General features: G+C 28.5%; 1 protein-coding gene and 1 long non-coding RNA gene across 2 annotated transcripts; one reads left to right on the top strand and one right to left on the bottom strand.

Moving 5' to 3' along the window:
• Positions 1 to 10115: 10115 nt before the first annotated feature.
• On the bottom strand, positions 10116 to 10547 carry LOC136090822 (uncharacterized). Its single transcript, XM_065817797.1, has one exon. It carries the CDS (start codon positions 10545 to 10547, stop codon positions 10116 to 10118), a length of 432 nt encoding a protein of 143 aa, XP_065673869.1.
• A 16928-nt stretch (positions 10548 to 27475) lies between these two features.
• LOC101241345 (uncharacterized) lies at positions 27476 to 49178 on the top strand. The gene is made up of 3 exons (XR_010643441.1): positions 27476 to 27597; positions 30305 to 30443; positions 48829 to 49178. It is a non-coding gene; the product is annotated as an uncharacterized LOC101241345 (long non-coding RNA).
• Positions 49179 to 72079: the final 22901 nt, after the last annotated feature.

Below are 72079 nucleotides of genomic sequence, written 5' to 3'. Positions count from 1 at the left end.
AAAAAATATGACCATATAAAATTTGTAACCCCATCAAATTGAGGCAGGTTTAAAATTTACATAATTATACTTTTTGAACGCTGAGAGATACTATGAAACTTAAAATATATCGATGTATATAAGTCTAGTTGAGAATCGTACAAAAAATATTTTATCAACTTGTTGCCCTGACATTTAGGGTGAGAGGGCAGGGCATGAAATTATGGAACTATTTGTTTCCAGCCTCCAATCATCGCAACTTTTTTCAAAGTATCATTATTTGACATAAACATAAACATATAAATGTTTGGAGTTCCAGATGTCTGGAAGTTAGCTTCTCTCAAACACCAAAAAATGCTGGATCCGTCACTGAAAAGAATAATTATTATTTGTAGTAATGCCAAAAGTTTTTTTATTTTTGTAAAAAGAATAGTTTAATTTAGTAAAGAGAAATTAGTTTGTTTACAAGGAAAAAAGATTTTTTATTTCTCATTGTGTTAAAAGCGAGAAAACTACATTATTTAGTACATTTAGTTTTCATGCCGTCTAAATAACTTTTTTAAAATGCCGTTTTCATCTAGAAAATTGTACTTTAATTGTGTCAAATATGTTTTGTTTATTCACATAACGCTTATAAAATGAAAAAACAGTAAATTAATTGTGAAAATTAGTTATTTCATACACCTAGGCCCGTTCCGAACGGCCTTGGGTGTATGAAATCCAGGGCTGTTCTCCCTTCTCCTTACACGGTCGTTTAAGAACGGCAAGTTGCGATGCGAAAGCGCATTAAATTTTCAAAAGTTTAGATTTTAATGATGGTTACGGTTCTTAGTTAAGAAAATATTTATTTAATAACGCGGGTTTCGAAGTTGGGGGGGGGGGCACAATCGTTAATTCTTAATTTGTTTCTTTATTCTGCTCGTTGGATTCAATTTTTTTTTAATGTCAAAGTATAACTCTACCAACACTTGTTTTTAAAACCCTAGTTTTTATTTTTATGCTAAACGCGTATGTATAATTACTGTGTACACATATATTTTTGAATATATACAATAATATAGTTAAGCATATATTATGTCATTTTATACTGATACATTTATATATATATATGTCATTTTATACTGAAGAGTTTGTACAAATTTATGATGTAAATTTATACATTTAAACAACAATATATTTCGATATTCTTCTTTGCATATTTTATTTTATCCTCTAATTTTAATGTTTTCGAGCTTAAAAAATCATAATTAATGTTGTGTGTTTATGTATCAAGCAAAAATTATGTATAATTAATTAGTACGTCTAGTGTAGATGCGAGCCCCCCCCCCCCCAAAAAAAAAGCTCGCATCTAGTGTAGATGCGAGCCCCCAAAAATTTAACCCCATTCAAAAAAAAGGGCAAAGGGTAAAATAACCAATTAGTTTCGCCCCTTTATATTCGGCGCCCTGGGCCATCGCCCAACCAGGCCCTACCCTAACGCCGCCATTGCATATATATATATTTACTATATTATTATATCTAAAATATATTTAAAAATAGTTATACGCTGCCTTTTTTTATTAAAATCAATTTATATATTTATAAACATATCGTATAACTAGAAACGACTTTTAAAGCTTTTTTTTTCAAATTTAGACCAAATATATATATATATATATATATATATATATATATATATATATATATATATATATATATATATATATATATATATATATATATATATATATATATATATATATATATGTTAACAAGAATTTTTTTTCTTTAATTACGTTAAATTAAAATATTCCGTTCCGTTGGCTTCATAAAAACACATGTTTACATAGTTTTCCATGTTATTAAAACTAAAATGAAAAAAATCAATAACATGACGTCCTTTTCGGGTGACCCCCTTCCCTCGTCCTTTTTTGTTCTTTTTATGTCCTATTTGCATGACGTCCTTTATGGATGGCTTCATAGTTAAAGAATGTAAAAATCTAATAATATCCATGGTATCTAAAAGTATTTTATCTAAGAGTACGTTTTGTTTAAAAAGGTTATATTTATGTTCTTCAAACATTGATATTCCACCTGCTCAAATGAACAAAACCCTACATTCAAAACTATAAACAGCTTTACGATAAAATTTTAATAAATATTTTCAACTTATTTGATTTCATAACCACATTTTGTTATTAGACATGAAATGATTAGATAGTGACCATAGATATGATACTCATATTTGAAGTTCAAAATTGTTGCAACAAATTTTGGAATCATTAATATTTTCTGCCCTTGTTTTAAAAATAAAAGAAGATATAATCTCAACAGCTAAAAACATTTATTTGTGAGCAGCAAAGTGACCCAAGCAAAAAGAAGGAATTATTAAATAAGGTTTTAGAAAAGAAGTAAAATTTTTTTATTTCACTAAATTTTTGCACTTAATTAGAGTGCAGTAGGTTCAGATTATTAGAATAATGGAAAAGGACTTTTAACTATAATATAATTTCAATTTTAACTTTTTTGTTTATCATGTAAAGTATTATTCTTAAATTATTAGGTTAATAAATAGCTATTTAGAAAAATAAAGAAAATTTTATTGACTTACTGCTAAATAACGACGTTCCCTAGGTTAGGTTCCCATTAATTTAGAAATAATTTTAACTTGTAATGGCCTCTAATATCGAGTTATAAATAGTCTACTTCTAATTTTATTAGTCACTTTGCTAGCAAATGGGTATTCGCTACCACAGTGACTAATAAAATTAGAAAGTAATAAACAAGAACTTGAGAGGTTATAATATATACAACATATTTATAAAATGGAAGATACATCTAAGATGGAAATCCCCTCTGATATATGAAAAATTTAAAAAGAGTTGTTTTTTATGAAAAGTTTATCATTGATTCATAATTTTAAAACTGAACTTCAAAATTTACTATAGATCTTTTTCAAATATACTTTATTGAAACATAAACACTTTGATTTTTATAGAGAATTTCTGGGAAATAGCAAAATACTTTATTTAAAGCAAATCGAGGTTACTCTTATGAAAAAGTTAACAAAAAACATAAAAAGTTTATATTTGGAAAACAATAGAAACATGAGGTAAAACAGCTAAGGTCAGCTCAAACAATTAACAAAAAGACTCTCAAAACTATATTCACATTATATTAAAGTATGTTTTATTGTTTATTTTTTTTTTTTTTATATTGAGATTCTTTTTCTCTTTGCAACAATAGATATAATAAATATACATAAAATAAATTACTTTCATACAGATTTGGGAAGAAGGCAATGTTAAAGAAAAAACAAATAAGTTGTTGCTAGTGTAAATTTTTTTATTTATTCAATTATAAAATGACTAGGTTTTATACATCTATTATTATTATTATTATTGCTATTATTATTATTGTTATTATTGTTATTATTATTATTATTATTATTATTATTATTATTATTATTAATATTAGTGTTTTTAAATCAAGTAATGATTGTTAAGTTATTGCAAATTTAGCACGAAATGTTTTATTTTTTTTTGTTAGAATAAAAAATTGAATCCGCATACCTAAACCAACTACCAAAAAGTTTAAAACCTTAAATAATTGAAACACAAAAAAAATTTTAATTTTAACGCTCAAATAATGAGCAAAATTATTTTAAAAATTGTAAACAAATCAAAAAAAAAGTAACTTTTTAATATTATTTTCATAATTTTGTTATTATGTTTGAAATTATAATTTACGTAATTAATCTATGTACAAACTTACTTAACTCTATAAATAATTAGAAACGTAGACAATACTTGACTGGTTTCCTAAAATTAAGGTCAGTAAGTTTATAAAATCTTACTGCGCTTGCGTATAATAACTTTCCGCTTTTTTCTAATATCTAAACGTCCGTGCCTAAAGCTGTTATATATGCATTTGAGTTGGCACATTTGTACATTTAGAATTTGAGTTGGCAAATTTCAAATATCGAGCACCTTTTTTTTGTATGTGTCTCTAGTTGACCCACCCACCGCAAGAGAGACCTCTTCGGAACGGCCCTGCATACACCCATTAATGTTTTAGACTAAAACAATAGAGAGCACATGAAAGTCTCCAGACTTCAAATTATGATCTTATGATGAAAATGCTTTGCTGCTACGTTACTAAGGTCTCCTTAATAAGATGGAGTCAGGGAGTAGTTGAATAGTTAAAGGCTCCAATCAACCTGAGGAGGCTAAGGTCCTCCTTATGTACTAATGCATGATGTATGTCATCACCTAGAATTTTAAGATGAAATTCAACTTTATTAACGTATTTTTTTTATATATAATTATATATTAAAAAAATACGTTAATAAAGTTCAATTTTATTGAACGTTATTTGCTTAAATTCACAATATCAAAAAAATTGAGTTCATAAAATAAATAAAAATCACAAAAATGTCTTGAAAACCCATGACAACACCTATTTGTGCAATCATAACCACTCCTGGAAACCAAACTTGGCCAGATTTGGTTTTAACAATAACAAATATACTTTAGGAGTACCTATAGATCTATCTAAAGCATTCAATACAGTTGACCATTGCGTTCTCTCGGAAAAAATTTAAGCATTACGGTATAAATAATACAACATATTCCTGGATTAAAAGTTATCTTACAGATAAAAAGCAATATGTTCATACTGAATAAACCGGAACATTAAATATTGTATGCGGAGATCCGCAGGGATCAATCCTTGGTCCGCTCCTCTTCTTTATTTATGTTAATGACCTTTGTAATGCATCATTAAAACTAAATTCAATAATGTTTGCAGATGATTCAAATCTATTTCTTACGAATAATAATATTAAACATCTCTATTCAGATATGAATATGGAATTAAATAAAGTTAATATTTGATTTAGGGCAAACAAACTGTCACTTATTGTTGAGAAAACAAATTATACTCTATTTCATAAAAAAAACAAGAATTAAACATTCCATTTAAGTTGACTGAACTTTATCTAAATGATAAATCAATTAAAACGCTAACAAGTATATAATTCCTAGGAATTCTTGTCGATGAAAGTTTATCCTGGCTTTCCCAGATAAACTATATTCAATCAAAAATCACCAGAACTATTGGTTTTGATTTATCTCAAATTGATATATTTTGATTTATCTCAAATTGATATATTTTGGGCTAGTTCACTGTTTCATTAACTATGCTAATATATCATGGGCGAATACGCATAAAACAAAACTTGAAAAAATTTATAAGCTACAAAAACACGCTTGCCGAATCATATACTCTAAACATAAACGTGAACATGCAAAACCTCTTATGAAAGATATGAAAATGATGGATAAATTTGAAATAAATATCTATCAGCATCTAATTTTTATGTATAGATACTACAACAATCTTTACCATTAAATTTAATGATAAGTTCGAAATAAAGCTAAATGATGAGTATAATCTAAGATCAAATAGAAACATTAACTATAAATTGCCTCAGGAATGTAACAAACTCTCAGAATATTGTATATCTAATCAAGGACCTAAATTATGAAATGAATGTCAAAAGGATTTTAAGTTTACGGTAAAGTCCTTAAGTTCATTTAAGTTTCAAGCAAAAATAGAAATTTTTAAAATGTAATGATCTCAAGAATAAATTTTTTTTTTATTTTAACAATATTGCTACTTATTTGCTTCTTAAGACGAGCTTTATATTATACGTGTTTATATACTTCTTAATACGAGCTTTATATTATACGTGTTTATATACTTCTTAACACGAGCTTTATATTATACGTGTTTATATACTTCTTAACACGAGCTTTATATTATACGTGTTTATATACTTCTTAACACGAGCTTTATATTATACGTGTTTATATACTTCTTAACACGAGCTTTATATTATACGTGTTTATATACTTCTTAACACGAGCTTTAAATTTAACGTGTTTATATACTTCTTAACACGAGCTTTATATTATACGTGTTTATATACTTCTTAACACGAGCTTTATATTATACGTGTTTATATACTTCTTAACACGAGCTTTATATTATACGTGTTTATATACTTCTTAACACGAGCTTTATATTATACGTGTTTATATACTTCTTAACACGAGCTTTATATTATACGTTATTATATACTTCTTAACACGAGCTTTATATTATACGTGTTTATATACTTCTTAAGACGAGCTTTATATTATACGTGTTTATATACTTCTTAATACGAGCTTTATATTATACGTGTTTATATACTTCTTAATACGAGCTTTATAATATACGTATTTATATACTTCTTAAAACGAGCTTTATATTATACGTGTTTATATACTTCTTAATACGAGCTTTATATTATACGTGTTTATATACTTCTTAACACGAGCTTTATATTATACGTGTTTATATACTTCTTAACACGAGCTTTATATTATACGTATTTATATACTTCTTAACACGAGCTTTAAATTTAACGTGTTTATATACTTCTTAACACGAGCTTTATGTTATACGTGTTTATATACTTCTTAACACGAGCTTTATGTTATACGTGTTTATATACTTCTTAACACGAGCTTTATATTATACGTGTTTATATACTTCTTAACACGAGCTTTATATTATACGTGTTTATATACTTCTTAACACGAGCTTTATATTATACGTGTTTATATACTTCTTAACACGAGCTTTATATTATACGTGTTTATATACTTCTTAACACGAGCTTTATATTATACGTGTTTATATACTTCTTAACACGAGCTTTATATTATACGTGTTTATATACTTCTTAATACGAGCTTTATATTATACGTGTTTATATACTTCTTAATACGAGCTTTATATTATACGTGTTATATACTTCTTAATACGAGCTTTATATTATACGTGTTTATATACTTCTTAATACGAGCTTTTTATTATACGTGTTTATATACTTTTTAATACGAGCTTTATATTATACGTGTTTATATACTTCTTAACACGAGCTTTATATTATACGTGTTTATATACTTCTTAACACGAGCTTTATATTATACGTGTTTATATACTTCTTAACACGAGCTTTATATTATACGTGTTTATATACTTCTTAACACGAGCTTTATATTATACGTGTTTATATACTTCTTAATACGAGCTTTATATTATACGTGTTTATATACTTCTTAAAACGAGCTTTATATTATACGTGTTTATATACTTCTTAAGACGAGCTTTATATTATACGTGTTTATATACTTCTTAACACGAGCTTTATATTATACGTGTTTATATACTTCTTAACACGAGCTTTATATTATACGTGTTTATATACTTCTTAACACGAGCTTTATATTATACGTGTTTATATACTTCTTAACACGAGCTTTATATTATACGTGTTTATATACTTCTTAACACGAGCTTTATATTTTACGTGTTTATATACTTCTTAACACGAGGTTTATATTATACGTGTTTATATACTTCTTAACACGAGCTTTATATTATACGTGTTTATATACTTCTTAACACGAGCTTTATATTATACGTGTTTATATACTTCTTAACACGAGCTTTATATTATACGTGTTTATATACTTCTTAACACGAGCTTTATATTATACGTGTTTATATACTTCTTAACACGAGCTTTATATTATACGTGTTTATATACTTCTTAACACGAGCTTTATATTTTACGTGTTTATATACTTCTTAACACGAGGTTTATATTATACGTGTTTATATACTTCTTAATACGAGCTTTATATTATACGTGTTTATATACTTCTTAACACGAGCTTTATATTATACGTTATTATATACTTCTTAACACGAGCTTTATATTATACGTGTTTATATACTTCTTAAGACGAGCTTTATATTATACGTGTTTATATACTTCTTAATACGAGCTTTATATTATACGTGTTTATATACTTCTTAATACGAGCTTTATATTATACGTGTTTATATACTTCTTAATACGAGCTTTATATTATACGTGTTTATATACTTCTTAACACGAGCTTTATATTATACGTGTTTATATACTTCTTAACACGAGCTTTATATTTTACGTGTTTATATACTTCTTAACACGAGCTTTATATTATACGTGTTTATATACTTCTTAACACGAGCTTTATATTATACGTTATTATATACTTCTTAACACGAGCTTTATATTATACGTGTTTATATACTACTTAAGACGAGCTTTATATTATACGTGTTTATATACTTCTTAATACGAGCTTTATATTATACGTGTTTATATACTTCTTAATACGAGCTTTATATTATACGTGTTTATATACTTCTTAATACGAGCTTTATATTATACGTGTTTATATACTTCTTAATACGAGCTTTATATTATACGTGTTTATATACTTCTTAATACGAGCTTTATATTATACGTGTTTATATACTTCTTAACACGAGCTTTATATTATATGTGTTTATATACTTCTTACTACGAGCTTTATATTATACGTGTTTATATACTTCTTAACACGAGCTTTATATTATACGTGTTATATACTTCTTAATACGAGCTTTATATTATACGTGTTATATACTTCTTAATACGAGCTTTATATTATACGTGTTTATATACTTCTTAATACGAGCTTTATATTATACGTGTTTATATACTTCTTAATACGAGCTTTTTATTATACGTGTTTATATACTTCTTAATACGAGCTTTATATTATACGTGTTTATATACTTCTTAATACGAGCTTTATATTATACGTGTTTATATACTTCTTAATACGAGCTTTATATTATACGTGTTTATATACTTCTTAATACGAGCTTTATATTATACGTGTTTATATACTTCTTAATACGAGCTTTATATTATACGTGTTTATATACTTCCTAATACGAGCTTTATATTATACGTGTGTATATACTTCTCAATAATAATGCTGTATATTTACGATTTATTAAAGCGATTTATTACTTTTCTTATATATTTTATAAATCTACGATTTTTTAATCTATGTTAAACAGAAAAAAAAACAAAGTTACTTATATTTAGATTACAACATATCCCATCTAATTTTAAACCATCTAGACACTCCATGACCACCTTTAATAACCTCTAAAATAACCACTTGTGTGGTCATGACCATTCTAAAATTAAAATGGAGCTTAAAAATGAAATCCTTGGCTCCAAAAACTACTATAAACATTAATCCTTTGTTTATATTTAATCCATAAATAGTTTTGGCATTTGTAGACAATTCTGGCCCCTGCGCATCGGTTAAACTAAAAAAATAATAAAAATAACTCTTTTATGTTTATTTATTACTAAAACATAAAAAAAAAACTTTTTGGAGACATGAAGAGCTAAAGTGAGTTTGCTTTTGCGTGGTTTTAAAAAAAGAAAAAGATATTTTTTAGTTATTATTTTAAATATTTATAGCTTTAAGTTCATAATTAAGAAAAAAATTATTCCAAAGTGTATTTTTGATGTTCCACTGATTGTTATTTTTTATTTCTATTTTTATTACAATTATTTTTTGATATTGCTTTGTGAATACATTTCTTTAAACTAAGAAAACAGAGAATTGTTCTATGTTTTCAGATTTTGAAAACAACGATAATGTAAATAGTGGTATTAAATTATGACTTTGGTTTAAGTCAGAAAAGACAAAGAATATTTATTAAAAATTAATTGAAACTCATGCAAAGTATGTGGCACTATGGCGTGCATCAAACCAAGTATATATATATATATATATATATATATATATATATATATATATATATATATATATATATATATATATATATATATATATATATATATATATATATATATGTATACACATATATATATATAAATTAGTAAAAATACTTATCTAATTTTTACTTGTCTTCTACAACTTGTTTCGCCATCAGCAGGCTCATCAGGAAGCTTCCTGCTATTATTGCTCTGTTCTTTAAGATCTTTGAGCACTCTGTTTGTAGAATACACTAACATAATTTATATTTATATATAAATATATAATAATAATAATAATAATTAGAGATTAAAGTGCCATTATTCACAGCAATCACAATAGTGATGAAGTAATTCAGAAGCACTAAAACAAGTTGGCTATGAGTTTGAAAAAGCGTTTATGAAAAGTTCATATTTTAGTCTTTTTTTAAGTATTTTTAAAGAGGTTGAGTTTCGCGTGTTCATAGATAAACCATTCCAAATTCGAGGTGCAGTCATACAAAAAAGAATTTGAGCCAAGAGAAGTTTTTTGTTGACGACGTGTATGTTGACAACTGTCTAATGATCTAGCTTTTTGTTTTGAAGTTCGGACTTCTAGGAGTTCAAATAAATATGCAGGAGATTTAGATAATAAAATTTTATATGTGATAACTGATATCTTATAGATTATTCTTTGATTTATTGGTAACCAATGAAGAGACTTTAGCAATATTTCTGAATTTAAATGAATAGGAGAATGGAAAACGATTCGAGATAAGCTATTTTGAATTCTTTGGAGTTTTTTAATATTTTTTTGATAAGTACCAGATAAAAGACTCTTACAATAGTCAAGCTGAGTGTTAACAATGCCACATGCCATTGTATTTGCAGCTTCTTTAGTCAGACATGGACGAATGTGGCGAAGTGCACGAATATGGTAATTGGTAAAAGGATTTAATACTGTTGTTTATGTGCTTGTCCATAGAGAGCGATGAATCTAGGGTGACGCCAAGGATTTTTACTGAATTTGTCGTAGTTAGTGTTGTTCCAGAAATAACAATTTTTGAATCATTTTTATGCTTGGTAATTTGTTTTCTAGATCCAAATAAAACAGCTTCTGTTTTATTTGGGTTGAGCAGAAGTCCATTTTCTAGAAACCACTTCGTTACTGCATCAGCACACACATTGATTTCATTAATGCTATCTATGCCTGGGTTGATGACAGTATAAAGTTGGGTATTATCAGCATATTGATGATGATTGGTACCGAGTTTAGCTATAATACGATATATAGGTGAAACAAACATGGAAAATAGAAATGGGCCTAATACACTACCCTGTGGTACTCCTGTTGAACTTGCTATAAGTCTAGATTTTGTTGATCCAATAGAAACAAAAGATTTTTGAGAGTGCAAGTATGATGTCAGCCATTTTAGTGTAATATCTGTGACACCAAATTTATCTTTAATACGGGAAATCAGCGGGCTGTGATCAATTGTATCAAATGCTGAAGATATGTCAAGAGATAGAAGAATAGTGTTCAAAGCATCATCAATGTTTAGCAGGATGTCATTGCATATCTTTAATAGTGCTGTTTCGGTTGAGTGATTCGATCTAAAATCAGATTGTAAAGAATTGAAGTTAATAGATGAAGTTACGTAAGGAAGAAGACGAGATAATGCAAGCTTTTCAAGAATTTTGGAAATTGTATTGAGATTTGATATTTAGTAGATTTGATAAGTCAAATTCTGCTAGTCCTGATTTTTTGGGAATCGGTGTTATTTGAGCAACTTTATATGAGGCTGGGAAAATTCCAGATTTGAATGAGAGGTTAGCAAGGTGAGATATAATTGGACTGAAAAGTTCTGAACAAGATTTAAGGATGTATGTTGGAATAATATCAAGTGGCGTTGTCTTAGGTTTGAGAGCTTTGATTATTTTTGACACATCTGTAGGTGTGACTGTACCAAATGTTGTTAAAATATTTACCGGGGGATGTAACTCTGAGATAAATTTGGATTTTGGGTTTTTGCAAGCCTTTCCTGGATAGTATTTTTTATACTTTCAAGTTTGTTTATAAAATATTGACTTATTATATTGCATTTTGCTTCTGGTATTGTGTTTTTAGTTTTAGAACTATTTGAATGTAGTAATTTCTTGGCAATATTCCATGCTTCTTTCTGATTACCATATGCTGAATTTAGTTTATAGTGATTACATCTGGATTTATGAATTGCTGCTGATGACTCGCGTAATGCAATTCGATATAGTTTTTTATCTGATAAGTTTCTAGTTTTTTTATAACAACGCTCCAGTTTACGACGTCTGATTTTTTTATAATTGGCATCTGAAGATAATCATTTATTATCATGTTTACCAGGTCGCATTGAATATTTCCGAATGGGTGCTAAATGATCGAGAACAGTTGTTATATTTGCTCTTATTTGTTCAGCATAATCATCCACATTGTTTTCAGGTGATAAGCAACATGGCATTACTTGCAATTCTTTTATAAAGCATGACAAGTTTAGTTTTCTAAAGTTTCGTTTTGAAAACCAAACAGTTTTACTATTTGAAGGTTGATGATAGAGTGCAACCCGAATCATATAGTGATCTGAAATACCCTCATCAGTTACTTGAATATTGTTGAATGAAATGTCATCATGTCGATTTATTACTAGATCAAGCAAGTGGGCTATACCGGTAGTAGATGATATGCGGGTTAGAGGTTGAACTCTTTGTATCATATTGTAGGTCTCTAGAATCTCAACAAGTCTTGGATTGCAGGTTGTTGGAGTAGTACTTGGGCAGTTAAAGTCACCGCACAGAAGTATTTCTCCAGATAATATTTGAAGTTCTTCTAGGAGATCAGATAATTCGAAAAAGAAAATATTTGTTGGAATGATTGGATTTAATCGGTAAATAGCAACAATATTGTAAATATTACTTGCCAGATTTAGTTTGGCAGATGTACGTTCATAAGACAGGCATGTAGACAATAACGAGAGTGGTTTGATATTTAAGTTGTCCCGGTATATTATTGCAACGCCTTCTCCACCATGATCTGATCGACAGTATTGAATTGTTTTAAAGCCTGTTGGGGTCATATCTTCTTGAATTGCAGGAGGGTCGTATAACTTTATCCAAGTTTCAGTGAGTATAAAAATATCTAGAGAATGATTATGCACTATATCATGAATGATAGCAGATTTTTTTATAGCAGATTGAACATTTTGTATACCCATGTTTAATGTAGAGGATCTTTTGATTTTTATATTTAAATTATGCTGATTTAATTTCAATCCATTTGAGTTCACCTGATCGTTTACCCCAATAATCTTTTTTTCCATTATGCACATTGTATCGTTGCCTCCCATTTGTTCCCTCAACTTCATGAGCAAGTGCTGCGTTTCTAGTATTTCTAACTTTTCTGAGTTCACATTTAACATGATGGTCATTTCACACTTAAAATTTTAGTTGCAATCAATTGAATGAATCCGATTTCAAATGTTTTTATCAGAAATATTTTTTACCAGTTTATAGCGCTAATAGAGAAAATTCAAATGATATGAAATTAGACAAAATAAATGAAATTAAAATGGCCGTGGTGCAATGGTTAGAGCGCTTGCTTTAGAAGCAAGAGATCCAGGGTTCGAAGTGAGCTCAGAGTATATTTCGTGCCATCCGTAAGGAAAGTAAACTTCAGTTTACGTTAATTAAAGTTAAAGTTAATTGCTTTTCCGCGGTGCTCTGTGACATGACCGTGAGGTCTTCTTGAAACACCTAAAACAAAAATAAATAAAAAATAACAAAGGTGATTAGTAAATTTTTTTAGCATAATTTTCTCATTTGACTTAAAAATGGACTACTAAAGTAGTCCATTTTCAAGTCTTAACTTTAAGTTTGCACATTGCCCATAAGTGTTATATCTGAAACTTTAAAAAAATCAATTGGCGTCTCTGGGGCGCCACTGTACCTATGTCCCCCCTCACTGCAAAAATAAGCTGGTTTGAAGACAATTTAAATATGTTATAAGTCTCTATTTTATATATTTAAGACTTAATGTACACCTAAACACAATAATTATATTTTAACAGAATGTTCTCACTGTGTATTTCGCAGTAAGATTTGATGACTTACTGATCAGGACAGTTTAAGTTCAGTTTCTATTTTTTTATTTACCTACCCATTACTTTTTTTGGAAAAATGAATTGTTACCAGATATGGTTAAATAAATTTAGTTGTTTATGTTTTTTAGTTTGAGAAAGAAGTTGTGTGCAGAACTCTTATTTGTTTCCCTGAGTCACTAATGATTTTACTCGTTTACTCGTTTGTTAATTTATTGTTATTGTATTACCATCTGTTGTCATTTACAACAGTTCTTTTTTCAAGCATTTTGTCACGTTTCAAAGTTTGATTAGTCATTAAACGAGAGATTTTAAAGCCACAACTGAAAACAGCCTGCCACACAACTGAAAATAGTCTGTTACGCAAAGCAAGCGAATTTATCTACTTGACAAAACTTACTTGTAAAAAAAGTAACTTGTACAAAAAATCCAAAATAAATCTGTCAGATGCTTTATAGTATTTTGAGTGAACTCAGACGAAACACTATAAAGCAACTGACATCTTACATCGAAACACTATAAACAATCATTAAAACACTATTTTTTTTTTTTTTGTTTTTAATTATTTATTTATTTTGCCGTTGATAAATATTACAAAAAAGAAATTACAATAAAAGAAAAATCCTGGCCGGAGCAAGAAGAAGACAGGTTGTCTTATCACCGAGCCCCGTCACACAAAAATTTACATGCACAATAAATGATAAAAGACAAAAAGACAGTATAAATACAAAAACAAAAATAAATCAAATACTTCAGCAATAAAATAATTTGTTGCTAACAATCTTCCAGCAGAATAATTTTAAAAATAAAAAAGTAAAAACGACAGAAAACCATGAAAGTTATAAAAACACAAAAAAAAATGCGTTGTTTAGTTAAAAAAAAAAAAGCAATATATGTAAACATAAGTATTTGTGCTGATTATTTAATATCATCAAAAATATGAACGAAAAAGACAATTTTACTTTCGTTATCTTTTATACTAATGGTTAGAAACCATTTTAATAAAAGCTAAAGAAAGTGATAAAGATTTAATTTATTTTCAAGCGATTCAGTCCAAACCTTTAAATTGTTTTCAAAAAAGGTATTTGAAATCTAATATATCGAATTCCATGTTCAGTAAATACCGTTTTGAATCATCCTTAAAACTTTGCAAAGTGCAGTTTAAAACGGAGTTTTGTTTTTTACTAAAGATTGGAAGAAATTTTTTCCAAACTAAAGGTCCCCGATATTGAATTTCGTACGAACTTAATTTAAGAAGGTTTATGGGAACCACAAAGTTATTCACTGAAAATATGGTTGGATATTTATGGAAGATTTCATTAAAGTAGGATTGAAATGTTACTGGAGAAAACCCAAGTTTTGCTTTAAACATAAATAACATTACTTGATAAATATTAAGCTTGTAAATATTTAAAGCTCCAAGCTGACGTAAGAGAGGTTCGCATTGTGTTTTTCTATTTGCCCAAATACTATCCTGCAAGCATGTTTTTGTTTACTATAAATTTTTTTGAGTTTAGTGTGATTAGTGCTACCCCAGGAAATGTTACAGTATGAAAGATAACTGTGTATAAACGAAAAATATAAATTTTTTAAAGACTCGTTATTAAGAAAAGGTTTTGTTCGGTATAACATGGCAATATTTTTTGAGATCTTACCTTCAATATATTTAATATGAAATTTCCATGACAATTTTTCATCTAAGAGCACTCCCAGAAAGTTTGTAGTCAATTCCCTTTTAATTATTTTATTATTGATTAAAAGATTGGGTAGTTTAAGAGGAATATTCTCGGCTTTACTAGGTTTATGGAATAGGATAAATTTTGTTTTCTCTACATTTAATGATAGTCGGTTACTTATAAACCACTCGTTGATCTTATCTAATTCTTCGTTAAATATTTTAAAAAGAACAGTAATATCTTTGTGAGAATAAAACAAATTAGTGTCATCTGCAAATAAGATAGTATTTAATACTTTTGATGATAAATATAAGTCATTTATATAAAGTAAGAACAATAATGGTCCCAAAATAGAACCTCGGGGTACTCCACAAGTTATTAAGTTGTTTTTTGAGTCTTTTGTTTCTTTAAGTACAAATTGCTTTCTGTTAGTTAAGTATGATTTAAACCAAAGTAAACTTTGATTTTTAACACCATAGTTTTCTAATTTTTTCAAAAGAATTTCATGATTTACTGTGTCGAAAGCTTTGGATAAATCAATAAAAACCCCTATTGTATAGCAATCACTATTAAATCCATTTGATATATGCTTAACCAATTCAATTATTGCATGGTTAGTAGAATGATTTTTTTTAAAACCGTATTGATTTTTATATAAAATCTTATTTTCAGACAGATATTTATAAAGTCTGTTGTACATAATGCGTTCAATTAGTTTAGAAAAGCAGGGTGAGACTGAGATTGGTCTGTAGTTTGAAATATTGGTCTCATCGCCAGATTTGAAAATAGGTGTTATTTTTGCAATTTTTAGTTTATCTGGAATATGACCTGATTTAAGGGAGAGATTAAAAATATGGAATAATGAGGGTTCGATAATATCAAAAACAGATTTAATTACATTAACATTAATTTGATCTATACCTGCACTTTTATTTTTTTTCAGACTATTAAAAGCAGTATGTAGTTCACTTTTGGTTAAAATCGGTTCTTCCATAATTAAATCAGTTGTTGCAAGATATGAATCAAATTTTTTTTGACCAACTGGAATTTTCGCTGTTAGGTTTGGGCCAACATCAAGAAAAAAATTGTTTAATTTCTCAATAATAACTTCTTTATGATAAATCATTTTTCCCTCAATAATAAGTTTTTGCGGTAAGTTATTTTTTTCAATTTTATTTTTCCCAATTAAGTCTCTAATAACACTCCATGTTTTTTGAGGGTTTCCTTTGTTTTTTTCAAGCAGTTTAGCATAGCAATTTATTTTTGATCGTTTTTTAGTTTTTTCAAATAAACTTTTATAATTTTTGTAATTAGTTTCATTTTTATAAGTTTTATTTTTTAAATATTTATCATAAAGTTTTTGTTTTTTCCTTGATGATTTTAGTAGGCCTTTGGTCATCCATGGGGATACAACCGACTTTGAGTTTATTACTTTCACTTTTAAAGGAAATGCCTTATCATACATTTTAGAAAATTGGTTTAGAAATAAATCATAAGCATTATTTACATCGTGTGATTGCAGTACAAGATTCCAATCGACGTAATTATTTTGGCATATGGAACTTTCATTGATTCGTCTCATGAATACTGTTGATTTGTGGGTAGCATTATTTAGAGTAACGCTCTCAGTAATAAGGAATATAGGAAAATGATCGGTTACTATAAAGAATTATTAAAACACTATAAAGAATCATCGAAACACTATAAAGAATTATCGAAACACCATAAAGAATTATTGAAACACTATAAAGAATTATTGAAACACTATAAAGAATCATTGAAACACTATAAAAACCATCGAAACACTGTAAAGAGTCATCTATAAATGAAAGCACTATATAGCATTTAACATCTAACATTTTAGACTTTTTGCACTTTTTGTCAAGTCAATAAGATCCTTGTGTCATAGATTAAAGTATTTTTAAAGTTACTTTAATGTACCTTAAAGTACTAAACATACTTTAAATTATTGGTTCCCGGAATCGAGATTTTTACAGAGAATATCATGGTTTTTTAAAATACACTCACAAAAAAAATTTTCTCGCTAATTTTTATGCTGAAGTGATCTTTTTGGTTGTTTTTTTTTTTGTGATAAGTTTGCAGATTTTTATTTTACTGTTTGTGTTGACATTTTTACTTCATTAAAAGTTCGTAGCTAAATCTTATTTTGACTACTTCTGACTTTTTCTCTTTCTGTTCTTCAAAAAATTTACTTATTCTTGGTATGCATTAAAAAATGTGATTGCATTTAGCTAAAGAAAGAATGTCGGACTAAAAGAGAGTGTCTAAGAAAGATTTACATTGTTATCTTTAAAATTCAAATGACTCAGGCTAAACTGCCTGTGATGTAAATTTGTCTGGTATTTTACTTTTTAAGTACCATTTTAAATGTGTTTGAAAAGATTTTTTATTTTTGCATAGCAGACTCTAAAGCAGTTATGAAAGCTTTTTATTTTGGCTTACTAATATGATGGTTAATGATTAATAACCCCTGCTTCGGTTGCTAAGAATCTCATTTATTTAAAAACGTATTGAATCAAAAAAGCATTTACTACCTCCCTGGTATTGGTGGTTTGATTTATAACCTTGAATTTGAAAATCAGAGTTGATTTCATTTTTGCACTGCTTCTAATAAGCATATTACCTTAAATTATGCAACTATGTTAAACAGCATTGATTTAAAATTTTAAAAGTTTTTACTTAAACGTATGTTAAAAGTTAGCGTTGAAAATAACATTTGTGACGCATTAACGAAGCAAGACACTTCCTCTTTATCATCATATTCAGAGTTAATTATGACGTCCTCAAAAAAATTTATGTTGGACCATTATGTTTATTAAAAAAAGTAATTTTGTTTATTAAAAATTTTTGTACGGATTTTGATGAATCTGCATCGCGTTATATTTATTATGTTGTTGGATACTTTAAGTATTTAACACGTCATTTTTTATTTCACATTGATTCTACTAAACTTTTATAATGAAAATGTTAACGGATTTTCATTTTAACTTTTTTATTTCTCAGTGTTCATTTCTTAAATATTGCTATTATATACATGCATTGTATAAACAGTACATTGCTATTTAAAGAGAAATTAATAAAAAAATTTAAAAAAATATGCGATAAGAAATAAGTTAAAAATAAAACAAGAAAATTAAAAAAAAGTTGCACTTGAAAATTAAAAATAAAATGAGATATTATTTAATTATTGATATTATAATATACTTGAACTAAACATGAGGTGTTAGTTAACCTAACACACAAACTTTAAATTGCATTACTTTGATTAGGGTATCCTAAATGATTGAAAAATATTTTTCACAAATGAAACAAAACTTTTGAATTGAAATAGTGATGTAAGTAATTATTTACAGTAAACACTTCTATTCTAGTTGCTAAGTTACATACAATGAATGCTCCTATGCTAGTTGCTAGGTTACTTGCAAAAACTTTGCTAGTGGCTAAGTTAGCCGAGCAGTATAAATTACGTTTACACTTTCCTTTTTTTTAAGTTATCAATCTTATTTACTAACTTATCAAATGCTGAAAACAATTTCAGTTTTTAAATATCTTTTGCAAAAATTATTAACTAAATTATTTCTACCCATTTTAATTTTTGTAATGCAAATAGATATATTAAAATCATTAGCTGGAGCAAGAAAAAGGAACATTTTATCTTATGACCGAGCCTACTTAAAATTTTTTACATATAACTATAACTATGCATCTGAACAGCGTCAAAACATAAAACCTATAGCTTTGATTAGCTTTTTTTGATAAACTGAGCTTGAAATATCAAGCACAGTTCTAACGGTTCTTAGTGACATGACATCAGGGTGTTCTTTTCTCGTTCTCTATTCCTAGTTAATTTAATGATATCTTTAATTTTACTTCTTTTTTTCTTCTATTTTATTGTATAAAGATAGTGATTTAGAGCAAATAAAGTTATTTTCTTTTTTTTATTTTCATTCCTTATTTTGTTCAATTTAAAAGATATGTCAGTTAAGTAGATATTTATATATACTTATTTACTAAACCTATCAGGTTTTTCTTTTAAATTATTATCATAGTGTAGAGCTTAAGAAAAAGCGTCGATAGTTCCAAATTTTGGTAGTAAGTCAACTCTTTTTCCCAAAATATATTATATTTATTGGATTATGGTTAGAAGTGTGGTGCCGTTGCAACAGTTTTTAATGCGTCAAAATAAATTTTGAATAGTTTGTTTGACGTTAACATGTTCACTAGTGTTCGATAACACTGCATTTAACATGACGTTAACATGTTCAGCGGTGTTCGATAACACTGCATTATCCTCGTTTCAAACTTAAACCTTATTGTTTAAGGATTATTTTAGTATGGTTAAATGTTTCGAGAATGGTTCAAGTGTTTATAACCTGAATATTACGACAATTTGGCAGTGCTACCGGAGTACGTTGGTCATATGTTAAAACTGATCTTAAATAATTTTTTTATAATCATCTTGTTTTTTATTTGCAATAACAATAGTATTTAGTGTTTTAAGAATAAAAATTAAAATGTTGGGCTTGTAAATAAATAAGAATTTAATGTTTTTTACAATTTAGAGGGTTTCATACTAGGGTTATGCACAATTTAAATTTAAATTATAATTTTTTTTCTATTAAAAAAAAAATAAGAAAAATAATGCAAAAAAAAGAAATAGGTAAAAATTATAGAATGCCCTGCTTTATACCCCCGAGCCAACTAGCACAGATAGCGGGACACGTTAGCCCATCAGACATAACCTAACAAAGCAATTTTAAATGTATTAAAAATCAATTATAAACTTTTAATAATGCTAATTATTGGTAGTCAAGGGTCTTGTCAACCTTTTTCGATAGGAAAAGAAAAGAAAACATAAAAAGCTAAAAAGTTACAAGTTAAGTTACACATTGTTCATATATTGATAATATATAAAAGATTGCAAAAGGTGAAAAAATAAGTTAAAAATATGTTATTACTGAATATTTACGCATTAAATTACAGATATATATATCAATATTTTGTGTATTAACTAAAATCGCAGAGTTATAGAACTATTTTAAATTAAATTTTCTAATTTTCTTTTTATTAAGGTTTTTAAAAAGCTTTTTTATCCACTAAACAAAATGACTTTTGAGTACTTATTAGATAATTTACAAGAATAGCTTTACTATATATTTCAAAAGTGAGCAATATTTGTCGCAAAATCCTGGTGTACTGCTTCCAAAGCCTGTTCCGACGAATACCCACCGCCAAAATATTTTTTCATATAATATATAATTTTATTTAAAATTTTTTTGAAATTTTCAAAACTTTGTTTAAATATAAAATTAAGTTGAGCGAATATATTTACTGAAATATTTAAAACTATCTTAGAGATATTTCACTCACTAACACTCACCAATTAAACATTCACCAATTAAACCTCCTTTTCGCTCGACAATATGAACTTTAACTGTTACACTGTCTTCAAAGTTTCTGTAGTCATCTGAGAAGGTTTTAATAACATCTTTGTAAGTTTTACAAAAAGTTTTCCAAAAACACCCTTTTATAATGTTTTTAAAAGATATTTGGACCTAGATATGTTTGGCAACTTGAACACCAAGGCAATTTGTACAAAAAAATCTATTTAAAATATTAACTTTTTTTTAAAAATGAGTTTGAAGCCTTCAAATCTGTGTTGCCCTTGATACAATACTCTGCCAAGGTTGATGGACTTTAAATATGGATGGTTGATGGACTTTAAATGAAGTTAAAACTTTCTTCTTTGTTCTCAAACGTTTTTTTTTTTTCAATATTTATTCAATATTTCGATATAATTTTGTGAATACCAAGTAGAATATGTTATTCAGGAATGTTTATAATCTCAATGATTTTTTTCTCTGGATCTCCAGTAAATGAAGGGGAAATGCTATTTTGAGACTTTTTGGCCTGATTAAGTTTAGACCATTTTCTAACCATTTTTGGTGCCATAAATGCAAAGAAGTGATTGTGTTTGCATTAGAATTTGGCAACAAAGGTATCTCAGTTTCGCAGAATGGACGAGGATTTTTAAAAAGAAGATGCACATTTCAACTACATGTAGTTGAACTTTAATGTCTTCTCACGATGAGTAGTCTAAAGATCCTATATTATGTTTTCCGGTAAGCATTCTCAAGTTTAAATAACTTTCATTCATGTGAGGTACAACTGCTTGAATTTCGGTTTTAAAAACACTAGAGTCTTTAAATTTTAAATTTCTCATAGTCTTTCAAATATCTTGTTCCCTTTCGAGAGATTTCATGATCTCTTTTTTTTAGGCTTATATGTTATAGATACAGTTCACGTTAAAAACCCTGTCGATCATTAATTCCCACTTTAATATCAATCTCATGTGGTAGTAGATTACTATGGTTCATTTACAACAGATATCAACTTCTCTACATCATTGCAAATTACTCCAGGAACCACTTCTTTAATATGCTAAAGAAATCCTTGTTTAGTTAAATTAAAATAATTTAAACTATAAAATTTACCAATAGTTTTTGGGAAATTCCCACTTTTTCTTTTGTGAAAATATTTAAAAGTTCGGAATTGAAATAGGGAATAAGCAATGAGTTTTCTGTAACCCCTACTGTTCTGTAGTTCATATCTTCATCAGATATGAACTACAGAAAATGTAGCTCATATCTTCATCAGCCTCATACGTTCATCAGTCTCATACGTTCATCAGTCTCATACGTTCATCAGTCTCATACGTTCATCAGTCTCATACGTTCATCAGTCTCATACCTTCATCGTAGTATCATACCTTCATCAGTCTCATACCTTCATCGTAGTATCATACCCTCATCAGTTTCAGACCTTCATCGTAGTCTTGTACCTAAAAAGTTTAGTAATCTCTAACATCTTTTTTTCACTAAAAATATTTTGAATAACTTTAATTAATATATAAATTTTAATAAATTTTATGGGTTTATAATCATAAAATAAATATTATATACTAAATTCTTGCCTAACATGAAGCTTAGTTTTCAGCATTTTGAATTTCTCCAAACTAAAGTGTGGTTTTTTTATTTCTATACTGGTAAAATAGACTAAACATTTATTCCGTCCATAAGTTATTACTTTTAGCTTATTTGCACTATTACCAGTCATAAGTTTTAGAGTAGGAGATACAACTCTTTCTGAAAATAGTACCATATAATATATATGACCGTATTTTAATTTTCAAATAAAATAAATTAAAAATTCATTTTCTAAATAGCCTAAAATTAAATTTAAAAAGTATAAAATTATTATCTTTTTAGTTTAGTAGGTAAAGCAGCCTGTAATAACTTTGATAAATTTTTCTGTCTGTGTGTTTTAAAGCAGGAATGACAAAGTCCTTTTCCTGTTTCTTTAAAGCAGTATTTACAGGTCTGACTTTCTGGTGGTTTCTTTCTAAACTTGTTTCTACTTCTTTATTGAGTTGTGAGGAGCATGTCACTAAGAGAGTTTTATTTTCTTTACAGTAAATAGTTTTACAACTGTTTTAAATTTAAAACATTCGAATCTGGCTCCACTCATAACTATAAAGTACAAATCTAAAGATGAAACCTTATAACTGATCTTTATATTCTTTGTTACAAGGTTATTATAATTTATCTGAACATACATAATAACAATACATAATTTTTATAAATTTTAAAATTGATTCTTACTTTCGTATTTTGGTAGAAAAACAAGTGGTTTCCGGAATCATCTAGAATCTTTCTTCTCTAGTCCAATTAGTCTCCTTCAGCATGAAGGAAGTAATTTTTTAGGCAGATTGATATTTCCTAAATTATAATCTTTCCAGCAATAATTTTTTATAATACTTTCATAACCTGTACTCATTTCACCGGACTCCCTTGGTTTGATAAGCCTATATTGTATACTACCATTTTTTTCTGTAAGACATAGAAGGCAAACAAGTTTTATAAAGTAATTGTGCTCTTTTGGTTTCATTTTGTTAAATAAATATATTTTTTCTGTTTCCTATTAACAAAAAAATTAAAATAATTTTAAAATGATTCGGAGACTATCCAAGCGTTTTTCTTGGTTTAGACCAAGAAAAACTTTAATAAAAAGTAGTAAAATAACAAATCAATATAAAGAAATCTAAACTATTTATGTCTATAAATGTGGTATTTAAATTTGATTTATGTAATTTTTTGCTTTTTTTTACTAAAAAGGAAAACACCTTTTTTTCAAAAACCACCGCGCATTCATTTAAATTTTAACAATGCATGTACCGGAATTTGTAACTTTAAGGTCATTCAGTTCCGCCCGGAATTATAATATTTCAGGCCGGAACTTATTTTTTACTTTATTTATTTAAGACATGCGACACAGACTGTGTAAGTTAAATAAAAAAATTATTGTCCTACGGGGCAATGAAGAACTATGGGTAAACCTAGATAAAAAAAATACAAAGTTCTTAACAAATAAAATGAAATTTCAGGTAAAGCTACACTTTAGCGCTCTAAAATAATTTTATTTTTTTGCTTGTTGCGCTCTCGTTAGTGGAGAGTTCTTAAACATTAGAAATTTTAATTGAAATAATAAAAGAAAAACGATTGCTGCCCAATGCCAAATCCTCAGTTAATGTACCAATACTTCCTTGTAGAAGCAAACTATAATATAGTTGATGTAGCAACACTCTCTTATAGCAGCAGGCTATAAGATAATGGGTGTAGTAGCTCTCCTTTGTAGCATCAGGCTATAAGATAGCCGATATTATTACACATAGTACTATCTGTACATTTTCTGTAGCTTTGTCTAATTTTATTTGCAGTTATCACCTATGTAAAAAGTTTTATAAGTTTAGAAATATTGTGGTGCAAAAAGAGTTGCTATCCAATTTTGGGTAACAAACAAGCTCTTTTTTCATCAAAAAAAATACCTATGACAATAGTATCATTTTTAATGTTTTTAACTTTTAAATAGTTAAAAAGTATAGGTTGCCTAATACAATAAATATTTCATATATACGTATAAATATATATATATATATATATATATATATATATATATATATATATATATATATATATATATATATATTATATATATATATATATATATATATATATATATATATATATATATATATATACATATATATATATATATATATATAAACATAAATATATGTATATATATTTTTATGTTTATATATATATAAACATAAATATATATATATATATTTTTATGTTTATATATATATATATATATATATTTTATGTTTATATATATATATGTATATATATAAACATAAATATATATATATATATATATATATATATATATATATATATATATATATATATATATATGTATATATATATATATATATATATATATTTATATATATATATATATATATATATATATATATATATATATATATATATATATATATATAAGACATATAAATGCATGATGCTGAGATGTAGGCTTTTACTTTCTATCTTGACGGTAAAAATCTCGTTCCGCCGGATTTTGCCGGAAAATTTTTCAACAATTCCGGCAAATCCGGTTCCAGCCGGACTTGAAAGTTTCCGATCCGATACACCCCTAACTTTAAAAGATTTTAGCTGAGAAAATTAACAGCTTCCAGACCTACCATGTGAAAAATTGGGTACTAAAATAAGGTCTTGATCATATTTAAGCCCACTTTGTATAGTATCTTCAATAATGTATGATAATGATACTTTGTTTTACAATCATAATAATTTAAAACTAATGTTTGCAACAATAAGTTTCAACAATAATCAACAGAACAATAAATCTTTAACTTATGGTTTAGAGCAAATAAACTGTGAAAAAACCATTTATGTTTTATTTTATAAAACAGGTCAACTAATAAAGGCCAGAGTTTTTTATTTAATTACGTAATAAAAAAACAGAAAAAGTATACAACGTTTTTTAGTAAACCAATAAATAAAAATTTGTCAATGAAAAATCATAATGGGATTATTGAATCCAAGACCGTTAATCAATAAGTTGAAAAGGTATTTTCTTTGTTGTAGAAAAATACCTCTCATTTTTCAGTCAGTCCTGGGTGTTGTTAATCTTTTTCTGCCACAAGCGCTTTTACAAGCAGGTCGTAAAGGTATGTCAAAATCAGGTTTTTGCTTCACTCTCTTCACTGTGCTTTGAGAAATTTTTTAGCTATCTTTTATTGCAACATGATTGTATTATTTAATAATCCGCGAATTTCACCTAGTTTTCATGGAGAAATATCACATGCCCTCCCAATTACTAAAAAAAAGAAGAGAATATTTAAAAAGACTGTGTACTTATCCATTAAAAAATTTTTTATACATTTTTGTTTAAAAAATGCGAGTATTACGATATACACACCTTTGTGATTAGTAAAATATACGGCATTAGTCACAAAATAATTAAAGTTATTTAATTAAATTAATTATAACAAAATAATAAAGGAATTCAAATAATTTTGTTTGTAGAAAGAAACACTTCACACAAGCGTTCTATGCAATGTCCACTTCAAACTTAAAACACATGGTAAGAATGACAACAAAAGATATGAGCAATGTTGCCATTTATGAAATAACGTCTCTGGCAACGTTGCCAAAGTAAAAAATAATGAAAGAGAAAAAGATTATGAGAGGAGGTCTTTAGTGGTGTTTTGTCTGTTTCCCTAGATCTAATAATATGGTGAGCCAGTGTACATGATTTGTTGTATGCAGCAAATAGACACATTTCTGGCTCAACACGCATGGCAATACGGATCCTTACGTATAGTGCCAAACATGATCCCAAAAGGTTTAAGAGCTGACATCCTAAAGAATCACAGTATAATTTAAAAGTTGGAGTTTTCAATTTGTATTTCTTTATAAATGAGTTAAGTTAAAACGGATTATAAAAGGTGTCTGATAATGAGTAATAATATTTATGTATAGGAGCTGTGTAAAATTCAAGCTCGCAATTGATATTTCATTCAAAAAATTTGACTCGCTGTCCAAACTGTCCATGATGCCATGACTTAATTGTGAAAACACTGTGATGATCAGTTAGCCTTACTTAATCAGACGGTCAATCGGCTATCTTGCTCTAGTTATATCAAACCTCGATATTTTATTTTCGCAGCTGTGTAAAATTCTGAGTCTACGTAAATCAATCGGCTACAATTGTGGATTTAAACCTTAAAACTAATTGTTTTATTTGCCAAAATTATGGATAACATTTTTACACTGTTGTGGTCGCTAAAAAAAAGGGGCGCCGTCAACAATCATTTTTAGCAGATATAAAAGCGCCGTCAACAATAATATTTATTGGAAATAATCGGATATTTTAAAAATAAATTTTAGCGTAGAAGGAGGCTCACAACTAAAAAGTTTGTAAATTTAGATTTTATACTAAGTCGGATAAAACAAGAACAATAGGTTGTTTCACTTTTATTTATATTTATTATAAATATTTATTTAAATAAATAGAGATAACGGAACTGTTAAGCTTTCTTATCCAGTTTGCTCTACTAATTGAAATATAGAGAAATACTCTTAGTTTAAGCAGTTTTTCTAACCGCGTCACAGTTACGTCACAGTTACGTAAAGAAGAATTACTTTAATGTTTAAGTTCCAAATTTTATAAATAAAAATCTAAAACGCCACCCAAAAATTGCAACCCAAAAAAATATTAACTTTTAGTTCTAATGCCATACCTTCGTCTAACTAAAAGTTTTTTAAATATTAACCAGATTTTTTATATTAGATTTGTTTATGTAGTTATTATAAAATTATTGATTTGCTATTTAAATTAAAAAAATTAGATAAGAACACAAAAAAAGAATTAAACTGTGTATCTCAAAGAAACAAATAAATTAATTAACAAGAGGCGGTTAAATTGAATAAATGGTCCACGTTTATTGCTCAATATGTTGCGCAATATACCGCAAAAAATGTAATGCAACGATACCAAAAATATAAATTATTGTTTACATTTATAAAGAAAAATGTCAATACATAATAAAGCTGTCTAATTCTTGAGGATGAAGTAATCGAACTTTTGTTAACTTTTTAACGTTTGTTTCTTTAAAATTTTCTTTATTATCCGCCTTCTGTTCATACATTTGGTTATCAGCGGTTGATGATGTTGAGTAAGTTGTATTGTGATAAGTTATTGGAATATTATTATTTTTGTGGGGAATTGTTTTATGTACCGGTTTAAAGGAAATCGGACTACTATGTTTTTTATTAAAATTTAGAGTCTGAAAATCGGTCATTACATTATACTTATTTATTGAATCTTTTTTTGTTGTAACTTCTTTGTTGGCGGAAACATTTTTATCTTTCTTCAAATAAAGTTTTGTTTTACTTTTTTTGTTTTGTTTTTTACTTGATGTTAATACGAAAGTAGGTTTTTTATCTCCACTTGAAGCAACATCTATTGAACCTAATATTAAAGGTGGTTTCTTGAAACTGTCGCCATTTGTAACAAACAAATTTTTTTTATCTGAAATAATTGTCGATATATTGTTTATGTCTGCACAGTATTTTAGATCATCTTTCTCAACAAATTTTTCAATTACGGCATCTAAGTAATTGATAGCAGACTCTTCCGTAACGGTTGTCTCGTTACGTGTTTTTAAAGAACCATTATAATACAGGCTGTTTGCATATTTCTGCACGGTACATACTTTACTATCACTGGCTGATTGCATATCTTCGCACGGTACATACTTTACTAACACTGAGAGCTAATCATTTTGTTGCATTGTTTATTTTTTTGTTGCTATATTTTTGCCTTTTTTTTTTAAACTCAAATATGTTGGATAGCAAACATTAACAGCAAACAAAATAAAAATAAAAATGATAAACATAGTTGCAAACATTTGCAACTATTATATATAAAAACAATATTGTTAAAAAAAACAACATCAACCATTAAAATAAGAAAACTATATATATATATATATATATATATATATATATATATATATATATATATATATATATATATATACATTATATAAAAAATGCAAATAAAATAATAACATAGAAGTATCATATATTGATATTAAAAAGATTTATTTATTTTGACGACCACCCAGTTAAAAAAAAAACGGCAGTTGTTCATCACACATTGGGAGTGTCTCTCACAATAAAATTCTAATATAGATCAACGTTTTGTAAAGTTTATAAAAATTTTTCACCATGAATTATTTATGATCGTTAAAATAAACTTAGTTAAAACAAAATTAATTTTTTTTGATAAAATCTAAATAAATACTTTTATAATTACAGTGAATGTTATTACAACAGTTTTTTATTATTATTCATTATTATAATCATATTATATCAAAATTTAAAAATACTTGCTCGTATCGAATCTGTTGATTTTTTGTTGAAAAAATAATGCCGCAATTTTAAGTCGTTTTTTATAAAGATTACAACTTCCATACGATTTTTAAATGACTTTACAGATAAATTGAAAAAATTAGCAATAGGTTCATCTTATTTGCATTCTTATCAAAAGTATAATTTTGCGGAATAAATGAAACGGATTAATACTGCTTTTTTTCAAAATAACAATATTTTTAAAAAGATTTATAATGGATCTCATAATATAATGACAAATTAAAACATGAATATGATGTTTTACATTATTTTATTTAATGTAGGGTAAAACGGGGCATGGTGGCAAATGAGGCAAGATGGCTTTTCTTAAAACGGGGCATGGTGGCAAATGAGGCAAGATGACTTTTCTTATAAAAACTCAACATGAAAAAAAAAATTTAAATAGGTGAAAACGAAACTACATTTGCATCTTATATTTTAAAATGCCAATTAGTTTTTTTAAATGTTATTGTACCCATATATAAATATTATTGTACCCATATACATAAGTTTACTTTTCGCGCTTAAAAAAAATACCTCGGTTTCGTTATTCATAATGGATAGTGTCCTTCGGGTGTAACTATTTTACGAATATTTTTTTGCAACGCGTGTTTATTTTGTGTTACTTTAGTTAGAGCGGTTGGTAGTTTTTAAGTTTTTATAAAATTGGAGACAGAAGTCGCATGATAAGTATTCTTGTCCAGATTCTTGTCCAGATGATAAATTTATAATTTTGATAAGTATTCTTGTCCCGGTCACTTGAGCAGATGATAAATTTATGATATATATTTTTATTTTTTGTTTTAAGTTTTTTGTTTTCTACTTACAAACTGAAAATTCATTTAAATCATTAAATCATTAAATCATTATGATAACATAAACATACTGACAAAGTACTATTGCTTAATGATTGATAGTTTTGCAATAACTCGGAGCTTTTGAAACGTTCGCCATCTTGCCACGTTTTTCCTTACTAATTATAATTCTATTATTTGGTATTATTAATTATGGCGATAATTTTATTCGTTATTAATTTTTAGTTTTTATTAGTTGTTTTTTGTTATTACGCTAGCAATTACAATATCTAAATTTTCTAATAGAATAAAAACAATATAAGATCAAACATTAATCCAATATATTAATCTTTTTAATATATTAAACTTTTAAATAAAATTAAACTTTCAAAAGTTTATTTGAGTAAAGTTTTATTTAAACGTTGTTAAAATGGTGTTAAGAGTTATTTTGAAATAATTTTTTTTTTTTAGCTTAATTCAGTGTGATATATTTATATTCTTGTAAAGGAAATTCAATTAATGAGTTTACTGTATTAATAAAACACATATGTTATTTTTTATTTGTGTCGCTTAACTTTTCAAGATGTCGTTCTCTCATACTCGCCCAAAAAATTTGTATATAACTTTTACATGTGAACAAATATAATGTGAGAATTGCGTTTTCAAAATTTAGGAATAAAAAGACGTTGAAATTTGTTTGGAGTATGATGATTGGCAAATTTTCACTTGTAATTTTGTTGCTATTTCTTTTGGATATAAGTGATTCTAAACCACAAGGATGCATATCTATTCGATATCGAAGGGCGTGCACAGTAAGTAACTTTTATTATTAGGTAATGTACAAAAAGTATAAAGATATTCCAATTATATTAAAATAAAATTGAAAAATAATTTAACATTAAATCAGTTCAAAAAATAAAAAACAAAATTATAAATTATGTATTTGATTTTACTGAGATAAAATATTTTATCATACTATAAAAAGACGATAAAATTAAACATAGGATAAGGCTTTTAAAATTAAACATACAACAAGGCTTTTAAAATTAAACAATTGATCTAAATAAAACGACCAGATAACATTTTCAACTTTTTTTCTCATCAAATGTAAAATGTTACGATAGATATTTTCTCAAATAATTGTCTTAACTAGATTGTTTATTATCAAATGTTTGTCTGAACTATGGTTAAAATAGGTTCAGGTGAAACAGCAAAGAAACCTCAACGAAAGCAAGTTTTACAAGGTAATTCAAAATAAAATAAAAGCTCATTAAGTTCAAACTTGTATTATAGTTTGCTTTATCATTTTATGTACTGAGGTTATGTTTACAGCAATTTAAAGGTTGAAAATTATTTCTAAACACACTTTTAACACACTATATTTTAAAGCGTAGTTTTATATACAGTTTGATAAACATTAGCTGAATGTTTGAACATGTTAAGATAAACAAGTTTTATATACACCTAGTTTGATAAATATTAACTGAATGTTTATCCCACTAGTTGTAAATATAGTTGCAATTGCTGAAGGGTCAAGAGTAGGTCTGTAGAAATACAGATACGCCTATAAACACACACGCGCGCGCGTGTATTAACATAAAATTAATGGTTAATGACGGTTAGATTATTCAATTTTAAACTTCTCAAACCAGCAATACGCATTTTTAAGAAATATACGAATTTTTAAGAAACAAACGGTTTTTTAAGAAATAAATGGAGAAAAGCATAGAGGAGCAATTTAAAATCGCGTCGTATCAAAGTAGTGTTTAATCCCAAACAAAGGTTGTTGCTTAGAAATAATAAAATATATTTACTTCTAATCCTGATTTTTAATTACCTAGTTAAAAACTGAATGTAACATAGATAACTTGTTCATAAATTATTTAATAATTATTTATATTAACAAAATGGATAAAGCAAAACAAGTGCGCACAAAGACTTTATGATGCCCAGGGATTGATTACCTTTGAATAAAAGAATAAATATTTAAACTTTGAAATAATGGTATTTTGGCCACTCAACCGTAATTAAAAAAAAGTTTTTTAAAAAAATTTAAAAAACTTCTAGTGCTTAAGTTTTATTTAATAATCTTTTGAAACCTATGAAAAATAATATTTTTATATCTACAGATACATTTGTTTTGAAGAGTTATTTTTTTAATTATTTTTTGAAGAACTTAAAGTCTTTAAAAAAATGAAAGCCTAATTACTATTTAATAAATTAATTACCGATGTAATTATGGTTTGCGGGTTTAGGAGTGTACAATGAATGTTCCAGACGCTCTAATGTTAAAGTTATTAAGGTATTTGTTTGTAATTGAGGAAACTTCTGTTCTGGGTTTAAATATAACTAATATATTTTGATTTCTGTTGATTGGGTAAATGTTTAATTACAACATTAAATAAATACACTTACAACATTAATAAATACACTTGCAACATTAATAAATACACTTACAACATTAATAAATACACTTACAACATTAATAAATACACTTACAACATAAAGGAGAGAGTTCTATCAATATTTAACGTCTATTTTAAATGAATTTTTCAGACCAACGTGAAGCATAGAAAATTTTAAATCAATTTTTAGACCATCAAAGCTAAACCATCATTAATAAATAAAAAAAATAAATAGTAATATTATGTTATCTCTTAAAGTAAAATTCTTTTAGAATACAAATATCATCAAAATAAATAGTAAAACTATAAGAAAACAAAGTGAAACTTTTTAAGGAGATTTTTAAAAATCGAAATTGAAAAAGTTCCACCTGGTACCAGGTTACCACCTTTTTCTTCCTTATTTTTGGAATACATATATACATACATACATATATATATATATATACATATATATATATATATATATATATACATATATATATATATATATATATATATATATATATATATATATATATATATATACATATATATATATATATATACATATATATATATATATATATATATATATATATATATATATATATATATATATATATATATATATATATATATATATAATATTTTTTATATATATATAATATTTTTACTGCTCGTTCAGCACAAATGTTGAATTTTTGCGTATAAATAGGCGAAGGAATACCACACCAAAACTTCGTGAACGTACTGATAACCTCTGATAATCTTTTATCTTCCTCCAATTCTTTACAACTTTCAGGGTTAAACATTTGGTTTGAAAACCAAATATCTGCCCATTTTCCAGCAAAATTCTTAACTGCCATTTCAAATCGTTGTCTTTCGGAAGGAACAAGTATGTAAGCAAGCAGTAAATATATTGCCCGGGAGTTCCATCTAGATTTGCTAATATTAGGTAAACTTTTAAAATAAACTTTTATGATAATTCTTTTTATTCCAAAAGTATTTCACTTCGCTAATAAGATGCATCAAATTTTAATAGGTTCCATAAATCATATTCATTCAAAAGTTCTTGAACTCCTTTTTTTTTTTGGTGTAATTTACTTCGCCGTTAAAGAATGTTTACATTGCATATACATACATCAAAATTTATGACTAGAGCAAGAAGAAGGCATAACTGGCCTTATCGGTAAGCCCCAAATATATGAAATTTTTTTACATAACTGTAACATATAAATATATATAAAAAGAAAAAATAACTAAGTTTAATTAAGAAATTCAAAATAGCAAGTAATTAAGAAGTGTTGAAAGCTAACAACCGTTAAAATGTTTAAGAATCATTTAAACAAAAAGTTTTGAATAAAAAAATATTAATATAAAATTTCATTATTAACATTATCACAAAATGAATTTTTAACATCACTTAAATTTCATTGACATAAATAAATTTGTTTTTATTTGAATATTCAATTGACTTTTGCCTAACCTCTTTTTTGTTGTTCTTTATCACGGCTACTTGACTTTCGTGTACTTAGCTATGCCTGACAAATTAATTTATCAGCCTTTAATGCTTAATTTTTTATTTATTATTATTTATTAAAGTTCATAACCACTGCCACTGTTACTTACTGACTCAATACTACTTTAGTACTTCCTCTCTGTATTCATTCAGAATTGAAGTTGATAGCATTGATTTCAAGTTGATGACATTGTTTTCAATTTTAATTTTCTTCCAAAAATATACTTTTTTAGGATCAAATGGCTACATTGTAGTATACCCCACTCTACCAGATTTCTCAAATTCCTTTAAATAAAGATTTTCATCTTCAGAATGCAACCAAACTCCATTCTATTTGTCTCTTTTTAATAGATTTTTGTATTACTCTTGGCTCTGATCTTTTGTCTTTTGTTGGAAAACTCAAATAAGCATATAGTTCTAAGCACTCATCTAAAATTTCTTGTGCTACTTCGGTGCTACACTTCGGTGCGAAGAGAACTCGTCTTGATTAGCTCTGCTATTACGATGCTTCCTTCTCCACTAGTAAATAACTAATCTAGTCAAGGTTGTGTAGTAACTGAGCTTGTAATGCCTTATACAATTTATTATTTGATTAGATTAAATTACGCAACGCTAAATTTCACAAATAAACAAAACCAAAAAGTTTTCCCTCGCATTAAATTAAATCAAAATAGCGCCTTAAGTTTAATGAATATTGCCGCGTAAAAGTTTAATGAATATTGCCGCGTAAAAGTTTAATGAATATTGCCGCGTAAAAGTTTAATGAATATTGCCGCGTAAAAGAGCTTAAGATCTTTTGTATCTGTTTTTAAAATAAATTTAACGTTGTGTAATGTATGGGCAATCCCTTAGGACCTATAATTCAATTATTGCGTGAGTTTTCGAAAAGGATGGACATTAAAATTAATGGCCTTTTTTTTCTCCTGATGATCCAGCAATGGTGAAACTTCAAGTCGAAGATAAAAGTTAGATAAGTGTTTTTTACTAATTAATTATATATATATATATATATATATATATATATATATATATATATATATATATATATATATATATATATATATATATATATATATATATATATATATATATATATATATATATATATATATAAGAACGGTAGAACTCATCTTTTGCTATTGTATTCCAGTAGAGTCTTGCATATTAAATAATTCTTTTTCAATTACCTTTGTATGATTCCGAAGAAAAATCACAACGTTTATTTTCTCAATCTAGTGTTCCCATCCCCCTCCTCTTTTAATATAATAACCTCTTCCCCTGCCCCAATCAATGCTAATTTTAACTAAACTCCGCCCATTCCAACAATTTAAAACAACCCTATTAATGAATTTTTACCGTTGTTTACTAACTATTAAACCCCCTCCTCCTCCCTACAATAAGATAAGAGAGAGTAACCAAATATAATTTTTTTTAATAATACCATCAAGCAATCTCCAAAAAAGTGATGATGAAGTACTGGACTGGTCACAAAATGTTATATATCCATAATTTAACGGATAAAACTGAGATTTAGAACCGCTTAGGGGCTCAAAACACTCCTCAGAACACCAACTTTGAGGGTTTCTATAACCAAGAAGAAATCTGGAGCCTTTTGAATGTAAGAGCTTTGGAAGACCTTCCTCAGAACCCTTTTTCCTCGAAAGGTTCCAAAACACTTTTTCAGAATCCAATTTATTTATTTTTTTGAGGGGGGGGGGGTCCAAATTCCCATGGGTTCTGAACCCTCTTTTTAAACCGGGGTTTTTACTAAAAAATAAAAGTAAATTTAAAATATTTTTGTTTTAAAATTTGTTGCTCAAATCAATTATAAGTTATAAAATTATTCCGTCTTTTTCAAAAAAAAACTTTTCTTTAAAGCTTTCCAATAATAAAATATTTTACTATTAAAAAAAACATTTTAAATTTTAAAATTTTATTTTTAAAAAACAATACATATATTTTTATATGGTTGTAAAGAAGGTTCGAAACCTCGGTTGGCAGGTGTTCTGAAACCCCGTGGAGTTTCGAACCTATTTTTCCATCAAGGGTTCTAGAACCTTTCTTTTAGAACTCCGGTTTAAGAAGTTCTAGAACCTCTCAATTTTCCAAACATTGTTTTACAATAAGGGTTTCAGAATCCATTCTTGAAAAACCCTTATCAACGCGATTCCAGAACCCTGGGGTTTTAGACCTCTAAATTTAGATAGGGTCTTACTACTTTCTTATTTGACCCCAAAGTAATGGAGAACCTTAAAAAATGTCCATATTGTCATAGATTACAATGGATAAAAGCAATTTTTGCATATGTAGTATAATATGAATAAAATAGAAATATTGTTAAACTAATTCGCGAGGTAATACAAAGACCTAAATAACACAGAAAATGTACTCTAAATGTGTAAAAGTCAGCGGAAAAAAAGTTCTTAAATGAAAAAAGTGCTTGATTGACGAATTGTTTTCTTTTGAAGAAAAGTGAATATCCAATAATTTCTGCACAATTTTTATTGTCATTTTTTTGCTTACGGATGACCATGTGTTCAGCAATTGTTGCATTGAATAATAATAGCCTTGTTTTACGCAAATATCCTTTGCCAATTCCCCAATATTTTTTGATCGGCCGGAATTGTGGGCGATTTGGTGGATTGCGTGTTTTTGGTACAAAATTTTCTTAATTTATGTCACTCCAAAGTATTTTAAGCGTAGTGTCAAAATTAGGCCATACCAAGCAAAATCTAGCGTGCGATTGAATGAGTGGCAAAAATTGTTTTTTGAAGACACTCTTGAATATAAATTTCAGAAGTCAAAGTTAATGACGTCACAAAAGTTCTTTTTTTTTTTTCACAACTACATATTGCTTGCCATAAAAACAATTTTTTGCCATATTTGACTACAAGTTTGTATTTATAGTTAGTGCTTACACTGACCAAACAATTTAAGTATAATATTTGTCACCAGGAAGTTGACTAGGTAGTCACATTTTTTGTAAGTCTCGTCGTCCATCAAAAGGTAGCTATTCAATTTTATCTAAACTTGGGAGTAAGATTTTGGTCCTCGTGTTTTGGCAATGGAATTTTTTTGTCAAAACAATTTGGGTATTTAATTACTTGGAAAGACTTGTAATTTTAGTATTTCTTCACTTTTCTTAACAAAAATCAGAAACTTTGTACTTTTTAGCTCTTTCTTTGTTCGACAAGACTTTCTATCAAAAGAACAACAAATCTTATTTACCACTGGTTTATCATTAAAAAAAATTTTCTTCTTGATCCTTTACCTCGTTTAAAGTCTTTTTATATCATTTTACAACCCTTCTAACAGTAGATTTAGGAATTCTAGTAGCTTTTGAGACTCGTTTGTACGTTTGTAATTCTATAACGTAGTTCCATCATCGATATTCTTCATGAATGTGCTAGATGTTTTTCCTGTTTTTAAGTTGCTTCGATAACATTTAAATAAATTATAATTTGAACTTCCTTTTTTTATGTTTTTTGACGCGCCATTTTTTGCTAAAAAGGCATTTTTTATGTTTTTTAATATTTTAATTTAGACTGGAGAGTTTTAGCATTTGGTCTAATAATTTTTTCGTAAAATATGTGTAAATGACACGAACAATTATTTACTACCTGCTTAATAGAATAAAATAATAATAACAGCTACCAGTTCAATTGAGTAAAAATTTAACTTTTTCAGTATAAGAAAACTTTTTAATTCTATCCTAAATAAAATAAGTAAGAAATAAGTTTTTAATATAAAATAGTATATAATTATGCAAAAATATTAGTATGAAAAAAACCCAGCTATTCAAGTTAATTATCAAGTAAAAAAATCAGCCTTTGTGCAAGCACCCAGAAATGGAAAATCTCTACAGAAATTTTAGAGATTTTAGGAGAAAATTATACACATTTTAAATTAAACATGATAAGGGGTCATCCATAAAGTACGTAAGCTTTTATTTTAACTTCCCCACTCCCCTGGATTTTGCAATACGCTTTTTGGAACACCCTCTACCTTCCTAAATATACCTATATATTTAAAGTTAGTGTGTCCTTCTTTTCATAATTAACCCACCGCCCTGCCATCTCATATACGTCATTTACAGGCCCCCTCTTCCCCTCTGAACGTACGTGCTTTATGGACGATCCCCAATATGTAAAAGATAAGTAGATGAAAAATTGTAAGCTATGTTAGAAGATTTACAAGCTGAAATCTTAATAATAAAACAGGTGTTCTTACAAGATTATATGAAAAAAATTCAACACTGTGATGGAACTTAAAGCCTCTTGCCAATTGGCAATCATCAGCCATATCTATTTTTTAAATCACTGCACTGTTTAATCATTTTCCGTTTGACAACTAGGTTTAAATTTGCATCTTTTAGTTTCCAAATATCCTTTAATAGTTCAGTATCATTTTTATACTTCGGAATAGTTAAGACTTTTAATCCTTAACTATTCCTAAATACAAGAATCTATGCTTAAAAGAGCTAGAAAACTAAGCCTTGACCCTTTGAAGCTCCGTTAGAACTTTTTAAAAGCTTCAGCCTTGAAATTGATCATTTAGCACCGCAATCAGTGACTATTAAAGTCATATTTTATGTATTACTATTTTTATATTTATCATTGTTTTTATATTTATATGTCATACAACACTATATTATATTTTATACAAAAATTAAAGTCAATATTGTGTCAACGTTAGGGAAAACATTTTCAGTTTTATCAGTTTTGATAAAGCTGTGACTTAGCTTAAGATTAGTTATGATAATGGGATTTTTTGCAGTTATGAAACTGCTGTAACTCAGTTGCAAAGTTGTTGTCTAGATTCTTCGGGTTATACTCAATAAATTTCTTGGTGCGTTCAACATAAAAATCATGAGAAAAAGCAGCGAAAACTTGTTGAAAAGGTTTTAAAACAGCATTAGCTGCAACAGCATTTGCTTTCAATTAAATGATTTCTGGTGATCATCTAAAATTGGTTTTAGCACCATTTCATTACTAAGACATTTTTTACTGATTTTATGACTTCCTGTTAAGACAAAAAAATACATATAGAGCAAATGTATTATGAAGAAAAAGTTATTTGCCGCATTATAATAGTCAGCTGCACTACGATCAACTAATTTCAAAGAGTGAGCTGAACAAGGAACATAAATAGCGAATTTGTTTGTTTTTTCTATAACCTTTCGCAGCATTTTTTTGTACCGTCCTGACATATTAGTTGCATTATCATACGATTGACCCCTGCTATTACTAAAAATAACTTTACAGGCATCACACGAGTATTCCAAAAAACCTGATTAACCTGCTTCCCTTGAATGTCCAATAAATTCTAAGAATGCAAGAAACCGTTTTGTTGCTTGACCACCTTTAATGTACCGCACAACAACAGATAACTGATCCATATGTGACAGATCTGGTGTTGAATCAACATTAAGGCTGATATAGCAAGATAAATTAAATTCGTTGACAATGCTATAATGAACCGTTTCAGCTATTAGCTCTATAAATTCTTCGCTTTCTTTGAAAGATAAGGCTTTCCTTTGCCAAAATACTTTAAAAATTGATTTGCTAAAAGTGGATAGAACTGGCTAATAAGTTCCAGAAGACTCAAGTAATACCCATTTTCGGAAAAACCAAACTTCTTTTCTGTACCACAAAAGGCAAGTGCACGTTCAGCAAGTGTACGAATGTTGGCAATGACTTGCTCAAGCACATGTTTCAGATACTCACACTCCTCTTTCATCTATTTATCAAATGCGATATGTAGTTCTTGATTTTATCAGGTGGTGAGATATGGTAGCAGGCAATCTAGGCAACTCTGACTTTTTTCTTAATTGTTACGCTGACATTGTTTCACCAGTCACTAAATCACTCTCAACAAACTAAAAGGAAGTAGTTTCAGGAACAAAAGGTTTACAAGCAAAGCAAATTAGTTCTTTTAGTTAAAAGATAGTCCCTTCAGTCACTTTTTTTTTTTTTTTTTTTTTTAAACATCTTCGCTTCCAACAAGGCTGCAAGCAGCCAGTAATTGAAGTTGGAAGTTACTGAAAGAGAAAAGATGAAGATTGTAGAGCAAGATAACGATTGACAGACGACTTAAAAGATTGTAAACTATATGAGTCAGGAAAGCAAGATGAAGGAAGCGAATTCCAAAGAGCTGATGTTCGAGAAAAAAAACTAGACGAATAAGCGTTTTTGGAGCACTTAGGAACAGTCACAGAAAAAGAATGACACTTAATTGAATGACGAGTAACACGAGAATGAATTATAGTAGATGGCACAAGAGACGCTAGCACATTAGAGCAGTGCCCATTATAGTATTTGTAGAAAAGAGAAAGAGAAGCAACATTACGACGATGTGATAATGGTTGGAGGTTGGCTGCAAGAGCAGGTCCAACTATGTTTACAACGCGTTTTTGCACCTTGTCTAAAAGAGAAAGGGCATCATTAGAGGATCCGCCCAGATATGGCAACAATATTCCATACAAGGCCGGATTTGAGATTTATAGAGATGGAGAATAGAATCCGAAGTAAGAAAGTGACGAGCTCGATAAAGAGATGCAACCTTAGCAGATGCTAATTTTGCAACTGATTTGATATATGGTTTCCAAGAAAGATTAAAAGTAAGAGTTAATCCTAGAAGATGAAGAGTATGTGACTCATCGAGTACATCACCGTTCATAAATATAGAAAGATCTAAATTATTGCGATAACGATTGGCTGAAAGAAATTGAGTTTTATCTGAATTAAAGTTCACCAGCCACTGTGAGCCCCATGCTGTAGAAGAAGTAAGATCATTTTCAAACTCAAATGCCCCCTCCAAGCAATCAGAGGGTGTTGGTTTCTTATCACGACAAGAATAAATGGTAGTGTCATCAGCAAACAATGCCACCTTAGATGTGAGAATATCTGGAAGATCATTAATGTAAATTAAAAAGAGTATAGGGCCAAGGATAGAACCTTGAGGAAACCCTGAAGTTACAGAATAAGAAGAAGAGTGCTGTCCATCGAGGGGCAACTTTTATGCTACGATTGGAAAGGAAGGATTCGATGATCTTAAAGATGTTGCCGGATACACCATAAGAAGAAAGCTTATGGAGAAGACCAGCATGCCAAACTTTATCAAAAGCTTTTGAAATGTCGAGAGCGATGGCCTTAACCTCTCCACCTTTATCTAATGCACGATAAAACCTGTCAGTTATTACTGTTAACAAATCAGCTGTAGAACGAGAAGATTGAAATCCATATTGATGGTCAGAAAGTAAGTGATTAGATTCAAGATGAGAAATGAAGTGTTTGTTAATTAAAGATTCAAAAAACCTTGCTTATGATAGGAAGAAGACTAATAGGAAGGTAGTTAGACGAATCAGATCGCTCCCTAGAATTTTTGAAGATAGGGATGCCGCTTTCCAGCAGGCTGAAAAGCAAAGCTCTGATAAGCACTTGTTGAATAGTTTTGAGAGTATAGACGACAGCTCCGGAGAACACTTTTGCAAGACAATAACAGGTATGTTGTCCGGGCCACAAGCTGTAGAAGAGTCTAGGCAGGAAATCTCTTTAGATACAGATGCTGGAGTGATATGAATGTCAAGCAATGGATCAACGTGTTTGTTGGCAATATCAGGTAGAAAGCAACTAGTGGAATCAAGAGATGATATTGATGAAAAGGTTTTAGCAAATAATTCAGCTTTGTCTTTAGGTGAGGTGACAAAGTCGGAACCATACAAGAGAAGTGGAATTATAGATTTGCCCTTATTATTGATATTATTAAATATTCTCCAGAAGTCACGAGAGCCTAATTTTTGAGATGAGATACGAGATTTCATGACCTGAGAATAGTGGGTTTTGGCGTTAGACAAAACCTTTTTACAATTGTTTCTAGCAGTATTAAACAGACGCCTGTTTCCTGGAGAATTGTTTTGCTGATAAATATGGAAGTAACGGTTTCGATTGGCAATCGCAGCAGCACAGTGTGAAGAAAACAATGGAGGAGAGTGAGGCTTGACCTGGAATCGTCGAGAGGGAATAAAAGATTCCATGCCAGCCTGAACAACGAAGTTATGTAAGAAGCACATTTATTGACAGGAAGACGAAAGATTTCTACCCAAGGGCCATCACAAAGAAAATTACGGAAAGAGTCCCAGTCAGCTTTACTGTAGTTGTATGAGGTTCAATAATAGGGAAATTCAGGTGATGAAGAAGAATGAGATATTAGTTTTAGAGAGATCAAACTGTGATCAGAAGCACCTAAGGGTAAATGTGGAGAAACTGAGCACTGACTAGGATCAGAAACAAGACATAAGTCGAGTAGAGAAGGTAAATGGTTCGGGTTGTCAGGAAAGCGAGTTAGAAAGTTGACTATTTGAGTTAGGGATCGAGAAAGGCAAAAGTTGTGGGCTTTAATGCCTGCCGAATCACTGACACTAGAGTCAAGCCATTCAGAGTGGTGAGCATTAAAGTCACCAACAACAACTATATTAGCTGTTGGATAAAGAGAGAGGACTTGGTCAATATGATTAGAAATAACGTCAAAAAGTGTATTTTAGTTAGAACATGCTATTCTTGTTGATATTCACTCAAAGTCCCTAAAATCTTGTTGACGTTGACTCAAAGTCACTTAAGTCTTGTTGATACTCACTCAAAATCCCTAAAGCCCCTTTAGTTTGGACACACCATTCTCGTTGATATTCCATGCAACTAGTTTTGCTTGCAACTATAACTTTTGGTCGGTTTTTCTGGTTCTGTATTCTATCCATGAAAACATTCATGATTTATCAAAAAGACCTTTATAATGCCAAAAATTGTTTGATTTAGCAGCAACTCAGCTTTATCCTAATTAATAACTCATCCTATAAACAAGGATTATTTTATCGGTTGGCTGTATTCACATTGACGATAGGGTTACTTATATTGATTCAAAATCGTCATTTTCTAAACCATTTTTTGCATCATTACTGAGTAACGACGTGTCTACATCTAGTACTTTTGGATCATGTGCTTCCTGTTCCTTTTCTATGTTTTATGATGATTCTACTGATGAATGTAAATTTTGATTTGATGCACATCCTCGTTGCTGCTGCTCTGTTATTACATTAGCTGTGGGTTTCAAATACTTTGTTAACTTTGGTATTTTTTCCGAACCCTTGTTTTGATTTTCCAACCGTTCTATTTGTTTTTTTGATGTAAGATATCAATATGATATACATTTATAATGATATCATATTGATATCTTATACCACATTGATTGAAGATATCAATATGATATTCATGTATATTTACATCATATATTCATATCTTCTTTCACTTCATGTGCAAGAATATTACTATGCAAACTTAGTTGGGGTATCATTGCTAGACAGAGATTCCATCTACAAATGATATCCTCAAAGTTTATAAAATATATAAGAATTTAGATCGGTGGAAAATTAAGTATTCCGCTGGTAAACCCTCTAGGAAAACTTACAGTTTTTCTTCTACATATCGTTAGAGAAGAACCAGACGACAGCATGTCCACGTAACTTGTTTTTTTCTGTTATCAATATATATCTATAAATCAGTAGTGTCTACTGTTGGTAGGGTGAGTGTCTAGTAGTTCTTATAACCAAAATAATAAAGTTTCAGAAATATTTACAGTAGGACTTTTTGTTACACAATTATACGTAATAAAGTTTACAACTTTAATTACTAGAAAGATTTTTTTTTTTTTTCATTTTAGGTGCCCCAAGAAGTCCTAACGGTCTTGTCACAGAGCACCGCGAAAGTGCGTTTAACCAGGAAGTTCACGCCTCCTTCCTTACCGTGACGCGAAAATATGCCCTAAGCTCGTTTCTCCTGCTTATGAAGCAAGCGTTCTAACCACTGCGCCACGGCCGCACAATTGCGCGTATGGCCACAGGTTATCATTAATTAGAATATAAAGAATCTCATTTTTATCTTTGCATTTAATACTTCTTTAATAATTTTTTCAAAATCACTTTTTAATTGGTTTATAAATTAAAATTAAAAAGCCGGTAAAAGTATTATCATAAGATGTTACGCTTGATGTATCATCATAAGATCAAATTTACGAAAACTCATTTTTACCAGCCCTTAAATTTACCAAAAATTCCTATCGACTAAATTTAAATTAAAAATGCTCTGTTATTAAACTCTTGAGCATTTTTCTTTACAAGAACATCACCTAGAAACACCATATTGACAATGCCTTCTTAAAATTTTTTAAAAGTATCGAAAATTTTATAAAAGGCGCATGCGCATTTAGATAGAAAAAATTAAAATAACTTTATTACACTTTTTTTTTTCTTTTTTTTTTTTTAATTTTATTTAGGTGCCCCAAGATTTTTATTTTATTTAGGTGCCCCAAGAAGTCCTGACGGTCTTATCACAGAGAACCACGGGTGAGCATTTAGTTGGAAGTTCACGCCTCCTTACTAACCGTTGTCGCAAAACTTGCCTAGAGGTGGGGTTTGAACCACAGATACTTTTATTTATAGTTATATAAATAATGGAGTTATTGCCTGGAAAAGAACTGATAAAGGCTAGCTGCAATGTTTTTATCGCCTTCAGAAACATGCGATCCATCGAATTTATTCTGCACATTGATTCTCACATTCCACTACCCTTTTTGATGAAATGAGAGTCCTCGATGTATATAAACTAAAGTATGATTTATCGCCTTTAATTTTTAAAGACCTTTTAAATTTGAATAAGAAATAAGAAACGTTTACATTCTCTTTTGAATTTTTCTAAAGAAAATTTAAGAAGAGTTGTATTTTTAATAATATTATGACAGAAATTATTTCATAGAAATGGTACACGATATTGAATTTGAAACTAACAGAGCTTTAAAAAAGATCTTACAGTAACAAAAATACCATTTTAAAATTTTGTGGGGTATTTATTAATTTTGATAAAGTAAGAGTAAAAGATATTAGGAGATAAACTATGTTTTGATTTAAACATCAACAGCTTGATTTGGTATATATTAAACTTATAAACATTGAGTGCATTAAGTTATTTTAAATTAGATTAGATAGAAATCCGTCAACAGTTCCATTAATGCCGAATATAATCCTAAATGCATATTTTTGTTTATCATAGAGTTTTTTTAAGTTTTCCATATTATAAGTCAGGATTTCTCCATGAAATAATGCAATATGAGAGATAACTATAAATAAATGAAAAATAAATATTATTTAAAGACTCTTTATTTAGAAATGGTTTAACTCTATATAGCACAAAAATATTTTTAGAGATTTTATTTTCCATAGTAAGTTTCCAATGTAAGATTTCCATGATATATTTTCCTATAATTATTTCTTCAAAGCAGTTATCAGTCGATTCTCATGTAATAACTGTATTATTCATAAGAAAATTGGGTAATTTTAAAAGAAGGTGATCAATCTTACTATCCCTTTACGACAACTGGTTCAGTTGTCGTAAAGGGATAGTAAGAGTGGAAGATAATTGGAGGTATCAGAATATGTTTTTGAACAACAAAAACATATTCTGATCCCTCCAATTATCTGGGAATTGGAACAACATATGTTGTTTTCCAGCAGGGAGGAAAACAAGACTCAGTCAACCATTTATTTACTTGGGAGAAAGTAATAAGATCATTCCCATGAATTCTTGTAGTAACTCTAGACCAACTCTTAACAACGTTGTTGAATATTTTCCAACCTAAATTCTGAGAAAAGATACAAGATTTAGTGAACGGAGAATAATGGAGCTTAGATCAGACAGTACCTTTTTTCATCGATTTCTTGCAATAATAAACAGCAGTTTGTTCTCTAGAGAGTTGTTTCTTTAAAAAGATGAAAAAAATGATTACAATTAGATGTAGCTGCACAAGTTGGTGGAAACCATGGAGTAGAATGAGGCTTGACTTAGAACCAATGAAAGGAAATAAAAGCATCTATTCCTGCTTAAATCCAGGAGGTTACGTTGAAGGCACATTTTTCAACTGAGAAGAAAAAAACATCAACCCAAGGACCATCATAAAGAAAATTACAAAAAGAGTCCTAGTAGTGCGATGATAGAGTGAGTCCGAGAGGAGAAAAAGGAGAAACTGAATACAAGCTAAAATCAGAGACCAAACATAAATCAAGGTGAGAAGATAAATGATTAGGGTTGTCAGGAAAACGAATCTTAAGTCAACTATCTGAATAAGAGATTGAGAAATGCATTTTATAAGCTTAAGTGCCAGCAGGGAAAATTGCCTTAGAGCCAAGTTATTTAGAGTGATGAGCATTAAAGTCACCAATAACAACAATACTGGCAGAGGGGTAAAGACAAAGAGCATGGTCAATTTGATCAGAAATTACACCTAGAAGAGTGCAGTTGTGGGGAAAAGCAGAAAGATAAAGGACAAAAAGAAAGGTGATTGAGTAAAAATGGTCAAAGGATTTGAATTTCACGACAAATAAGTAAAATAGTTTCACGAAAAATAGGTAAATTGATGCGTATGTATACTCCCATGCCAACCATTTGACTATTGGAGTCTTTGCGAATCAAATGATAGTACCCATCAAAATTGAGGATTAAAGAAGGAATAGCGGAATTTAAATAAGCCTCAGTAAGAGCAAGCAAGTCTGGTGAATATTGCAAGTGGTAAGATTTAATTGATGGATGGTTACTTTGCAGACCACGTATATTTGTAAAATATATAAAATAGTTAGGTGGTGGGAATGGTTTTTTTGTTTAATGTTTTAGCTTACTTTTGAAGTGATTTAAGTTTAAAAAGAACTTGAATCATTGATAAATAGAGTACAGCCTCCTAAGCAATAAGCTATGCAATTGTTTCAGTCCAGTTAATTAACCCGAAGTCGTAACATAGGGCTCCTTATGTGGTCTTAATAAAGCACACCAAAAGCATTAACAGGGTTAATGCCGTTGGTGCCATCTTTGCGCAACAACTGTTAATACTCTTATATTCTTCAGTTGTTGATGGAATCAGCCTCTCTGAGAGCTACCACAGAGTTCGGAAAACCTTACGACTACCCAGCCTCAGAAACAATAAATTGAGTTTTAGAACTGTACCGTCATTAGAAGATAACAGGAAGAGTTGTATAGACACTATTAAGGAAGCATAAGCAAAAACCTATGATTAGATTCAAGATGATCCTGCATTTGTTATCTTAAGCAGAAAACAATGCAACACAGGTTTTTTATGTGCGCTAGCCTAATAGATAAAGAAGGATTTTAAGACTGGTTAGCAAAATTATTATGCTTACCCCTCAAATCTTTGCCTTGGAGGCCTCCTACAAGACAATAGCTGGATGCATTTAACATCTGCCCAAGATGAGTTTTTTAGGCACGGCAATTTTTAAGTCGGAGTTTGTTTCGCCAAGCCTTTGCCTAAAAACGTACACCCTACAAGACAACAGATCATGGGGCAGGTAGTTCTGGTTACATTATAGCAGGGTGATTGTGATGATTCTGAACCTGACCTTACCTAGAATAATTAAAAGGAGCTACTTCCTGCAAAAAGTCTTAAAGCATTAGGCATGTTATTTTTGGAAATGCATTAGGAAAAATATTACATCTAACAAATACTAGAGGTTAAGGTGAGCGTAGGTTTATAATTGGAGTAACTAGTTAGTTAATGAGCTCAGACTGCATCAAAAAAGATTTAAACATTTAAATATTTAAACAGAACACAAACATAAAGTAACTTACGGGTGAGTAAACACCACGCTAGAGGTTCTGACAGAACACAAATATACATATAAACATAAAGAGACAGAACACAAATATACCTTAAGCATCTAAAGGATGAATGGACACTGCGCCAGAGGTTCAAACAGAACACAAACACACATAAAGTAATTTACAGGTGAGTTAACACAGCGCCAGAGGTTCAGACAGAACACAAACAAACGGACAGCAACTTACGGGTGAGTCAACACCACGCCAGAAGTTTAGACAGAACATAAACATACTTGTAAAATTAAAAAAAAAGTTAAAAAACAGAGCATTAACATATATATATATATATATATATATATATATATATATATATATATATATATATATATATATATATATATATATATATATATATATATATATATATATATATAAAATATATATATATATATATATATATATATATATATATATATATATATATATATATATATATATATATATATATATATATATATGTATATATATATATATATATATATATATATATATATATATATATATATATATATATATATATATATTAGATTTTTAAACATATTGCATTTTGTTGTATAACTATTTATATTTAAATTTATAAAGTACATATAAAACTAGATAACTCGTGTACATATGTAATACATAACAAAACATCACAAGAATAACACATATATATATATATATATATATATATATATATATATATATATATATATATATATATATATATATATATATATATATATATATATATATATATAGTAGTAGTAGTAGTAGTAGTAGTAGATGCTGTAGCCGCCCGAAGACGACGAGTGTGTGTATTAATAGCACACTTAGACAGCCGTGTCAGTATTAATTTTATTTAAAAGGAGCCAATTGTCTAATTGTGCTTTAAAACTGTTTACTGATTTTGCATTAACTACATCTTTAGGTAGTTTATTCCATGGTTTTGTTATTCTGTTAGTAAAGAATGAGTGTCTTAAGTTGCACTTTGTTTTTTCGCGTTCAAACCTGATACCGTTTCCTCTAGATATTTGAAAATCATTAGGCTTGAAACCGTTTAAAAAGTCCACATTTTCAATCTTATTTAATAACTTATAAGTCTGGCCAAGAATCTCCAGTCTTTCCTCGTATTTCATTTTTGCCAGAGTCGGATTGAGTCTCGTAGCCCTGTGTTGAACTTTCTCGAGCAGTTCTATTTCTCCTTTAAGCTGAGGGGACCACACTGGAACAGCGAATTCAATTATTGGGCGAACAAACGTCACGTATAAGACTTTAAGAGTCTGCACATCCAGTTTCACAAATGTGTGTTTCAAAAGTGTTAAATAGTGTTAATCTTGTGATGTTTTGTTATGTATTACATATGTACACGAGTTATCTAGTTTTATATGTACTTTATAAATTTAAATATAAATAGTTATACAACAAAATGCAATATGTTTAAAAATCTAAAAGCAATATATTTAAAAATCTAAAAACTATACCAAAGCATGTAACAATATATCTGCCAAACATATTACATTATATCCAGCAAACATGTTACAGTATATCTACCAAACAAGTTATCAAATGCGAGTAAAATAGTAATGATTGTTTATATTTATTTCAGAACAATATTGGCCAAAGATCAGATGCGATGAAAAGACAACGCGATGAATATGATGGAAGTACGAAAAAAGTTAAAGACGATATATTGCTTGATTTATATAACGTTTTCAACGAACCAAGCTGACCATCTTTTCAATGAGTCAAAAAAAGATAAAAAATTTTAAATAGTTTTATATGAGTATATGTATATGTAGCGAACAGTGAAATAAAGTTTGCTAATAAATGCGAGAAAACAAGTTGAGTGGGTATTGTGGAGATAACAAAAAAATAATCTATAATTTGAGAAATAATCGTGACTTTTTTTTAACTAAATTTTATGATACAAGAAATAAAGGCAAAAAATGTAAAATAGTTACTGTCATCAGTGCCGTGGCTACTCGGTTGGAGGCCTCCCCTACCATATAAAATATGTCATTAGGGCCCAAAATCACAAAACATTTTCCACAACGTATTACAAAAAATAAAGCTCCTTTAATTTGTAAAAGGGCCCCTTTACCTCGCTCCTCCCCTTACTCCCCATCCCCCCCCCCCATATTTTTACTTTTTTCTTATTTTTCTATTTTGTTTTGAATTAATATTCATGAATCAGTATAATATCAGTAGAATGCAAAATCATTAAGTTTAAAAAAGTTCTAGAAAAATAAGTTTAGAAAAATTCTAGTAGTTAAGTTAATTGAAAATTAGTAAGAAAAAATTAAACACTAATAAAATGAACATTAAATAAATAATAGGACTATTTTAATACGTAAAGATATTTATTATGTCTTTGCGTATTAAAATTAATATTGTTGGGAAAAGAAAAAAAAAATAATAAACTAAGAAGTAGTATGACTATATTCGAATTTTTGTTTTCGCTCACATGATATTTTTTTTATCTCATTCAACGACTTAGTCATTAATATCTGTACAATTTTCAAAATAATTTACCTAAAGCTCAGGCAAAGGGGTTTATGTATAACTTTTTGTTTTTTAGTTTTCTGTGACCTAACCATCTCGTAACTTAACTTTCACACAGCACCGCTCCTTCATCCTATTACGCTACATTCTAAAAATATTAAAAATCCGACAAAAATTAACTTTAGATATATTACCTTATAATGTGTGGTTGGTAATACCTCGTGGATGTTTGCTCTATCCATCTAATTGTAATGTGGCATGGTTTACTTATGAAATCGTGTGTTGATATATTAAATTAAGCATGTAGTGACTAGTACGTTAAACGTTTCTCGTTGATTTAAAACATTGTTGAATACTTTAAATCTCCCAGTTTTTTTTTTGTGTAGGGGAGACCGGGGCTTGTTGACCGCAGGGGTAAGTTGACAAATTGCGTTTATCTTCAGAGCCTTTCATCAGAAAGTGACAAAAATGACACAGAACCTTCCTAATTGACCATTTCATCATTCGCGCTTGCACATGCGAGATATTAAAATTTATGTGTTTTTTGAACAAAAACGTAACTTTCGGAACATCGCTTCCTTTTTACTTTACAAAGAAAATAGTTGATCGTATGAAAAATTATTGTAAAAGTTCCGGTCTTACTATTGGTTTACTATATCTAGTTTTTCAGGATCTATAGACTGTTTATTGAAAAAAAGGCTTTATGGGTAAGCTAACAAAATTTTAACGAGGTAAGTTAGCTCATAGCATTTACTATGGTTACTTACTATTGGTTTACTATATCTAGTTTTTCAGGATCTATAGACTGTTTATTGAAAAAAAGGCTTTATGGGTAAGCTAACAAAATTTTAACGAGGTAAGTTAGCTCATAGCATTTACTCTTACAAAAAAAATTAAATAAATTTTTTTTTAGTTTTTTTTACAGATGAAAAGTGGGATACTGTTTTGGCTGTTATACGTACTAATATTTGGTACCAGCTAAAACTAATATTAAATTTTTGGCTTAAATTTGTTGCCAAAATTAATGGTAAAAAGATTTCTATTCATTTTGCACTTAATAGTACATTATTAATCATTTTTATAGTTTGCGCCAACTTATCCTGTGGTAGGGTAAGTTGGCACAATTTTTTTTTTTTTTTGAGGGCCCGGGAAGGCCTATAAGAGCTTTTTTTAGTAAATGAATGCAAATTTTATCAGTTACCTAAATTCATACTCTTTGAGACTACACTTTAATATTTTCAAAAAAATGTGCTGTTTGGGATACAGAGCTCATAGAGTAAAAACCGAGCAAACTAGCCACGGTCTTCCCTACTCGTCACTAACACCACTTTTGGTTTGTAAATTATTATAAATAATTGCTTTCAAATGTCTAAACATCTATCTACTATTTTTAACAAAGTACTTGAGAGTGGATCAATACCCCAAATATGGAAAGACGCAACAATTACACCCATATTCAAAAAAGGAGACAGATCAAAAGCACTTAATTATAGACCTATCAGTATAACTTGTACTTTAATAAAAATCTTTGAAAAAATTATAAAAAATCATATTATGACACACCTGATTAAAAATAACTTATAAAGTCCACACCAATATGGATTTCGTCCAGATCATTCCTGCTTAATTAACCTTTTAACTGTAATTAATTATTGGACGTCATCACTTGATAATAATATTCCCATCGACAACATTTATCTTGATTTTGAAAAAGCCTTTGACAAAGTTCCACATAAATTTCTTATTTCAAAACTTAAAGCTTATGGTATAAATGGATCAATACTATATTGGATTAAAAACTTTTTGAAAAACCGTAGACAAAGAGTTATTGTTAATGGAAATTATTCAAACTGGGTACCCGTTAAAAGTGGAGTTCCCCAAGGCTCCGTCCTTTCAGCTTTACTTTTTATTATATATGTCAACGATATCCCTGAAGTAATCAAATCAAAAGCTGCTCTTTTTGCTGACGATACCAAAATCTTCCGTTCTATTGAAAATACTGAATCTGCGCAAGAATTACAAAATGACATCGACGCTCTTGTTACATGGTCTCAAAAATGGGGAATGAAATTTAACATTGATAAATGTTCTGTAATGCACTTAGGAAACAACAACAAATCCCATACTTATAATATGCATGATCCAGAAAAAAATATAAGAGTAAACATTAAAACCACAAATTGCGAACGAGATTTAGGTGTTCACATAGATTCGAACTTATTATTTTCGAAACACACAACTATTCAAGTCAACAAAGCCACACAAATAATAGGAATAATAAAAAGAACATTTACATCATATCCAGACTTATTATCCTTCAAAAAACTATTTTCAGCACTAGTCCGCCCTCACCTAGAATACTGTGGATCAATCTGTAACCCTGGACTTCTCAAAGACAAACGGCAACTAGAAAATGTGTTAAGAAGAGCTTCGAAACGAATCAATGGATTACAGGATCTACCGTATGAACAAAGATTGTTGGCATTAAATATGACAACTGTAAAATACAGGCTACTTCGTGCAGACCTAATCAACGTCTACAAATGGTGCAAAAACAACAATAGTGACAGAAGTCTTTTTGAAATAGATAGTAAATTTATTACTCGTGGTCATATATATATAAACTAAAAAAACAATCTTCGCGATTAAATTTACGTATGAATTTTTTTTCTCTAAGAATAATAAATAAATGGAACTCTCTTCCTAATCACATTGTATCAGCGTTATCTTTAAAAACGTTTAAACTGCTTCTAGACAATCATCTAAAAAATGAATGGCTTCTCTATGACTAATCCACATTTTAATTTCTATTAGTTATACAAACTCTGTAATTGTCAAGTATTATATAATTAGGTTGACAGGCAGTTTATGCCTACACAATTTATTGTAAAACCTTAATTTAAAAAAAAAAAAAAATAAAAAAAAAATAAACCGCGATATTTAATTATTATATTTTGCCGAGTTAAGAATAAAAAGTTATCAATATAATTTATTTTTTCATTTAAAAATATTTTCAAAATAATATTTTCCGGGATTATTTGGACCCTAAAAGTTGTGAATAATTTGCACCAGCTAAAATACTTTATAATTAAAATATATGCACATTATTTTATATTAAAACATTTTATATTTAACAGGTAATTTTTAGTAGAAAATTTTTAGTAGAAAACTTTTAGTAGAAAATTTTTAGTAGGAAACTTTTAGTAGAAAATTCTTAGTAGAAAACCTTTATTAGAAAATTTTTAGTAGAAAACTTTTAGTAAAAAATTTTTAGTAGAAAACTTTTAGTAGCAAACTTTTATTAGAAAATTTTTTGTAGAAAATTTTCACTAGAAATTTTACGGATTCATAGTGTAGGGGAGATGGGGGCGCATTGATCGCCGGGGCAGTATGATCTTTTGGCTTTTACTCGTTCATTTTTGCCTTACTAGAAGTGAGGTTGCAATTTAAGTAACCATTATGCTTCCCTAATTGATTATTCGTAATATTTTTTCATAAGGTTATCAGCGTCAAAAAAAATAAAGAAAATATTGTTTTTCGTCATAAAAAGTGATTTTTTAAAATCGTACTATAATTCAAATATATTTTTATTTAGATGTCTGTATGGGTTAACAACAATTTTATTTTAAATTTGTAAGTGTTAGGTTTATAATATAATATATAATTTTTATTTGGCTGCAATATATACAGTAGATATTGCTATCAATATGTTACCTATACCTATTGGGGTACATTGATCTTTGACTATGCGGGGCCCATTGATCGGAGGATCAAAGTGCCCCATAGAAGACGAAGTGCCCCATGTTTTTGTTTATAAGCAATACAGTTAAACGAATGGAATTGTATTTATAATTTAAAAAAAAACTATATATAAACAAACAATAGTTTTTAGCATTTCATTTTTTAAATCTACTTATGTTATAAGCTAGTAATAATAATACTATTATTTTATAATATCAAAAGATATTTTTGTAAAAAGAGGCTTAATCCAAATGAAACTTTCAAGCCTAACTACAACATTAGACAAGTTTTTACAGCAGAAGATGAAAAAAGTTTATCAAGTTATTTACTAATTGCATCAAAAATGAACTATGGCCTTTCAACTAGGTCAACGCGATTATTGGCATATGAATTTGCTTTAAAAAACAATAAGATATGCCCATCATCATGGATCAAAAATAAAATTGCAGGCATTGATTGGTTGCAAGGTTTTATGAAAAGACAACCAGAGTTGTCTCTACGAACACCTGGAGCAACGAGCTTCGCTCGATCAACAGCTTTTAAAAAACACACTGTAAGAGAATTTTTTCAAAATCTTAAAACGGTAAGAAATCGATATAAATATAATCCTAACTGTATATATAATGTTGATGAAACTGGTTTAACAACCGTTTAAAAGCCGGTAAAGGTTTTAGCTGGTAGAGGAAGCAAACAAGTTGGAAGAATCACATCTGCAGAACGAGGAACATTGGTAACTGCATGTTGTGCCTCAAATGCTATTGGAAATTCCATTCCTCCATTATTTATTTTTCCTAGGGTAAAGTTTCATGATTACATGATTAAGGAAGGACCTCCTGGATGTGTGGGATTTGCAAATCCTTCTGGTTGGATGAACTCAGAAATTTTCATAGAATGGATTAAACATTTTGTTAAATATTCAAACTGTTCTCAGGAATCTCCAGTTTTGTTACTTCTCGACAGTCATGAAAGTCATATTTCTGTTAAAGGCTTGGAGCTTGCAATTCAACACGGAATTACAATGATAAGTTTTCCTCCCCATTGCAGCCATAAATTGCAGTCATTAGATAGAACTGTTTTTGGACCATTGAAAAGGTTTTACAATTCTGCATGTGATAATTGGATGGTTTCAAACCCAAGACGAATGACCATTTATGATATTGTTTCAATAGTTCGAGAACCGTATACAAAAGCTTTCTCACCATCTAATATACAGACAGGATTTAGAGTAGCTGGCATTGAGCCATTCAATTCTGAAATTTTCAAAGATGACGAATATTTACCATCATCAGTTACAGATAGAGCTGCTCCAGATACAGTTACTATCACTCCTGTCAACAACATGGAATCTGAAATGATACCAGCACATGTTAATCACATAGAGTCTGAAATAACTATAGTAAATATTGAAACAAGTATTTTAAACAAAGTGTCAACAAGTGTTGCTTCTATAATCTCACCTGAGGTTTTAAAACCTTACCCAAAAGCATCTGCCAGAAAAAAAAATGTTAAAAGTAGGCAGTTAAAAACAAGGATCTTGACTGATACTCCTGTCAGAAATGAAATTCGTTTGTCAAAAGAAAAGAAAATTTTGAAGCAAACCAAAAATCAACAAAAAGTCTCCACAAAAGATAAAGAAACTAAGAATTACTTGCTTAGGAATAAAAAACAATGTAAACCAAAAGCTGCTTCACAACTTGACTTTCACAAATGATGAAATATTCTTAATCAAAATATTTTACTTTTAACAAGTTTTGTAAACTTAAAAGTTGTATTCTTATTTCAGTCTTTATATTTCAGTTCTTATAAATTTCAAGTTGTTGCAAAGTTTTAAACGTATATAAAGCGGGTAGCTTATAGCTGCTGTGATTCATGCATTTTTTAATTAAAAATTAGACTAGTGGGTTTAACTGCTATATTTAAAAAATAATTAAAAAATTTAGATGTATTATATGTTACAATACAATATTACCCTTTGACTAAATTATTTACAAGATTTAGTTATAGAAGTGTTAAACGTTTAGATAATATTACGCATATAAGATCAATGTGCCCCAAGTCGGAGATCATAGTACCCCATAGTTTGGGGTACATTGATCTTTTGAGAGGGTTGTTTAAAAGTTAAAATTATTCATGTTTATCATTTTTTTAAATCAAAATATTTATATATTCCAAAAGCCAGATAGTTCTACATGTGTTTCGTAGTTAATAAGTTTTTAATATCTTTCAGGTTCTGCGCAATTTTCAAAACACTGCTACGGCAATCAATGCGCCCCCATCTCCCTTATGCAAAATAAATAAATTTCTTATTTCTAATTAAACTGTTTGTTAACTAGTTGTTAGATTAATTTTTTTCATTTTTTTGAATATAAAACCAAATTATATTGGATTAGCCATTTTGGTATTTTACTTTTTTCGGTAAATTTTAAGTTACTTCAAACAGTTGTTAGTTGCATGAGAAAAATGAGAAATTAATTTTTTTTTGAAGATATATGTAGTAACACTATCTTTTGAAGATATATGTAGTAACACTATCTTTTGAAGATATATGTAGTAACACTATCTTTTGAAGATATATGTAGTAACACTATCTTTTGAAGATATATCTAGTAACACTATCTTTTGAAGATATGTGTAGTAACACTATCTTTTGAAGATATATGTAGTAACACTATCTTTTGAAGATATATGTAGTAACACTATCTTTTGAAGATATATCTAGTAACACAATCTTTTGAAGATATGTGTAGTAACACTATCTTTTGAAGATATATGTAATAACACTATCTTTTGAAGATATATGTAGTAACACTATCTTTTATTTCTTTTATTTCCAAAGTTTCCTTTTATTTCTTTTATTATCTTTTATTTCCAAAGTTTCTATTCACCACAAAATATGTAAATATTCTTAAAAATAAGACAGTTTTTTTAACTTTTTTTTTAAATATTAAATTTATAAAATACTTGTTTCGGTTATATCATAGCTATTCTCATTTAAATTATATTAAAACGATTATATCAAATTTGTAAAATTAAGTTGTATTAATAGAGACCTTATAATAAAAAATACAATAAAAACGCAATTAAAAAATGTAAGAATTGTTTTAAAGATTTAAAAAAAGGGATACAAGTTGCGTTTGAGAACTTTAAAAAGATCGTTAATATCATGACTAAGACTGGGACTAGTGTTGTTTATTTTATAAGCTCATTAAACATTTAACAAGACTTTGTATAAAAATGAAGTAAAACTAAAAAAGCTTGTGTTAAGTCCCGAGAAATTTTTCTTATGAACAGTGGTAATTGTGGTATTGTTTGTTTTACTTAGAGTTAGGTCCAAAAAAGACATTTTAGATTTAACTTCTTTTTCCATTGTGAAAGTAATAGAACTTTGTTTATTACTGATATACTCCAAGAATAAATCGGCGTGATTTTTGGATGTGAAAGAAGCAAAAATTTCATCTACATAACATTAAGGAAAAGCTGGTTTTTCTCCGTTATAAGATTTAAGCCATTTATCTTCAAAATTTCCTATGAAAAAATTAGCCGGAACAGGTGCTAAGGTGCTAACTCATAGGAACACGATCAATCGAAAATTTGTCCTTTGAAAAGAAAATGAGTTTGAGATGCTGCAAAAATGAAGAGTTTTTTTAATCACTTTTAATGATTTTAAAATTGGCTTTACTATTTATAATGCTATTGACGGCGATATCTATTGTTTCTTGTTATTATTTTTAGACATTATTATCTATACCTTTAAAGAAAAAAAACTTTGCACGGATAAGAAATTAAAGCTTTTTTTTCTTCTTCTGATAAATTTGTTTTCCGAATTATTTATTTTATTACATACATACTTTCTCCAAAAGCTACTAAAATGAATATTTAATGATGCCTAATATTATTTAAGTATTAAAAAAAGAAGAACATTTTTTATATATTCTCCGTGACAATTTAAAACAAATAAAATAAACAAGTTGCAACTTACTCCACAAAATGCTCGTTTATCTCATGTTAAACTTTGGAATTCAAAAAATTTATCAAACTTAAGTTAAAAATAAATTTATCAAAACAAGTTTCAAATATTAATTACAGTTATTCAGGGTAACTTTGAATTTGAAAATAACATTGAATAAAACCTGTAAATGATTTCAAATTTTTTTTTTTCTGTGGTAATTTCTTTGTCTGTTGCTTTAATAAACGAGAATATGAGTTTTTTTGTTTCTTGTTTTTTTATTACATTTTAAATAAGCATTTGTTACAATGTTTAAGATACAAATATATAATAATGAGAATAATAATAATTATATACGTTGAAAGGTCCTTTTTTTTTAAAGGATGCTTCTTTTAAATGAGATTGCATTCAGTACAGTCGATATGCTGTATCAAGAGATCATTCAGTCCAGTCGGTATGCTGTATCAAGAGCTCTCAAGAAATTTGCTTATAATTACTAACGCTCAATTTTTGGCAGCTTTAAATTAGCTTTATAATTATGTAAACATTTTTTGTGGCTATGCAATAGGAATATAAATGTACATGTTAAAATTATTGAAACTGTAAAAGTTTTCTAAGTAAAGTTGTATGGCATTGCAAAACACGAAAGTTGTATAGCAAAACAAAACACGTTTTTATTCTCTCCAGGGCCCTGGTCGCATTAAATTCTCAAAATTCTGATTTTCTTATGCAACAGAACAAAAAGAGGGAAGTTGAATATGGAATTGTGGCTTTAGATTTTATAGTTTAGATATGTATTTAAGTTTTATAGTCTTTCAGACGTTTCTATTTTACACAAACTGACGTTATTAAAAATTAAAATAAGGCACGGTTTATTTTAGGTAGTCAAAGTTCAAACACGACCCTTTCAAAATTATTTGTTGTTTTAACAAAACATGTTTATATACATACACGCAAAGCAGTAAATATCTACATAAATAATTCGTAATGAAAATAAGTACTAATTGACATGAGCTTTGAATTGAAAACATTTACTCTTAAATACACGTATTAAGAATATGTTTATCGACTAGTGAACAATCTCTTAGGTTGAGTATTACTTCATTTGAACACTTGTATAGAAAGCCCTCTCAACATTGCACATAAATTTTAACATTTAGGTTTTTCCGTTTCTGCTGATCCAGCTCGTTTAATTTTTTGTTAACTCTAGGATCAAAATGCAGAAAGTTTATATTTTGTTGATTTTCTTGTTGTTTTCTAATTCTTAAAGCTGGTCTAAAACAAATATTATTCTCAATTTCATCACTACAGTGGCTTTTTTTGAAAACAACAAATGAATTTTTAGATAATGTCAAAATGGATACTTTTTTAAATGGAACTTTAGAAAACTGAAACATTTTCGATCAGGTTTGAAAACTAAAAAATATTTTTTTCTCATTTGATTGACTATGTAAGGTTTTTGTTGTCTTACTTTCAATAATAATCCAATAACGCTGACTGGGGAAAATACTTCACATATCTTTAAAACTTTCTCAATATGAGAAAGTTTTACGCATGTTGTCTATCTGTTTTGATGTATATATATATATATATATATATATATATATATATATATATAATATATATATATATATATATATATATATATATATATATATATATATATATATATATATATATATATATATATATATATATATATATATATATGTATATATACAGTATTGGACAAAACATTTGCAACCAACATCGAACAATGCTAAAAAGTGTTCCTAATTTTACATTTCTTAAAAACGAAACAAACTATACTACCACAGCAAATAGTTCAGGAGTCTGGAGTCATAACATGCCATGACATGAGCAATCAGCTGACAGGTGACAGCACACAGGCAGAATTTCGTTGACAAGTGCCATTTTGCAGCGGACAAAACAAGTGCAACTTTTTTGGTTTGTTTCATTTTCTTAAGTTTGGTCCGTGTCAACGTCACAGAAGTTTTTTAATAATTAAAGGAAGTATCCAGAAGTTTACAGAAGTTTCCAGAAGCATTCAGAAGCTTCCAGAAGCATTCAGAAGCTTCCAGAAGTTTCCAGAAGAAGCATTTGGAAGCATCCAGTAGCATCCAGAAATATCCAGAAACATTCAGAAGCATCCAGACGCATCCAGAAGCTTCCAGAAGCATCGAAAGAAAGCATCTAGAATCTTCCAGAACAGGTTCACACAGGTTCATTTTACTATATAAGAGACATGTAAATCGACATGTAATTCAGTCAGTATATGGAAGTCAATCAGTCAGTATTATCAAGACAGTTTATCGAGTTGAGTTTTATCAAAGTGTTTTATCGAAGAACATCAATACAAGAAGTGAAATACAACAAGTGTTTCATTACATCAATACAGTCCACATCTAACCAAGACGTTGTGTTCCACAGAGCATTATTGTATCATCACAAGGTAAATGTAACACGGTAAGCCTTGAGAATCGTGATTATTTATTTTTATTATTTTTATGACTTCAAGTGCAAAAATGGCTCCCGACAGTCTTGGATTGAAACTAAGAAAGAAAATTATTGGCGATTGCGTAAGTGGAATGTCACAAAAAGTGTTTGTGATAAATATTGCGTGAAAAAATGGACCGTATCAAGACTATGTTCCAAATATCGTTCTACGGGGAAGTTGGCAGCAGATAACAAAGGTGGAAGACCGCGTTCCACCACATCTAGAGAGGATTCTATGATCGTCAGATCCGTCAAGAAGGATCCCTGGATATCATCAGTCGAGATACAAAAGCAATTAGAGCTGTATCGGACCGAACAATCAGACGACGTGCTGTTGAAGCCGGATTGTTTTCTCGACGCCCTGCAAAGAAACCGCTGATTTCACTAAAAAACCAGATGAAAAGACTCCTGTTTGCTACATCTCATATTGAATGAGATGTAGCAAACAGGAATCTCATACTGGAATGTGCAGAAATGGCGAACTGTCCTGTTCAGTGATGAATTGAAGTTAAACATCATTGGGAGCGATGGCATTTGCCGTCTACGTCGACCGGCCGGAAAACGCCTCGATTTACGTTACTGCCATAAGACTGTGAAGTATAGTGGAGGCAATGTAATGGTCTGGGGTGTTTTTCTGCTAACGGTCTAGGTCCAATACATTGAAAAGATGGAATAATGGACCGTTTCATGTATAAAAATATCCTGAAAGATGTTTTGTTACCTCATGCTGAATGGAATATGCCAATAAAATGGGTTTTTCAGCAAGACAACGATCCGAAACACTCTGCAAAAGTAGTCAAGCAGTGGTTTCAAGACAACCACCTATCGGTGATGGATCGGCTGCCCCAATCTCCGGATCTCAACCATATCGAGAACCTGTGGGAGATCGTCAACCGCAGAATTAATAATGAAGGTGTTCGTAATAAGGATCAACTGTTTGAACAAATCCAAAAGGCCTGGGCAGAGATTCCACAAAGTTTCATTGATCACCTGATTGAATCTATGCCTCAAAGATGCAAGGCTGTGATCGACAACAAAGGATTCGCCACGAAATATTGATAGCGAAATACAGCTCGGTCAACATTTTGTCGAGTTGCACTTGTTTTGTCCAGAAGGAAATCAACTTTTTTTAATACTTTTGATTAATTTATTAATTTTCGTGTACAAATAATGAAATTTGTGATGAATAAAACTTGAAGAACTTTGTCTCTAAACAGTTAGATAGTTATTTCTCTAAATTGAAAAAATGCAGGACTTTTATATAAAGAAACTAAATTAGCACTTTTTGGTTGCACTCATTTTGTCCGATACTGTATATATATATATATATATATATATATATATATATATATATATATATATATATATATATATATATATATATATATATATATATATATATATATATATATATATATATATATATATATATATATATATATATATATATATATATATATATATATATATACATATATATATATATTTTATTAGTCAATTATTTTTACTTACTACAATGAATAGAATAATGATTTTTTTTTTTATTATTATTATTATTATATTTATTGTTATTACAATATTATTGTATGATTCAAAAAAGAAAATAAATATCTTGTTGTTTCTGTTTTTCTTTTCTCATTGCAAGTTTATTTTTGATGTGCTCCATATACTTTTCTTCTAATACCTGTCCAAGTTTTTTTTCTGTTTCAGAGACAGCAACTTCGTCACATAGATCATACCAATCTGTCTAAAGTCCAAATTAAATTTTATGGAAAAAAAATGCCTATAAAATGAAAGTTTCACAAGTTCAAATCTCTCATCTTATATATATGCTTGCAAATAAAGGTTGTACATTTTCCTCACATTTAGTTCTGATCACAGGTATTGCTTTTTTTTTTGATCTTCTACAGTAGCGACTTTCCACTACAGGGAAACTTTTAATGTGATTCACTACATCCTTTAACATTTTGTCACTTATTATCTTTTTAACATGTTTTTTGCGTTTATTTTCTATTGCCAGCAAAGTGATAACCTCTTTTTTCTTGTGAACACTGTAAACAATCTTTTGACTGATGTCAAGTGTTCTTAAATAAAACTGTTTACACACTCTAATTTCCATTCCCTTAAAAGTAAAGTAATTTGAAAATGAATTCAGTCTTCTAGATGTTTCATTTTTTATTCGCTGTCTTCCCTTAACAAACATTTTGGCATGTTAAAACAAAAAATTTTTTATTAAGACTGTTTAAACTGTAGTATTTATCTAGTAAAGCTTTTTGATCATTTTTCGGCAACATTTAAACTTAGAAACTACAACCTTTGTAAGTCTTAACTTCTTTTACCATTACAGACTTCCTCTTCACATTTATATAAGCTTTTGTTTGTTTGTAAGCTTCTTTCAATGCTTTTCGCTTGTTACATTTCCATTCCTTTATATGGATCATTCGCTTTCTTGTTCTGGTCAATGACCTTATAAAAATATAACTAGTCAGATCTAATGTTTCCCACATTTTTACATAACAAACCATTCGTAAGTACAATTGTTTATTTAAATTTATATAAATGTAAAATTGGTTATATAAATATATCAATGGTTGTAAAATGTATTATTGTATTTATGAAATATGTATATATGGAATTTTATATATAAAACATAAAATTTTATATATGTAACATAAATTTACACATTAAATTTATAATTTATTATAATATGAGTATAAATTGATTTGAATTGATTAATAAAATAACGTATAATTGAAACAAAAATGTTCTAATAATAAGCACAAATGTAAATTGTTTGTACAAATAATAATAATTATTGCTATAATAATTATTAGTGCATTTTTTTTTTCAATCATATTATATTTTGTTAATCAATTCAAATCAATTTATACTTATTTGTATGATGAATTATACATTTAATGTATAATTTTATACATTTAATGTATGATTTTATGTTTCATATATAAAATTCCATATAAACATATTCCATAAATATGGAATGTACTCAATTAGTCTAATTAAGTGCAACACATCAACATCATATATTGCATTCATATAGAAAGGAATAAATATTATTTATTCTGTTGGTGATGTACCCTCTCCGCGGTTATCTTCATACGAACTGATTGTTATCTTCATACGAACTGATTATCACTTCTTCTTAATTCCTAAAGTATAAAGAGTAATTCAATTAGACTCCTTCAGTAATACATCTTCAATCTAGCAAAAAATGATCTGCGTTTATATTTCAAGATTTGTAATACAAACTTTGTTTGTGCAAAACAAAGTGAAATGTAATTTTTGCGCTAAAAGTTAAGAAAATATTTTATAAAAAACACTACAACTAACATAAAAATTTTTATGCCATTTTTTTTTTTTTTTTTTTTTTTGCGGCTTTAAGTTTTCTTATTGGTTGAAATCATTTGCATACTATATTAAAAACTTTTTTTCAAATAATAGAGGTTTGGCATGAGTATAACGGTCTTTAAAATATATAAGATATACTACATGCTTCTGCTGACAGTAAAGGGGTTTAAGTTTATTTTTATTTGTACTACCCCAAGCAATATTTGCATGTGACAATGAAAAAATGAGTGATATAATTGTACCAAAGTACATTTATTTAAAATATTTTTTGCTTTGTACAATATTCCTGTACTTTTTGAAATTTTACTTGATAAGTTTTTAATCTGATTTTTCAATAAAAGATTTTCATCAATACAAACACCTAAAAAGTTGGTTACTGTTACTTTTTTAATTTATATATTGTCAATAACGAATTGAGGCATGTTAATTGGCAGTTTATGTTTTTTGATAAAAGGATAGAAAAGAAACCATTTAGCTTTATCAATGTTAAGAGATAATTTGTTAGTGTTAAACGAGTCAGATATTTTGATTAACTCGATGTTCACGTTCAAGTAGAGTAGGAATGCTTTTGTGTGACATAAATAAATTAGTCTCATCAGCAAACATAATTGTTATTAAATCCGAGGTTTTGTATAGATCATTAATATAAATAAGGAAAAGAAGAGGTCCTAATATGGATCCCTGAGGATCACACATGTGATATTTAACATGTGATATAACACATGTGATGTTTAACAAACTTGATGAAAATGTTTCATTGGCGTAAACAAGTTGTTTACGATTAGTTAAATAACTTTTCAAACATTTTAAAACATTGCCTGTTATACTATAACATTTTAATTTTTTAGCAAGAATCAATTCTATCAAACGCTTTTGCTAAATCAATAAATATTCCTAATGTGAATTTAGAATTCTTAAATGATAATTCTTGTAAGCTGAATTTTTTTTTTTAATCCATATTGCATGTTATATAATAATTTGTTTGCAAAAACATGATTATAAATCTGTTGTTCAAAATTCTTTCTAAAATTTTGAAAAAATCAGCGAGAACGAAAATTTGACGATAGTGTTTTACATTAGTTTTTTCTCCTTCTTTAAATATAGTAGAATAGTTTTTGCTATTTTTAAATTATCAGGAAAAACTCCCTGATTAGTAGAGTATTTAAAAATTTGAAAAAATATGTCTTTTAAAACGTCAAAAAAGCTAATAATAATATTCACATCTAATATTCACATCAAAAGCTAATAATAATATTGACATCATCAGGAGCAATTGCTTTATTTGACTTTAACAATTTAAAAGCACTTTTAAAAAAACAAATCTTCAACAGACAAATTAAAAAAATTTAGATACGAGTTTAGAGAGCCATATGTTGCCTTTATTAATTTTTTTCAGGGTTTGGAATTTTTTTGGCCAGGTTTGGTCCTACAGATACAAAATATTTATCAAATTTGCAAGCAATTGTTTTTTGATCATGAAAAAGATTATCATCTACTTTAAAAACTGAGGGCAAATATTGGGACATTTTATAAATATTACTAGTAATTTTGTTTATTAGTTGCTAAGTGCGTTTTGAGTTTAATTTGCATTTTTCAAGTAAATCGGTATATTATTTTTTTGAATTTTTCTTTAGGCGTTATTATTAGAAATTACCATTTTTTTTACAAAAATTTGCTATTGTTAATAAATATTTTTTTGTCAAAAATAATGTTTTTTTTCTATTCCAGTGACACAGTTGAAAATGGTGATAATCCCTAGTCAAAAAAATGGGGATTAATTCCTAATCAAAAAAATGGTGATAATCCCTCTAGTCAAAAAGTCCTAAATTAGAACTCCATTACATTAAAACACATAAGTTTCAAATTGTTTAAATTTATCAAAGTTTTTTTGTTGTTGTTGATGTTATTCTAAAATCTTATAGGTCCTTTAGGACTTTTTGGCTAGGGATATCGTGAGGTACAAATTTCTTGGGATAGAGCTAGGAATACATATTTTTATTTAGATAAAATAAAACCATATTCAGGGTAATTTTGAATTTTCAGTTTTACCCAAAAATATTTTTCTTGCTGTCCGGGTAACATTTCAATAACACTTAATAAATAAATCTTTTAATTGTAGTAACCAAACTAAAATAACTATCAATATTTTAATTTTTCCTTTAACATTTTAATTTTTCCTTTACCATTTTAGTTTTAAATATTTATGGCTATTTTGTTAATTTTGGCTAAAATACTATTATTTTACTAATTTTTATTAATAATAGCAGTATTAATAAAAATTATTTTTTTTCTGTGCTCACTTATCGGTATATCGTTATATCGTTGCACAATCTATTCCTACGGCAAATAACGTTTTTAACGGCCCTAACTCTGGCAAAAAGTTTGTTTTCTGACAAGTTTCCTCTGCAGACAAGTTGATATTGTCCTGCTAATTCTTAGCGTTTGGATTGTTTAACAAGTTATAAATCAAATTTATAACTTGTTAAACAATCTGATTTGTTACCGCCTGGTTTTTATATTCAGAGGTTTGATGATGGCAGTGGTTTTAAAAGTACTTTGATTTCAAATAAGACCATGTGGCATAAACCTTGTAAGATGTTTTACTATTCAACCCAATACAATCGAACAGCAAAACGTCTTTGTTGTGCATCACTAGTTGCAGAGGGTAAATCATCATTAAATAAAGCCAAAGCGATTAACGTTGAGCATAGTTCATTTAGGTAATTAATGTCCAGTGATATGAGAAAATCAACTTTGGTTTACGCACAACCGTTTTGTTTTATTTGTGATATCAGTGAGTCAAAAGACTAATTGTACAGTGTCTGCACTGTGATTGGAGAACGGATCTGGATATTAAAGTCCACGAGTGTGCTATTACTTTGTGTGATTCTATATTATTTACCAAGTTAAGCTACACAGATTTAATTGAAGCTAAATACTAAGTGTCACGATGACCTGTACAACAAAAAATGTGCTTTTGATAGACGCATGCGTGTTGAAACGCAGCATGTAAATAATGAAGTTGACTGTGTACATAGTATTGTTTTTGCTTAATTGATAGCTTACATTAAAGAAACAGAGAATGGTACTATACCCATCTTTAAACTAGCTGATTTAGCTAGACTATACGCTGAATGGTTGTTTCAACTAACTGAACATAGGCAACATACACCAACTCAGCGTATGCATAGCACACGTTTAAAAGAGAGACTACAAGCCCATTCTCCTAACATGCTTGCGCAACAGGACATTCAAGATGTTTCATTTGTTTTTATTTGTGACATTGATCCAGCATTTTATGAAGCTTGTCAATGTGACTGTGATTGTGATGCAGTGTGTTTAGCGAAAGCTGTTCGCAAAACTATATTTGACACTGCTTAATTTTTTACAGGTACATTTCAGCCAGGGTATCAGGAAAGCTTAGTATCACAAAACCTACTTACACTTGTTACTATGATACTAGAATGTTCCAGCGAAATATAACGATCAGAGAAATATTACTCTTTTGTTTATAAAAGTAGACAAATTCAATCATTAGAAACTCCGTTACCTCTGTATGTTAGTTTGCTTATATATGGAACTACAAGAAAACGACCACTTAATGATGAGCTATTTAAACTTGGTTTAAGTGTATCATATGGTCAAATACTTGTTCTGAAAACTGAAATGGAAAACGAAGTGTGTAATCAATATAACAGTGATTAATTTGTGTGTCCTCTAAAACTTTGAAAACAACTGTTTACTGTTGCAGCTGTTGATTATATTGACCACTAAGCATTCCATGGCACGGCTATTTCATTAGCTCAGGAGCCTGATAATTACAGTACTGGAATTCCACGCAATGTTATGTTGCTTCTTAACTCGCGTGGTAGTAAGAAAATAAAACCTCTACCTATTTCATACTCAGATGTTACCACGGTTAGGCTAAAAAACGATCAACCAGCTATACTTGTCAGCAGTGGTCTATTTACAGGTAGTGGAGCTGTGTGAAAACAAGAGCTCAAAACTCTTTCGTCTGCATCCTATATAAAACGTAGTCGTGATATAAGTAAAATTTCTGTTTGAAAAAAAAAATATCGTCTTTCTTGTATGCTTTTGTTTTTTTAGTTGACATGATAAAGTGAGTGTGTTAAATTGAATTGAGTGAGTAAAGGTTATATTGAGAAATAATATAATAACTGGTTTTTAATGAGTAATTATTATATTAGCAAATAACATTACAGTTCATTTTAATCTAAACCGGAATTAACACTAAGTTAATTAGATAAAGATAGGCGCTTAGTCACTTGCGAAAAACTAAAATTAGTAATTAATCGAATGTGCGGTTTTATCAGAAAAAGAGTTGTTTTTTTTACTTTTTTGATTTTTAATTTAACTTTTTTTTCTAGCTGCATAAAAATTATACTATCATAATTAAAATTAAATTTTTAACAAGATAGTGCTAAAACTTTTTTTATATTAGTTTCGGTTCAAGCGCTATTTTGTTCGCAACGATAAAAAATATATAAAAAATTTTAACTCCCAGTTAAAGTTGTATAAAAAAAAGAAAAAAATGGAGTTGAATCGGCATATAATTTTATCAATTTGAATAGAGGAGATAGTTCTGTGTTTAAATTTATTTTTATTTTTTTCATAGCCTTACCCGTTTAGGTTTTATTTGATAATTTCGATCAGTGTGCGGAATGATACGGGGTGCGGTTTGACCCGGTTTCACTCAATTAAAAAAAAATATATACAAAACATTTTGTTTTCATTTTTTAAAAGTTTTTTAAACATTTTTGAAATGGACTAAAAGTAAAAAATAAACTTTTTCTCAAGACCTAAGGACTTTGTGTACTTACACAACCTGATATATCTATTAAAGTAAATGAATGAAAATGTTGGGCGCCCGAGAATTTAAATCGTAAAGATATTTTATGAAGTTATGAAGACCGCTAAAAAAAAATTACTGCGGCGCCCCCACAGGCCGTAGTGCTCGGGGCGGTTTGCCCCGATTGTTCCCCCTCCTAAGGACGGGACTAGACAAACCGCGTATTGATTCTTTTAATATTAAAATAATAAACAATCATTGTTCTTTTTCAATTTACATAACAGAAGCATTCAGCAAAACTTTGAAAAACTTAATGAACTTTTAAGTATTATAAATTACACGTTCGACGTCATAGCTCATTTTGAGAATTGACATGACTTTGAAAATTCTCTTGAATTAAGTTCTATTTATAACTTGCCACTTTATAAACTTCTTAGTCAACCAAGAGAGGAGGCTGAATAAGTGCGAATTTCATAACTGCGAATCTGCATAAGTGCGAAGCAGTTGCAAAGACTGACATAAGTGCGAATTGGCACAAACGCGAACTGGCATAAGTGCGCCGAAAGAATTTGCAAACATTGGCATAAGTGCGAACTGGCATAAGTGCGAACTGGCATATGTGCGAATCAATTTCAAAAACTGGCATAAGTGCGAACTAGCACAAGCGCGAACTGGCATAAGTGCGCCGAAAGAATTTGCAAACATTGGCATAAGTGCGAATTGGCATAAGTGCGAACTGGCATAAGTGCGAATTGGCATAAGTGCGAACTTGCCAATTCGCCACTTATGCCAATTTGCACTTATGCCAATGTTTGCAAATTCTTTCGGCGCACTTATGCTAATTCGCGCTTGTGCCAGTTCGCACTTATGCCAGTTTTTGCAATTGTTTCGCACTTATGCCAGTTCGCACTTATGCCAATGTTTGCAAATTCTTTTGGCGCACTTATGCCAGTTCGCGCTTGTGCTAGTTCGCACTTATGCCAGTTTTTGCAAGTGATTCGCACTTATGCCAGTTCGCGCTTGTGCCAGTTCGCACTTATGCCAGTTCGCACTTATGCCAGTCGCAATTATGCAGATTCGCAGTTATGAAATTCGCACTTATTCAGTCGCCCCAACCAAGAGAAAGTGTAAAAAAAAGGTGGAGTGTTAGGGCTTTATGTTTCAAAAAAGCATGATTTTAAGATAAAAAAAATTCTATTAGGCACTTCAACATCTAAGCGCGTATCATCGATGATCGATAAAACACGGCAAAAGAAAAAATCTCTGAGGTTTATGCCGACAAAATAGTTTGAGATGTATGTTCATCCATTGTTCATCCGATGGCTTAAAATACAATAAATTTTTGTTTGTTGCAAAATCTAGAACCACAACATAACAATAGTTAAAATATTTTTTTGAGATTTTTATTTTTAGAGATAATTTGAATCCAAAATTAAGGTCATTTTATAACGCAAATATTTTTAATAGTATTTAGTGTTTTTTTGATTTAATAAAAAAATCAATTATAGCATTATATTACCCTAGTAGTGTGCATAATTTTGAATAGAAAGCGTTGATCACACAAAAAGTATGCCTCCCACCAAAAAGTTAACTTTAAAGAAAAAAAAATTTTCTTATAGCACTTGTCAGTTGTCAAGACCGCTCTCAAGACTGATCTCAAAATATGAATATAATTATAAATATATTCATATTTTGAGATCAGTAGTCAAGACTTAACCCGTCAATTGTTAAGACTTAACCAGTCAATTTTCAAGAAGGAAATTAAGCTTTTAAAATTACTTTAATCTTTAAAAAAACCCTTTTTGCATTACCATTAAATAAGATAATTATCTACATTTTCCATTATTCTATTACACCCTTATCACACCTTTCATGTTTTCTTTTCGATTTACTAACGAATAAAATTAAATCAATGCAATGTTGAAACTGAAAAAAATTGTTAAATTTATTAGATTCTTTAAAACGTTCATTTGCTAAAAACCTCAAAAAGTCATACAAAAAAAAAAATCTTAAACTTTGTGGTTTAAAAGTTGCGTAAGTTTTTGACTAATGATATAACGATAAGTTTGTTATTTTTTAACTGTCAATGTTTAGCTCTAACTTATGGTAGTTGTTTTGTTTTCATTTTACATTTGAAAAAAAATGTTAAAGTGCTTTATACGAAGCTTCTCAAACGATAATTATGAAATCCTATTTATTGAAATAATAAATAAAAATTTTTGAAATATTATTATTGGTTGCGTTTATCGTCCACCAAATTGTAAAATCAAATCATTTGAAACTTTCATCAAAAATACAATTAAAAAAATAAATAAAGAAAACAAAACTTTATATGTCATTGGAGACATAAACTTCGATGCCTTAAGTTATTCAAAATTTCTGAAAATAAAATCTTTTTTTGACATACTTCTTAAATTTAATGTGTTGTCTGCAATTAATAAACTAACGCGAGTATCAAAAATATCAGGAACAGCGATAGACAATATTTTCATTAATAATTACTTTAAAATGGAATTTAAAACCGGGGTTTTTATGACTGATATTAGCGATCACTTTCCAATATTTATAAAAGTAAGAAATTTAAAAACCACGTCTGGTTGTGAACCAAAAGTTATAAATTTGAAAAAACGCAATCTCAAAACAAGTAATACAAATGAATTATCAATAAGACTAAAACAAAAAACGTGGTCCAACTTGTATAAGTAAGGACACTAACGAAGCTTTCAATACTTTTTTAGATATATTTCTAGAGTGTTTTAATTAAACCTGTACTCAAGAGGACATACAAATTAAGACAAAAGCAGTTGCTAATCTGTGGATGGAAAAATCGCTGATAAAATGCTCAAAGAAGAAGCAAAAGTTCTATAATAAATTTCTAAAAACTAAAGGCACTTATTATGAAAAAAGTTACATAAAATCTTTTTTTATCTTTTTATCTTATTAAAAATGCTAAAAAAGTATAGCTACAGAAATCAAATCATTAAATACAAATTTGAAATAAAGAAAATGTCGTTGGTATCATAATGGGACTAAAAAAATAAATTCAACTTCTTTACCAAAAAGAATTAATATTAATAACACAAACATATTCTGTAAAAAAAAATCTCAGAAGAATTTAACAAATATTTTATAAACTTTGGTCCCAATCTTGCTAATAAAATAATTTCAACATCTGATTCATTTAAAAACTACCTAAGACCCGCAAATAACGCTACTATGTACGATAATGAATTTAATATATAACTTAATAATATAAAGAACTTGAAGAAGAATTTTCCTCTTTAAAAAAAAAAAGAAAGCACCAGGATATGATAAAGTATCTAGTGATATAGTTACCTTCAACAAAATCAGTCTGAGCAGTCCTCTGATCCATATACCAAAGCTCTCTATAACTTCTGGGATTGTCCCTGACGGACTTTAATTAGCAAAAGTGATTTAAATGTAATGAACATTTGGACATAACCAACTATAGACCTATATCAATACTTTCTCTTTTTTTCAAAACTTTTCGAACGTATAATTTATAATAGAAACTATATTCACTTTACTAAAAACAAATTATTGTACCCAAACCAGTTTGGATTTCAAAAAAACCTCTCAACTGAGCATGCAATCATTTAATTAATAGATCAAATAACTAATGGTTTTAAAGAAAACAAATTTACTTTAGGAGTTTTTATTGACTTATCAAAAGCATTTGATATAGTTAATTACTGCATCCTATTAGATATACTAAAGCACTATGGTATAATTAATAAAACTTACAACTGGATTAAAAGTTATCATACCAATAGAAAACAATATGTATGTAATATAAAATCTGGAGTATGAAATGTTTTATGTGGAATTCGCCAAGGATCTATCTTTGGTGTCCTGTTTTTATTTACATAAATAATTTTTACAATGCGTTTTTAAAACTTAAGTCATGTTTGCTGATAATACAAATCTGTTTCTTACTAACAATGATATTAAGAAATTATATGCAGACATGAACAC

The sequence above is a fragment of the Hydra vulgaris genome, chromosome 14, assembly GCF_038396675.1.
Source record: "Hydra vulgaris chromosome 14, alternate assembly HydraT2T_AEP".
Taxonomy (NCBI): domain Eukaryota; kingdom Metazoa; phylum Cnidaria; class Hydrozoa; order Anthoathecata; family Hydridae; genus Hydra; species Hydra vulgaris.
This window is presented reverse-complemented; position numbering and strand designations above follow the sequence as displayed.

What these genes read in the sequence shown, in the direction of transcription:
- LOC136090822 (XM_065817797.1), bottom strand. Translation starts at nt 10,547, where the DNA reads ATGGCATGTGGCATTGTTAACACTCAGCTTGACTATTGTAAGAGTCTT.